At 43.0% G+C, this 71,761-nt stretch overlaps 3 protein-coding genes across 4 annotated transcripts in view; all 3 read right to left on the bottom strand.

Annotated features, from left to right (window-relative positions):
• Positions 1–24,938, bottom strand: part of GAS7 (growth arrest specific 7) — an 83,540-nt gene extending 58,602 nt beyond the window's left edge. For both annotated transcript variants that reach the window (XM_088535984.1, XM_088535985.1), the window contains exon 1: positions 24,708–24,938. In XM_088535984.1, the coding sequence (XP_088392110.1) occupies positions 24,708–24,890 (183 nt within the window). In that variant the 5' untranslated portion in view covers positions 24,891–24,938. The remainder of the gene's footprint in view (positions 1–24,707) is intronic.
• Positions 24,939–46,629: 21,691 nt separating this feature from the next.
• On the bottom strand, positions 46,630–63,955 carry LOC104574472 (myosin-1B). The gene is made up of 38 exons (XM_088535817.1): positions 63,752–63,955; positions 63,519–63,662; positions 63,269–63,425; positions 62,823–62,850; positions 62,602–62,722; positions 62,430–62,522; positions 62,173–62,236; positions 61,985–62,083; positions 61,779–61,882; positions 61,532–61,670; positions 60,624–60,742; positions 60,381–60,530; positions 59,591–59,761; positions 59,001–59,310; positions 58,721–58,794; positions 58,312–58,399; positions 58,105–58,222; positions 56,873–56,996; positions 56,651–56,787; positions 55,999–56,254; positions 55,014–55,256; positions 54,731–54,907; positions 54,506–54,651; positions 54,329–54,419; positions 53,851–54,240; positions 53,101–53,227; positions 52,008–52,126; positions 51,480–51,676; positions 50,894–51,077; positions 50,640–50,805; positions 50,347–50,471; positions 49,786–50,094; positions 49,481–49,684; positions 48,327–48,452; positions 48,063–48,233; positions 47,871–47,975; positions 47,574–47,669; positions 46,630–46,782 (listed from the first exon to the last, which is right to left on the bottom strand). The coding sequence occupies exons 1-38, from the start codon at positions 63,953–63,955 to the stop codon at positions 46,630–46,632; spliced, it is 5,829 nt and encodes a 1,942-aa protein (XP_088391943.1).
• Positions 63,956–70,911: 6,956 nt separating this feature from the next.
• LOC104569379 (myosin-1B) overlaps positions 70,912–71,761 on the bottom strand; it is a 13,824-nt gene continuing 12,974 nt past the window's right edge. The window contains exons 37-38 of the mRNA XM_088535816.1: positions 71,585–71,680; positions 70,912–71,064 (exon numbers count right to left, since the gene is read on the bottom strand). Of these exons, the coding sequence (XP_088391942.1) occupies positions 70,912–71,064; positions 71,585–71,680 (249 nt within the window). The remainder of the gene's footprint in view (positions 71,065–71,584; positions 71,681–71,761) is intronic.

Raw genomic sequence — 71,761 nt, 5'->3', positions numbered from 1 at the left:
CAACAGTGTCCAGCTTCCTCTTTCAAACTCAGAGCAAGCCCTCCTCCCAGTAATCCTTTTTTATTTTTTTCCCCTGTGTTTTCCCTATGGTAGTGAAGGAGTTTCTTTGAAATATCTGTAGTCCTTTTTTTGTTTTCTTCCCAAAGAGAAGCAAAAAACGCTAATACTCTCCTATTCCTCAAATCCTCCTTTCAGGACCGTTATTTCTTGCTGTTTGAGAAGGTCAGTATTTGGCACCTAGTTTGTACACTAGCAGAGCTGATGCAGACTTCAGAGGTCTGTGAGCAGCTCATCGGTTGGTATACAGCCAGCTCAGGGCAGCAACAAGAAGCACAGAGTGCACTGCACTGTTACCTTCCTGTTATTAGGAAGCAAAGCCCAAGTGTCTTCCCACCGTGCTTTTTCAAAACAACAGGATGTAGCCTGCTGGGACAAAATTGATTGACTAAGAGATTCCGAGCTGAGTAGCATAGTTTTGTGTTTCTGTGCCCAAACTCTGCACGCCAACTCATCCCGTTGGCTCACTGTGATATGACACGGTTTGACATCAGTGAACTGAGACACAGTCCCATCTCCTCTAGTTAGGGAGAAGGCTAAGATGTGCCAGATCTTCCATAGGAGTTTAGACCCTGACACCTACCACAGTCTTGTCCTTGGACAGTTGTATGCACTGGCTCAGCCAGATCCTAAGACTTCCCTGGGATCTCCTTGGGAAGGACTTATCCGACCACAGCTTGATATGGCAAGAATGGATATGAAAAGGTAAAAGCCTGAGCATATGGCATTGCCACCATTTCATGAGCTCATGGCTGGATGTGACATAGGCTAGGACTGCCTGGCAGGAGCCAGGAAGCCAGCACAGCTTGGCCCTCCACCACTCACTCAACTCAAGAAAGACGTTCCAGCTCCATCTCTGACATCATCATTTGGTACAAGGTGGAGCCACTACAGCCACTGCTCTCTGAGGGGCTTTGTTGTCCTGGGCAGCCAAGGATAAGAGGGCTATTGTTGAGCTAACCTTGTACTGTAAGAGCCGAGCCTCATATGCCTGGAGAGTCACAAGGCCTGGTCGGGCCAGCTGCAGAGTCACTGCTTGTCTCTGGTTTGAAATGACAAGCTGCCTGGGACAGACCTCCCTCTGAGCGACATTTGTAGCACAGGGCACACCAGGAAAATATTCAGATGTCCATCAGGCAGCCTGGGAACTGCTCCACACTGCTTGCTCTGAGCGCTCTGCATTGGGGGAATAACTGAACGCAGAGAGAAATTGAAACTTCCCGCAAACATCTACGTTCAAGATCTATTTCCTTTCCCGGCGCTGTTTAACTTAGTGTGTGAGGATACAGGTAGCTGGGCCGCCAGCATAGACCGTCCTGGTGCTGCAAAGTTCTAGGAACAATAATAGGGCTACAGCACTGGAGAGTGGGTAAAGAAGTGAAGCAGCAGGAGCCTGGACAAATGGCAAAGCGCTGGGCAGCATGACCATTTTCTGTGCTCCTACAAATGTGAGTGCAGCTGGTTTTGAAGAAATGAAACATCTGGGAATAATGCCAAATATTTTTATGCAGGGCCTCCAGTCCTTCTGTTACAGCAAAGTTCAGCCTCACTAAGAATCTCTATCTTCTCTATGCACTAATAAATGCATTAACAAAACATCAGGCTGGAACTCCAAGCCTACACACGCTCACCTGAGCACAGGAATGTGCCCCAGTCTGTCCCAGGCAATGCCAAGAAGCGCTGACATGCTTCACAGGATTACATTCAGATTCACGCTTGGCTTTTGCAAAAGACTTTGTGGGAGCTGCAAAATCTGGGCACAAAAACTGGAAGGGGGCCCCAGACCATGCAGGTCTTTATAAAGATGTGCCCAGACCTTCTCCTTACAGTGACCATCCCCAGACAATCCCATGGGGATTTGGGAGGCGAGGGGAGGGTGGTTTAGTTTTACTTGAACATAAATGAGAAGAAATAACTTTTAGATATAGGAACACTTGAGCAAAAGAGATTATAAACAAATCCCTGCCTTGCCCCATCCTGATCTTTCAGGTTTGCTCTTAATCAAGTATAATGACTTTCAGCATTGCATCAAAATTGTAGTATCCTATTGGGTTCCTGGAGAAAGTCTGTGTATCTTCACCAGATTTCCAGCTGTATGTCTTCCCCTTTTCCTTTCAGCAGGCTCCTAGCTGGGTGGCTGTCTGCTTGCTGACGTCGATCAGCTCTGTCACACCAGCAGCCGGGAAGCTCATCCTCCTCCACTGCACTCCCAAAAACCAGAGCAATCAGCCCTTCCTCCAGGGCTTTACCTGACCCAGAGCACAACAGCCAGGTACAGAAGCAGGTATCAACCCTCAGACCAACTCATGAGAAGAATTTCTCCTAGTAACAAAATATTCATGTTCCAAGTCACACATGCCACTGCGATTACAGTCATTCAGTATTTCGCTGGACTTAAAAATTAAAGCGGGCCACTAAAGGAGCTACTAGTGACAAAGAATCATTTGCTTTCATTGTTTGCACAAAGCTCGGACACTTGACTATTCCACTCTAGTAATGCACTTGGCGAAGCACTTATTAGTAAAAATAAAATAATTGTGAGACAATCTGAAAAAACTATGCAGTAAAATTGTTCTCCAAAGGGCACAATGTACGTATAAAACAACACACCACTTACAAGGGGGCTGCATGAAGGTCATGCGTTTACCTGTTTCATTTATCCTATACCACTATATTTTTTTTAACAAATATTGCCCTACTGCTGTGCTTTGCAGATTCCTAAGCACAATAAAAATATTTCATAGCTACTACTAACTAGTATTCTTTCTTACAGGAAGGAATTATGCATACATCTCTCTCCCATGTACATATACAGAATGCACACCAAAATAAAGCCTCTGTACCATCCATTTCTGCTGCAGTCATCTCTCAAAAATGGCTATAAAAAAGCAGTTTCTAGTGTCAGCTACAGAGCTGGTGTGTCCTCTTTCTCAAAAGTAGTTAATAAAAGGATATTCTGAGATCATCCTGAGTCAGTTGTCTATATCTTTCTTTAATTAGTTTTTTTAAAGACTTTAAATACCCTCTCCTTTTTACAAAGAATGTTGGGAAATGGCCCCACAGGACCATATGTTGATGACTTGCATCTCTAAAGAGATACTTTTTATTATAAATATTATCTTGAAATCAATGCAATTAAAATAAAACTGGAATAGTTAATTCAGGTTTTCCATTCCTGGCCCTAAGCCTCTAGCAAGGCTACTCACATTTTGGCATGTTGCAACTACATTTTTTCCTGCACTTTAAAATGAAATTTGCTTTCCTCTGTTGCTGTGGTAAGCCAGGATTCCCAAATACAGCCTCTAGCTATCTGCGCAGACAGCCTGGAGAGAGAGGTTTTATTTACCATCATTCTCAACTTTTTTTCCTGAATGGTGCTTTCCTGCAGAGGAAATCTGTTATGCAGCCCCGACCTGCTATTCCTTGTATGAAAAGCCCTCCATGACCAAAACTTCGGGAACCTCTGATGTAGAGAAAACAATGTAATGGCCAAGATACAAAGTGCTGCCAGATGCACATTCCTGCTCACTCCCTCATAATCTCTCTCAGGCACAGGGAATGTAACTGTTGTTGCCTGCAATGCTACAAGTCGAGCTCATGCGAACAGAAACAGGATATTCAGTTTTTATTTTTGCTGCTATCAAAAGGGACAATTCTTGAAAATAAGCAAGCAAGCATTAAAAGGGGAAGAAGGCCATTCCCAAAGCTTGCCAACAGCAGAGGAAGGCTGCAGCAGCTCTCAATCAGAACACCCTGTTCAGAGGGTGAGGAGAGACCTTAACCCCATCCATGCCACCCCAGGAGCTGCAGAATAGCAGATGGACAGGCAGGGACCATTCAGAAGGGAGAAACTCAGCAGAGCTGTGCCCCTACAGTTGCCCATATCCGTGTGGTCAGGGGAAGGCAAGCGCAGGAAAGAGAGGACTAGGGACCGCGGTTCTCTCTGCTGTTGGGAGCATGGGTATCTCTAGGGGAGAGCCTCCTGACATGAGAGCTGTTAGAGTCCAAAATCCTTTTCCAGGAGTCCCTTCGCTAAAAATGGAAAGTTTGGGGCTGTCTTTCTGTCCAAACAAAGGACAGAGACATCATTAAAAATGAAACTTCCTTCTCTGCCAGACTGACAACCTCAGAGGTCACTCACAGCAAGTTGTGCTGAATTCAGTCACAAACCCTCTCCTTGGCTGCCCTGACCCAGTGCCTACAGGGAGGTCTAGGCAGACCTCAGCCAGGCCTCAGCTCATTAACACGTGGTGGGCTCCCAGAGTCACCTGCTGGCACCAGGATATGTTTCAGTTATTTAAAAGCTTTTCCTCTCACAGTCATGGAAATGTAAAAATAGCATGTGCAAGCATGCAGCAGCACCAGCCGATTCTGAAGACTGCTTCTTTTGTGCAAACAGCAACACAGGAATCTTAAGAGTCGGACAAGAGCCATGCGGCCTCCCACCCTTTGGAGAGCAGACTCAGCTTTCACTGTTCTCAGGAAAGACTGAGCTGATGCACGGAGATCTTGGCAGCTTGACATGTTCTTTGTGGCTGGCTTCTCCTTCTCTGCTCCTTGCGCACACAGGCTCCACTCATCTCCCTCTGATTTGGAAATCAACACTAGGATCTCTCTTTCACATGTCACCTACTCAGGGCTGCAAAACAAGCCATCATTTCAATAGACTGCGCTGTCCCTAGCAATGCGGATGCCTCTCATCTCTGACATACCACTACTGACATGAAAGAGTTTGCTCATGTTTACTTTCTAATCAGTGTTCCTTCGAGCATATGAGAAACCTGGAATCTTTTTGTCCTCAGAGCTACTGCTCCAGGCTCTCCGATCGCTAAAGGGAGCTCAGATCTCATTTGCAGAGTTTATTTATTTTTAATGCAATTCGGCAGTATGAGCATTTCATTTGAGAAGAACATCCAGGTCACCATACTTATACAGACAAACTCATTTAGTCCTGCGATGGCCCATATACGAGAATAACATTTAACCCAGCACACTGCAGACTGCCTGAACAACTGCAGACAGAAGGGATGACAAAGGCAGACCTAGAGGAAAGTACAGAGCAAAGAAGATTCAGACCTGGGAGACCATTCAGCCTGAGGATCACTAGCTCCAGGCAGGGCAGACATTCCATGCTGCAAAGTGAAGCAGTAGAAAAACGGATAGGAAACAACAAGGTAAGATTCAGCTTAGAAAAATCCAAGTACAAGAAAACAGCCCCAAAGCAGCTGGTAGGAGGGAAATCCCTTGAAATGGTCATTGGTGAATTTTAATTCAGTCCCTCCTGCAACTGAGAGCATCCTCAGAACAAAACAGCGAGTGTCACCGGATCCACAGCAGAGACACCAACAGACAGGAGCACATCCAGAGCACCAGGCCAGCTCTGTACCATGGCCCTGCTGAACTGAGGCGGGTGAGGAACAGCAGCCCTAGATCAGAGCCTGGTCTCACAGAAAACAGCTCCTTGCCAGAGTGATCAGGCTCCACATGCTCTAAGAGCTCCCATGATCATGTGCTCAGCAAACCTCAATGGCCTGAGCTGCCATTGATAAATCCTGTTTTCTAGGTTGAATTCCTGTGTGCTTACCTTGTGGGTGGGAAGAGGAGGAAAGCATGTGGCCAGTGACACAGGGCATCAGTACCCAGCTGCAACTTCTTTTGGACAGAAGAAAGCCACCTAGCACATCTGTGCTAACTTCACCCTATAGCGAGTTTGACTGGGGACCTCTCCAGGAAAGATGCTGTGTGTGTCTGGGTTTTACCTCTCTCTGGCCCAAACCTCATTTCCTGTTTTTAAAGAGGATAGGACAGGGATAGGGATAGGGATAGGGATAGGGATAGGGATAGGGATAGGGACAGCCTTTGAGGACCTTCTGAATCCCTTGGCTTTGTCACCTTCTGATTACTGATTGGCACCAGTCAACTGTTTTCTTCATTAGAAATAACCTTACTGGGCAACAAGGCTCATTTCAGCCTAGTTCCCTTCCCTTTTTCTATGCCCAGTCACTCCATCTCTCTCCTGTTATCCCTTTTCCCACTAAGACTGATTAAGAGGAAATTACTAATCCTCCCATGACATTTTGAAACTGACATTTTCCTTCTAGGCTCTCCTTTCTCCTCCAGACATTACCAGACATTAAGCCTCAAATCTGAAATCTATGAGGCTGCAGATGCTGGAAGAACCCCTTAGGAAAAAAAAAAAGGCTAGTGTTAAAACATGATTTTGCTAATAGTAAACCAGTATCTATAAGGCATGTGTAGGAAATAAAAAGGAATTTTTGCTAAGATATGATGCTTACTACTGGCAGGACTTCAATGGACTCTGTGAGGAGTATGCCAGGTTACAAAACACAATGCTGCACACATCACTAGAGGTTCCCTTCCTTTCTTGAGTCCAGCTCTTCTGCTGGTGAACTTGGATGGCTATTCAGTGACAAGCACCAGCCACATGAAATATGTGACCATTCCTACTACGTGGGGGAAAGAGACAGAGTAGTACAGGAGTTTGAGTCCAAATTCACCCCCTAATATGATTAATTCTGTGCAAACAACAGCTTTGGCTATTCGAGAAATCCACCCCACCATCTTGCATACAGAATAAGAAGGAACTGAAACTGCTCATTATTCCCACAATATCAAAGCTTAAATGTATTTTGAGCTTTGTGTTGCTTCAACTATAAAAGACAGCCCGAGGCACCAAGCCCGTGTGACTGACTTGCCGTTACACATAAAGCTCATTGAGGGGCTGAAAATCCAATGTTCTCCTTTGGAGGAAGACTGGCCTCATCCCCGATACTATCCTGCATGAAGGATACGTTTCCAACAGGACCCTTCCAGCAGGACACTATGACTTGCTGCTTGCTCAAGATCCATCACTGAGCTAAAATGCCTCTCGGAGCAAACTTGGTTCTGCTACATCCAGCGAGTCAATCTTATTTAAGGAATTTGGTATTTCTGTGTACATCTTCCTCTTTATTAGCTGGACTGTGGATTATAATTTTTCCCTACGACTACAGTGAATTTTAATAGTTATGTATTAGCATCAGAAGCTACTGAGATTAGGAACTTTTTGTGCCCCGTGCTATGCATATAAGGAGAGGAATCTTTTTCATAGTATCTAAATGAAAAAAAAAAAAATCCACCAGTTAGTTAGTCTTATGATAAATACAGAAGTGTAGGCATAGAACTAGATACAATCAGCTAAAAGCATTAACAGCAACAGGAAATGTTCTATAAATATATTAGCATTAAGAGGAAGACCAAGTAAAGGAACCATTTGATGCTCAGCAGAGGAGATTTACCTATTGATGACTATGTTCAGTCCCTTGAAGAAGAAATCATCGGTTAATAAAAAAGTTAACTATGATCAAAGGGTTGTCAAAATTAATATTAGCAACAACAGGGTAAGTGCTTGGCCTACAATGGGGAAGGAAGAAGTTAGAGAATACTGTGACTGACAAATGATCCTAAGACCTTTAAAGACCTGCTTCATAAATCTCAAAGCCATTGCTAATTGTCTCTGAGAATTCATGAGAGATCAGGGGATAGTTCTGGCCAAGAAAAAAAGAGAAAACATAGTGTCTAGTTTGGAGAAGTGGGAAAAGGAGAATATGGAACTACAGAGTAGTCAATTTAAATACAATTCCTGAAAAAAAAGATTGAATAAACAAATTAACAATTTTTAAAGCCCACAGAAAGACAGAACAAGGATATATTTGAAAATCTGCACTATTTTGTCATGGCTAAATATTTTAAATCACTGATTTTCTGGCTGTGACAGAACCCTAGCACCAAGGTAAAAGAGAGGTCTTACAGGTGTCAGCAGCAGTACACTCTTCCACAGATACAAAAACCTCACCTGGAGAGAAGAAAATAGAACAACCTGAAAGACACAGAGCTGGTAAAGCCTCAGTTTGAGCTGCGTGTCAAGCTTTGAGCTCCATGCTTCAAGACAAAAGCAAACTGGAAAGTCCAGAGGAGAGTAAGAATTAGAGATCTGGAAAAAACGACATGAAAAGAAAGGCCAAAGATTGTTCAATCCATAGACAAAAGCAGTGAGAGAGACGTGCGTTCAGATATGCCAAAGGCTGCTGCAAAGAGAAAAATGATGGTTTATCTTCTCATCCATTATAGGTGCAATAAAAATGCGTTGAAATGGCAGGATGAAGGTCACTCTGGACAGGACAGTGAAGTAATGGAATAGTTTGGGTCTCCTTGAGAAAAGACTGGACAACTATTTATCAGAAATAATGTAGATATTATTGTCCCTTCCCCGGCACAAAGGAGATGATGGCCTACAAGTATAATATGAGTTACTCATATATACGCTGGGAAGTTCTTTGCAAAGTTCAAACTATGCTGATGTTCACTGAAATAGCTTGCTATAAATGGACTTTCTATGAAAATGGAAACACTTAAATGTATGATAACATTTAAAAAATGTATTAAAAATGAAAACAATCTGATGCAAAAAATACTACTTAGAAAGGCCAACTTTTGGAGCTGAAAGTTAAGAAAAATTGATGTGGGAGCTATGCAATCTTTTTTTACCATGTACACAGTGCAATTTTTACTAACACCCCAGAATAATTTTCTTCCACAGGCTTCTGATGCTTGAGTTACATGATACTAAGAAACTGCTTTACTGTACCACGTTTCTATCCTCTGGGTGTTAATTTATTAGGAGGGCAACGAACTCAGCTCTAACAGCAACCATTTAGACTGCCAGGAATTGAGAATAAGTCTCTGGAGACCACAGTGACATGTGTTTTATGTCTCCTTGATCCTGCTATGTAAGAAAAAAATATGAGTGAATTAACACCCACCAGCCAAACCAGTAATATCTCCCTATTCAGACCCAAAATAGACAGACGTGGAAGGCCTAGGTCCATGTTTATTAATCAGTCACTTCTGAGATCAGTCATGTTTCACTTGCATTCAGAAAATGCTCCATCCATAAGCCAAATGCAAAAGGACATTCTCAACGACCCTCTGAGTCATGATGCAGAACTTCTGGAGTGAATAAGATCTTCCCCTGCCCACTTAAGCAGAGGCTTTAAAAACATGACTAAAACTGATTGCAGTTAAATGATATAGATATGGGGTCCCTGTTCTCAAAGATATCTGGTAAAAACTCAAGTGTGAGGTGAATATGGCCCCAGATCTAAGCCTGTGCTGTATTATTCAAAGAATTTTGCAGATCAGTGACCTTGGATTTGCAAAACGTACATTGGGCAGAGCAGTCTCTGCCAAAGCCCATAGGCACTGCTACACACACATGCTTGCAACATCTCAGGGTTTCTGCAAGAGGCTGAAACACAGGGCTGACTGTTTCCTTTTCCAGCTCAACACAACAAGGCCTCCAAACCTGCAACCCTCCTCTTTCACATCATCTTATTCTCCTCTCAGCATATGCACTATCTTACTACCATGTGTAGTTATATGGACCTCATTACCACAAAGAGACACACAGAAATATTTCCAAGACTACGCACCCTTCATACACTAACCTCTAAGATCTTTTATACTGTAATACACATAATAGCATTTGCAGTTGAGTTTGGCAGTTACATCACAATGCTTTAGAGGAGCTTGTTTAGGCCTCAATGCGTGTGTTTTGTTGAAAAATTAAAAAAAAAAATTGAATCAAAATATAGAACTGATGTAAAATAGACAGTCATATATAACATATATTCTGTATGTTGGCTGCTAACAAGCACTTACCCTGTGGAAAACAGAATACAGGGGAGCCTTCCAGCACAAGTAAAACTAATCCAAGAGTTCAGGAAATACTATCTTGAAAACATCTGAAAAACAAACTCCTAACAGATCGCCTCTATCAGCGAATTGATGAGCTTTGGTACCTTGGTGTCTGCACCGCTTCTCACCCGAACACTCGCGTTGTGCTCTGCTGCAACAGCCTTGGATATGGAGAAAGGAATCAGGAGCACTAACGTATACGTGCATTTAAAGGCAGGTTCCACTTCTTTCTGGACACCAAGCACCAATCTTGGCCCTAGGCCAAGGGAAGAAGCAGGACGACACAGAACAGATGCTAAATTCAAACTACAGATGGATAACAACTCCCCCAGGCTCTTGCTCTCTGCGTTAGCAATAGGAAGGAGAGTTTGGCAAGACACTGAAAACTACATTTTAATGTAGCCCCTAGTGGAGAGAGTCAAAGAGACTCTTCTGAGTGCAGGCACATCAATAAGCAGAGCCCGTCCAGATCTGCCTTGGTTTAGAGCACAGAGCTCACATGAGTGAGCGCAGGTGCCATCAGCTGAGCCAGTCAGGCTGGTGCCCTTTAATCAACACAGGAAAGCTCCTTCCAGACTGGATGTCTGGAAAAACACCAGGAGAGTTCAGCCTCACAAGTACATCTTTTTCTCAGTTGGTTATAAAGGCATCTGGGTAACTCAGTTATGTCAGAAAGCAAGATGAATTTCTTCTGCACTGTCTTGTCTTTGGACTGCAAAGTCTCTGCTCCAAGACTGAGCATGCATCCACATGTGACTGTCACAGCAGAAGCAATTCCTGCAGCAGATGAGAGATCTACTGTCCCTCTTGATTCCCCTAGTTTTGTGGCTCCCCAGCTCTTGCACTGCTAGCTGCACACACCTTACCCCAAAGGTCAGCAGGCTGCTTTATTGTACAGCCTGGCAGCTGGAGCACTCCCCTAGGAACTGAGAAGTGGGAGCTTCATACTGCTCAGAACAAGAGGAAACCGAAGCCACATCTCCCACTTCCTCTGTTCTGACCGCTTGTGTTCTGCAGAAGGTGGTAATGACCTTCTCTCCCTGCAGTGCTTAACAGACGGTAGGGCCTCCTCAGCAGTGAAAATCAAATGAATATAGCCCTCCTCTGGAGCCATGCACCAGGCACTACAGTTTCAAAGATGGACACTAGTTCTGACCATTTCGGGACTTGTCATTTCCCACTGGACAATTTTAGGCAGTTTCCTGCTAAGCATGAATCAATGTTTCATCCCCTTTGGAGGAACCAAGGTCTTTTTGTATCATTTACACAGAAAGGCTGGATGCCTCCTTGGACAATCTAGATTAACCTGCTTGGGCAGCACCCCTATGTTTTACATGATCAGGCAAAGGACCAAAGCTGATGATCTTACTCTGGTGCTATTTATAATACCTTGCAAATGGTGTGTTCAAACAGATTCTTCCCTGACCATCTCCATTCTAAGGGGGAAATGGAGCTGCTGAGCATCCTTGGCAACCAGGCTGCTGTAATCAAAGGCTAAAATACCAGGGGAGACCTTGAGCTATTGAAGAGACTCAATATCTTAACCTAAAAATCCTTCATATTGGACTGACCCAGATATTCCAGGGCCTGTTGCTGAATTGAAACATTAGAAGCTTATGGACAATGTAGGTTCAGCAGCATCTGTGTTGTTTGTGTATATTTCTATACATACCACCTTACTGTGCAGTCCCCATAAACAAGTTTCTGTCTATCCTCCCTTCCACTGGTGTTTCAGAAAGTGCAAGTAGTGCCGTGGTGCTCTTAGCACAGGGCCTGCATGATCTGTCCCTTCCAAGCTCCTGTAACTGACTGAACTAAGGGGGAAAAGTTAGACTCATTATAGAAAGGTTTCCCCTGTTGAATCTTGCACAGCTGCAGGATCTCAGCGTGAAAAGAAAAACAAAAAATATATTACATGAAAGAAATCTGGGAGGTTATCCGGGTTTTGGCCTTACTCTAGTAGTTGTCTTGCACACTTAAACATATTAATCTGTGTTTAATTAATCACACCCTTGTAACACCATAGCAACACACTTAATGTTATTGTTCTCTAAAATAATATTGTTTAAAAATATAGAGAACTGCAACTTCCCTGTAGCTTACGATTCTCATTCCTCAAACTGTGTTCCTTAAAGAGGGAATTGCTAGAACTGAAAGCCATTTACTCAGCAGGATCTGAGCAAAAATAATGAATGTGACATTTCATGATCTCCACTGAAAGAGAAAAAGTCTTTAGACAAGAAACAAGGCTGAGATCAAAATTACTTTTACAAGAACAACTCTCAGATCTGGCTCGCTCTTTTTCTGGGGTGATATATTTAACTCCTTCCTAAATGAGTTGCCAGCTGGAGCTGGAGATTAGCAGACAGCATAGAAAATAATAAGCAAACACTACCAGAAAAAAAAGGGGGACTTGCCCATTTATAAATAAATTTCTCACCTTAACATGAAATTGTGGAAGCTGCTAAAGAAGACAAAGTCATAAATAAAGGAAAAAACTTAGAGCAGAAGGAAAATTATGCCCTAAGGATACCATGTAATCACAGAATCACAGAATGGTTAAGGTTGGAAGGGACAAAGAGAAAACTGAGTACTAACGGAGCAGAGTAACACAGCTTGGATATTCAGGTTCTCTCTGAGCCCCCCATTGCTTATGCTGTAATCACATTTGTTACAATAAAAGGAGATATGTTAAGGATTTGTGCTATACAGCATTTCAAGCCATAAGAAGCTGGAAGAAGTCTGCCCTTTAAACTGTACACCATTTGAACAAAGAGAAGATAGCAGTGACAAACCATGACCTCAAATACGCTGTTCAGGTGCCCTACCTGGCAGGCAGAGTTGTTAATAAACATTTTTGTCTGTCACACACAAGCCAAACAGTCCTGATGGTACCGATGCTCCATGTCCCCATGGAGGGTACTGTGAACCCCAACGGGGAGCAGCACTGCTATAATGAATAAAGCAAGAACCCACAAGGCATCCATCACACAAAACAAGGCAAAGGTTATTAGCCAGCATAATTTCTAATTCCCCAAAATTGCTAATGAATGACCTGAATTGATTTTGCAAATGTGATTTGTTTTGGGAATGAAACGCACAGTTATTCCAAGTACAGGGCGGAATGAGGTTATCCAGACAGAACGTTACAGCATAGGACAATGGCATACTATCACAAAAATAAAATGATACATTTGTCTCTGCAGAATGAAAGATGTTTGGCCTGGAAATCTCCCCTGAGTTAAAATTTTCTACCAGTAGCTCAATGTGCCGCACAATAAGGCTGTGGCTGTGAATAGCCCCGTATTCAACAGGCCATGGGGGACAATGGGATGATCATCCTCCTATTCAGATAACACACAAGTGACACAATGGTCTGGATTATCAGAGGTCTAAAAGGACCAGGGGACAGATGCAGTGCTGCTGCTGGAACATTTGCACTGACTCAGGACTGCTCATTTGTTTACTTTCAAACATCCCAAAGCAGCAAACAAAAACGCTGCCAGACCAGGGCAGGCAGCAAAGCGGATGAAGTGCACGTAACTCTGTGTGGATGCATGGGGATGGGGCACTTCTATCCATGGGGACGGGACAAGGGGCTCCCAGGCTCCCTTCCCTTTAGCCATAAACATTGCCTCCTGCACCACTGAAAGCAATTCCTCTGTCGTGGCACAAATGCCTGAGCTTCATTCCCTGCAGAGACTCACACTGGGGGCCCGAACAGCCTGGAGTTCCTGGCACTGGTTTTTCAACAGGCTGCCAGGGCACATACGTACCTGGCATCCAGCAGTAACATCCGGGCTGCCCCCAAAAGGCAGCAGAATTGTGGAGGGAGCAGGCTCAGCCATGTGGCTGTAACAGCATTGCCTCCATCAGGGACACACACGCTGCTCTAACCAGCGCTAGCGCAGGGGACTGCAGGCATGTCTGCTTGCGTATTTCTGATCCTAGAGTCACAAAAGAGCCATTTTCAGAGCTCCACGTCTTGTCCAGAAAAAAAAAAAAAAAAAAAAAAGCCACTTCATTCAGTGCAGCCAGCTTCATTCCCCATATTACAAAAATCACTGCCTTTCAGCTGTAAGTGCAGGGTCCACAGAGCCGCTGCTTTGCAGGACACTGTATTGCACTTAGCTACCCCCACTAACGAGTCCGAGCTCCTTCCTCCAGTTCTGTCCCAACAATGTCCTTTGAGACTGAGCGAGGGCAAGAACAAGTCTATTCATAGTCAGCTTGGAGGCAGGAATAAGACACATGGGCTGCAGAGACTAAGTCTAATGCAGAGCCCACTGAGGTCAACCTAGAGGAAGGAAAAAGAGCGAATGGAGCAGAAGAGCCTTCCCCAGAGGAGCCCTGTGCAGTTCAGCGTGTGGCAGCTCTGGGCTCCGGGCGAACGGGCAGCCTGCCTGGACGGGAATACCGGGATGTGGGCAGCTTCCTGTGTGACATCCATGCAAATTACGTGGGGAGCCAGTGTGCATGTCTGAAATGATCTGCGCTTGGCTGTAAACTCCCCACCTCTCAGCACAGAAGATGCATGTGAAGCAGTTCTTGTCCTGCAAAAGAGAGGCTGGGAAGCACTGTGCCAGTGGGTCGCAGTCATGTGGGTGGTCTCTATGATCCCAAAATTGTATTGGAAGGGTCCTCCTTTGGACAACCGGAAGGAGGCTGACACTGGTAGAAGGCCAGAAGACCTGTCATACAAAGAACTTGCTGCGCTTTCACAAAGAGGATCAAGGTCTCTAGTCTACAAGAGGACGCAGAGCAACTCAGAGCTGCAGCACAGAGAGAGGACTTTGTCCCTCACCATAAATTCACTTGCAGATTTGGTAAACTGTGCTGGCCGAGAGCAGAAGAGAGTGTAGGAGCAAGATAGCCCACCAACGACCTATGGAAATTTAAAAGTCATTTCTTTTTGGAAATACCCAAAGTTCCATTCTTCATCCTGTAACACACTGAGGTTGAATTCCAATCCTCGCTTGGTGCTAGATATCACAGTGAAACAAGTAATAGACTGTCCTCTAAATCTTGCTATTGAGAGTGATTACTTGGCCTTGGGTAATGAATTAGTCCTATTATACAGCAGCTGGCACAGGGGAAGCAAATCTGCTGCTCAGGCAGCACATTGCAGGGGCAGGAATGGAACCACTCAGACATGTGCTACACACACAGCCTTCAGCAGGGTTTTAAAGTGAATTCTGGAGACACTACATAGATTTTTCTGGGACTGAAGAAAAAAAAAAAGACACTGAATGCATCCATGAGTTTTCTGGCCACTCAATTCTAAGCAAAGCATTTGGTCACCCCTTAGAAACATAATTATTCTTCTGTGCAAATTGGAAAATCACTATTAAATTCAAATTGGTTTTACTTCTTCATTCTCCATCATCTTTTGCAATCTCTGTTATCCCAAATAGCCATTTTCCCCCTCGAACTGCCCCATTCCTTATCCCCCGCTACCAGAATCTTGCCAGGTCTTGATGCTGCCTCCTCTGGGGCCAAGCCTTACCTCTATAAACTGAAGTTCACATTGAAACTATTGTTATGCACCAGCTTGTCACTGTAGATCATCTAGCACATGACTCAAAGAGGAGCAAACGTGGGCACACAGAAACTACAGGGCTTTGTTTTGGCAACCTCAATAAAGTGCTAAAAAAGTGAATTTTGAAGGAGCAGGGAGACAAAGCAGCTCCAACTAGTCAAATTAAAGAATATTCTGAAAATGTCTATACATTATCAGAACAAAGACAGCAGACTGACGGAACATATTCAGTAGTAGTGCTATAGCCCTGATGCGATAAGGATCTAAGTGAGGCAATCTCTGGCAGGGGCTGACACGCTGTGTTAGACCAACAACCAAAAATATGCTTTTGAAAATATAACTCATTTTTTTTCAGACTTTCATAAAGGATGAAAGAATCATGAAGTGAGAAAAGCACAGTGCAGAATCAAAACTGATGAGAAGAAACAGAAAGAGTTAGTTTTTACCAAGTCAAAAGGTTAGCAAGGTGACCACAAAAGCCTCATGGTGCAGCTCGTTTCCCTAGTGAGAAAAGTTTGTAAATATTTGTGGGTGATACATGTAACTATTTACACAGGTTAAATCGAGTCTACGCCATGAAAAAAATTAGCAAGTCTTCAACTTACTGAACAGGTAACATCACAACAAACAAATTACACTAGTGATAAATGCAAAGGGATAAATGCAAAGTCATAGAACGTGGTCGGGCAGGAAACAAACTTTTTTCCTCAAGTTATACAGTTGCTTAGCTATTTCTTTGAGCCAAACAGTTTCATTTCTTTCCCTTTCTCACTCGTTTTATACAAATTGGTATAGAGCATCCTAAAGACTCCTGCTCACTGGGGCTGCAGTCAGAAAAAAATAAACAAATCAATAAAAATCAGAAGGGTAGCAGAAGCAATGAGCAATGTTGAAATGCCAGAAAGCAGAGTGTAGGTTCAGCTCCAACTTTTCTGACTGCATGATCCACACAACTGCATGATGTGTATGCAGCCCAAGAGGCGGTTTCTGCCTCTCCCCAGTTAATATCTCAACATTGACCAGCAGTCCCTGTGTTGGAGCATCGCTCTATCAGCAGTGCTGCCCAGCTCTGTAGCTGAAGTCACAGTTGCAAGTGAAATTGCATCGAGGCTGCAGTGCCCCTGAGGCTCTCACGTCTGCTGTGTGTTTTCCTCGCAATGGAGCATTCTGTGGGGCAGCTGCTGAAAGCTCACACACATCTTCCTCACGTACAGCCTTGTACGTGATCCATCCAGGACTTGATCCATCTTGTGATCTAATCAACCCAGGTCTCCGCAGGGCTTCTTAATTTTCATTACCTCTTACTGAGTTTTCCTTCTTTCATCATCTGTTGCAACCTACTCTAAGTGACCCTGCTTGAGCAGGGAAACTCGACCAAATAAACTCCAGAGGTCCCTTCCAGCCCCAGCTTGTCTCCCTAATTTTGCCTTCACCAGCCCAAAATGCCCTTTTGCTGGTATCAGTCACTGAAGATATAGGAGGGGCTCTTGCTGGGACAGTATTTCTTCATGCCTAATGACCCCTGCCTGCAGTGGCCTGATGCATATCTACCTGCATGGCATATACAGTGTAAATCTGCACAGTTTAGCAGCTAATATTCCTGGTCTCCTGCCACATACCAACTCTTTGCATGAGGCCCTTGTAATTGGTAATATTTTACATAATGGCACGACATAAAAATTCCAGCTGCATTAAATCATGCATGTATTTTTCAAGACAAACACTTGCTGTCGAAGCACCCTGCTCTCAAACAGCAGTAACTGAACAGACCATTGGCTCTGTTTTTGCATTGCTCTGCACTCTAAGTGGATCATTCCAATCAAAGGGAGTGTAATATGTAACGAAATATGGTTTGATGTAAACGAACGCCGGTACAGAACAGAGAATAAGGACCATCAAGTCCATAGTGCTACTTCTCAGATTTTCACAGCAGATCATGAATTTCCTGTCTGTAAATTCTGTCCAGATGTATATTGAGCCCCATATCATTACTGGGAAGGTGCGTGGTAGGGAGCAGCCACAGCAACCCTTTTGGGAGGCCTCCAGTAATGTACCATGTATGCACAGTGTGGCACATCCCAAAAGTCCTGCATTATGAAAGAGCCGTACAGAACAAGTGCTTCCTGGAAGTGCAAGAATTTGAGGATAGAAATATCGCTGCCTTATGTCAAATATTCTAAGACACAAATAGCACCACTGACTGAGGGCCCCGCTCAGCAGGCTGCCTTTCCATGCCCCACTGATGGCAGCAAACAGGATGAACACATTTAACTTGAAAACTATTAATCTTACTTCCCTGACTTATAGTAGGGCCACACTGAAAACGACTGCAACAGTCACAAATACTTCCAAAGAGAGATATTATCTGTCAGGCTGCAGTAACACCTACTTGTTATCACTATTCTGGGCCTTGTCTACAATAAAAGATCACTCTCTCTCTGTGATTACACTGAGTAGCCAGTGAAGTAATGAAGAAGTTTTGAGTACATACCTAGGTATTTAAGACTCTAGTCAGAAGCAGGATGCAACAGGGATAATAATGTGCTTCATGAGGTAAGCAAACATGGAATATGAAACCACAGTTTTGTCTGTTATTTAAATGCCCAGTTAATTCTATTTGGCCATTTATTACTACACAGGTAAAATTAGTAGAGAAAATCAGACCTCCTTCAAATCTGCCAGAATCTTACAGTCCTGGTTTTAGGGCCAAATTTTCCAGTTTGAACACCACAATAAAACAGTTTTTAGAAAATACTGAGTGTCCAACATCTTCTCATCACTCTTAATGGGTCTTTTAAAATTACAGTCAGTACAAAATTATATGCATCATATTCAGTGAATGTTACTTGCAGTGCAGCACTCAAATATTGAAAGTGCAATTGTGCCCAAATTAGAAAATGAGAATACCCAGAGTAACTTGGCAACTCTGCTCATATTACCACAAAAATGACTTCTGTGGTTCTTCTACAAAGCCTGCCCCCCATTCAGAGCACAGAATGAAATGGATTTTTTTTAGAGAATTAAGCAGTCTTTAAAAAGTATCTGCATTTTTCATCTTCACTGTATATCCACCTCCTAACGTGCAGGTGAATGGCAACTCATTTAATTTAAGCCATCTACGAGATAGACATCTACACCGAAATAGTTTTTAGACTTCTTTTGTAGCCCATAGACAGAAATAGGTCCTTCAGAATAAGTAAGTCCCCTATGACCTGTTTTCATCTTCTAGCTTAGGATAAGAAAATTAAAAAAAAAAAACTGTGAGATTAATACAAGGCAACATTTTTTTTTACCTGCTAAAAGGCACAGCATGCATGAATCTCGCTTCTGTAACACCCTAACTTGTGAAAAGGGCAGAAGAACTCACCAAAAAACCTTACTCTCATCATGAAGACTTCTCCTTTTATATGCTGTTAGATATTTATGGTGCTAATTATTTTTAAAATCATGCATATAACTTTCACAATCCAAGACTATTTTCTTCAGACACATGGTAGACACCCCTATGAGCTGGGGAATGTGACACTGTAATGTCATATCTTCTTCAGATTTTCATGGGACTTTAAAATCCCTGAAAAACCTTGATGAAAAACAATTCTTCTGGCAGAAAAGCATAATTTCCCCTCTTTTTTTCTATAAGAAAATAGAATTTTTTGGTTTTTGTTTTTATTTTTTCCACATTTTTTCTGATACGTCACTGGTCAGATGACCAGAAGCTTCAAGTCTAAAAAGTTCTGGTTACAGAAAGTCACAGATATCAAAAATGACATTTTGAAACTAAACAGCTTGTGCAACCATAGCTGTAGGCATCACTGACTACAGAAACATAGTGCCTAAAATGCGGTGCATTTCAGAGGAGTTTGGGTGCTCTCTATCTGTCTGTTACAACCGCCCTCTCCAAATTTGAAGCGTTATCACATGATTCTCATTAGCACTGCTATCTCACAAATAATTTTAAGACCCCACTTCAGAAAAAGTTTTGCTGTTGAGTCACACAAAGCAAACCAGCCTCAACAGCTGTGGGATATGAATTTGCAAAACCCTACCTCAATGCCTGCAGGAATCTTGACCTAAAACCTTATGAATCTCCCCTTTCCCCTCTCCTCTCTCAGTTATCCCCAAAGCCATCCATTCCCCAGAGGGACCAAAATTATCCTTCCATGCTCTCAGAATAGGGAACAGGAATCAGCAGACAAGCACCGAATGGGTATCTGACCAGTGCTCCACCAATTAACTTAACTGTTAAGCTTTCAGCATCAGAAGCTGATTCGGATTTCCTGAGCTTTTCCCTCCAGCTACCTACTACCCACTGCGAGGCTCAGCACTTACACCTCATCTTGCTGCAGCGTGGATCACTTCTCTGCTCGCACGAGGCAGCACATATTGAATCATCACTTGTTTTCAAGGAATTTCCTCAGAAAACGAGAGTGGTAGCAGATGTATTTGTCCCATGTGACCAAGATCATCACACATCCCCCTCTGTCCTTGCTTATAGGTTTCTATAGGTTGATCCTAATTTTGGGTGGGGGGATGGAAGAATGAGAGAGTAACTAATTCCCAGAATTAGAATTCTGGTAACAAATTCCCAGAATTTAGAAGGATCTATTAAAAGAATAAAGCACAACTGTTGCAGGCAGGTCATGTAGACCATATATAATAAAGAGCTGGGTTTCAGATACTCTCAAGTCAGCCAAGTACCATCCACATACAACCTTATTATTATTTCTATGGCCATCAAGAAAACTCCTTTGCAATATGTGTCAACATCTCCTAACTTCTACATGTAACACAAAAGTTATATAACTTCCATTACAGCAGACAGCAGCAGCTGTTAAAGCCAGTCTTCACTGCTGCAACATGACAGAGCCTTCATGCTGTAGCACTGGCTGCTGTAATGCTCATTTCCAGGACTGGCTGGATATTTTCTGGCAAAATGCTTTGGGGGTTCTTTAATCAAAATATGCTCTATCATCAAAGTGAAGAAAGAGAGACAAAGAAATACAATAAAATATTTTTTTCACTCTGAAAATAAACATTGCATCAGAATTCTTTTCATGGAATTGTAAGTCTTAATTTCTCTTCCAGGTCAAAAATCTTGAATTTTTCAATGAAATAGAATTCTCCTTGCTAACCAGCTTGCAGATTCTCATTTCTCCTTAAGCACACCGTCTCCATGGATTGTATCAGCTTACAACAAAGATACAGCTTGGCACAGAATTCCTTGGCATATTCTTTGCCTTTATGAAATAAATTAGTGCCATTATCATTTCTATTAACTCCCATCATCCTTTTTTCTCTCTGATCATTTGAGTGCAAAGAACAAGCCATTTTCTACCACGCAGTGAACGTGCCACAGCTTCCAGGCTCGACTGTTTTGCACTTTCGAATGTGTCTATGGCAGATGTCACAGGTTAGGTGAGATATGAGCCCCTTCTCCCCACTTCCCATGATTATATAGTAATAATGTACAGTGTTGTGTGAAGCTTGTGCGGGCACTATCCAACAGGGAGAACGCTGCAGCTCTCGACTCTCTATGGCGCTCACTAAGTCAGAGTCAGTCAGAGCCAGATTCCAGAGCCACCTCCATCCCTGCTGGAAGCACACACTGTGCTTCATACAAAGACTTGCATCTGTGGGATGACTGAATCTATGAAAAGTGCTGACAATTTTCAGCAAATTTGCATATGCTGCTGCTGCTTATATAAGTGATTTCTAGCTAACCGCAAATACAAAAAGCATGCCTGAAATAGATTTTAAAACAAGCAGTTTGCTACTGCACAGATATGACTGAATGATACATCTTTCCACCTCTCTGGATGTCTCATCTCTAGAAAAGCCAGGGTGTCCCCAAAGAACCACCATGCAAAGTCCTTCCTGGAATACATGCCCCAGATATCTAACATCACCTTCACCCTCTGACATTTATGCTGTCCTGCCTCAATATGGACCATGACATAAACCAGGAGTCATTTGAGTCTTGTTCTTGTTTGCTTTCAGTTCCAGGGCTGCTCGGAAACCTGTCTACACACACCATCCCAAACATCTCGATGCACATGGGATGAAAAGGCAGTCAGCCTCCCAGTAGAAAACATTTTGTTGCTTTCAGCTGTTAAGGAATTGCCAGAATTCTCACTCACTCTATTACATACCATGTTGCAGTGCCCCGAACCTGTGAGTGTAGAGGGTCTGGTACAGAGGGTCCCAACATAGCTCTGTCAGACCCTAAAAAAGGCATTCATGAGGAAGGACACGCTAAAACATGCAGCTGTTAGTCCTTCAACTGCCAGGCCTCGTGGCTGACAGAGGTATATGTCACCACAGGAAAGATCAACACTGAAGCAGATGGTCCAGCATATGGATCAAGGACAACATCCCTCCTATCCCGGGCTCGAGAAGAAAAGTGTGGCCTGGTCACAGATCAAACCTCAGTCAAAGCAACTATGAATGAATTTGGCAGCACCTTGTCAGGTTCTTTTGGTGTCAATGAAGTCTAACTCTCAGTCAACACAGGTGGGCCCTGGGTTAACCAATTATGCACTGCTATTCTAATTATCTCCAAGGAATAGTACTGGGCTCTCCAGTACATAAAAACATGCACATACTGGAGCACATCCACCAAAGGGCCATAGAGATGATTATGGGACTGGAACCTCTGACATATGAAGACAGGAGAGAGGAAGTTGAGACTGTTTATCCTCAAGAAGAGAAGGTTTATGGGGGATCTTATCAATTTATATAAATATCTGTGGATCGGAGTAAAGAAAAAAGAGACGGACTCTTCTCAGTGGTATCAAGGGAAAGGACAAGAAGCAACGGGCACAGACTGAAATACAGGAAATACCTTTTAAACATACGAAAAAGCTTTTTCTTTGTGAGGATGATCAAACAGGAGCAGGCTGCTCAGAGAAACTATGGAGTCTCCATTCTTGGAGCTATTTAAATAGATATTAGATAGCTATTTTAATTTCACCATTAGATACGGTGAAAGAGATTGGGCTAGACCTCTCTAGAGGCCCCTTTCAACTTCGAAGACTCTGTGAACAGGATTGCAGCAGCCTTCCTTGCTGCCATCCAGGCTGGCCTTAGGGGGATTCACCTGGAGACCCACCATGTAGCTAGTTCCTTCCCTTGCTCACTCTGCTTGCTCTTTCTGGTAGTCTTGGCTTGTGTGATCCCTTTGCTCCTGACAGCTGTAACCTCTCCAAAACAGAGACATTGTGTTTCCAGGTTTTCTGTGACACTTCCCCATTCTTCCTACAGCTCTTTCTAGCCCTTATTGTTTCCTTCTAAACCACCACTGCAGCAACTACAGGAGCAGTAGCCAAAGAATATCAAACATCTTTACCTTCATGCTTCTCTCTTGACCCACATTTGCTACTTTGGTAGCTTTGGTCCTTCATCTTCTGTGATGAATGCATTGAAAACACCTTTTTGCTTGTAAGAGTACTCATGGAGCAAAAGCAACAATTCCCCAAGCACTGAAGTTTATTTTCCACAGGCCACCTTCATGGTTTTCTCGGAGATGTTAGACTACAGATCTACCATTAAAACCAGCCAAGAAAAATGATTTTTCTTTACACCTGTTGGAGCTAGCAGTCAGTTTGAGAAAATGCATGAGGAACAGTGCAGACCCTGACCTCAGATCCTGGCTAAGGCAGCTGAGCAAAGCAGGACCATGCAGACACTCCTGGAGATCTACAGCAACGTGGGAGCTGCATTGGCAGCTCCACGGCACAGCTGCCCACAAGGAAATGCACATGTTGCTTGTGCAGCACAATTCCTCCCAATTGAAGATAATATTTGAAACAATCTTTGTTCCTTGTTTGTCCAGAAGGAACCTGCACTGGCTGCTGAACTAATCAGTCAAGGGTAGAAGAGAAGAGGAATTGGAATTTGCTCTTTCAGTGATGGTGAGTGGTGAAATTCAGCTCACAACATCTTGCTGAACCTCACCTAAGACTGCAGGGCCAAGGCTACTTAAAACCCAAGTAAGAACAGGGTGGTATTGGAAGACAGATTGTGTTCTTGGCCCCATCTGGTTATATATTTTCAGCATCTCCCCGATGCCAGATACCAGCTCTGATGTCTATGCGGTTGCACAAGGACTTGGCTCAGGGAATGGAAAAGCAGGGTATTTCTGTCACGGTGTCTTTCAGCCAGAACAGGTCCCTGAGCACGCTGACTGCACTGCTACTCCCACCTGCACAAGGGTTACATGCATGCACCCAAGCAGATCTTTCTCATTCTCTCATATCCACTGTATCTAAATGCGTACTACTTACCTACGGTCTCATAAAATCAGTTAATTAGCTCTTATTTGATGTATTTAATGCCGTAAATGACTTATTTGACATCAGAAGAGCACCTCTGAACAAGAAGAAAAGACTTCAGAGTAAACACCACTCCGTCCTTGCCTTCTTTCTCAATCTTCTTCTTAAGGTTCACCCAAGAGACCCGGTGCCGGGCTGTTGGGACCAGGAGCCTGCTAGTTTAAGAGTCAGGAGGGCACGTTCTCAGGGGCTGCCATTTGGAGCACAGCTCAGGTATCTCCAGACTTCAACAGAAAGAGAGGAGTTTGCAAAGCAGTGAAAAAAAAAAAAAGCTACTGTGCCTGCTGAAGTGTTTTCCCACTGCTGAACAGAGTTTGTCTCATCTCATGACACATTTTGCCTCAAACAATTCCTAAAGCCCTGGTCAAATGAGTAAATATTTTGTAATGTGTAAAACCACAAACACGCACAAATCTCACCAAATGATCTTGTAGGTGGCAAAACTGACAGATACAGGGATGCCCACAAACTGCAAGAGAATCTCAAGTGCTTCAGGGGCACAGAAAAACCTGTGGCCCTGCTCTCATAGCACTGGGTAAGGAAATGCTGCCCCCTCCTTCCTGTTTTTCCAGGTAAGAACAAACAGTAGAAACTTCTGACGGGAAGATTGCAACCCTCGGGTCCGGCCACCCCGCTCTAACTCTGCTATCATGGGTAACACCACAGATACGGGCTGCAAGGCATCTCCAGCCCCCTGGGAACAGTCGCAACGGAATAAATGGATCTGATTCACTCCTTCCACACCGTAAATCCAAGAGGTGTTGGGATGAGAGAGGATTTTGCCCATGCTCTGAGCACACATATGACAGGCGCTCTGTCACACTGGCCACTGACTTCTGCTGCTGTTTAACACCCACCCGTGAACAAACACCAGTGTGCACAGCTGGATGAGCCCGAACGCGACCACTCCGGGGCTACAACCGCGGCTCTCCGGACGGGATGCTCCTTCTCCGGGTGCCTATCAGCCCCCACGTCCCCCGGTGTGGCCGGACCCCGCCGGACGCCGCTCCCGGCGCCGCTCCTACCTCCAGCAGCTGCACGTAGCTGGCCGGGAACCATCCGCGCAGCCCGTCCTCCTTCTGCCCTTCCCACCAGCCGCCGTCGGGCACCTGCAGCACCGTGATCAGCTCCCCCGCGGCGAAGCGCAGCCCCTGGCGGTGCCGCTCCCCGGAGAACGGGTAGAGCGTCTGGCAGCGCGCGCCCGACATGCTGCCCAGGGCGGCCCGGCCGCGGCCGCGGCTGCCGCTCCGCGCCCGCCCGGGGCGCCGCGGGGCCGCGCGCGGCGGGAGGGCGCGCGCGGAGGGCGGGGCCGCGCTGGCCACGCCCCCCGCGCGCCCCCGCGGGCGGTGCCGGGGCCGCGCGTGGGCGCCGCGTGTGCGCAGGGAGCCGCGCGCGATGCGCGCGCGTGTGATGTGTGTGTGGAACGGGCGCGCTGCCCACCCACGGGGGCTGTGTGTGTGCGCGGGCATGCGCGTGTGCGGGAGGCACCGCGTGTGTGTATGGGATCCCCCATGTGAACACGAGGGTATCTGAAATTCACGGTGACTGTACAATGTCTGGTGTGTTTACGAGACACCGGTACGTCTGTGACTGTGCATGCGGCTGTCCCGCGGCTGTGTATGAGGCACTCAAGCTGTTGTGCACAGGTGTGCGCTTGTGCAGGGGACACCTGTGTGCAGGAGTGAGTGTGCGGCTCACTGACGGGTGTCCCGGGCTAAGCTCTATGTGCGTGAGTGATTTCAACTTGTCAGGGCTTTACACCTAGCAGCAGACAAGCCCAAATGTAAATGGGAACTTCAGTCTTCTTTTACCATTTCTCACTAAACATGCTATGACTTCAGATAGCACTTCAGTGTACTAAATGTCCAGTAAATAAACACAAGAGCCCCATACATGCCAGAGGTGTAATTTCAATCACTGGAGGCACACGTCGCTTGAACAGGTCCCACAAGTAATTCTCTTCTCATTGTGTAAATAATTCTATAGTAATTTTAGTTATTTTTATCTCTTTAAATATGTCTGGTGCTTCTCCACAGCTTGCAAAAGCTAAGTTATCAGAGATCAAGTCACTGGATGGAAAAAGACAGTTCAAAAACATACAGATTTGTAACAGCAAGGATAGCAAAGCATTGGAACAAATCCATTAGCTTTTTATTTCAGGCTTTTTTTTAAAAAAAAATTTATTCCAGTTTAGCTGCACCTGATGCTTAGATGCTAAAGCATCTTGGTTGGATACAAGTGTGCACATGAAGGCTCACATGAAGACATTCTGTGTTAGACTGAGCTGAATTTGCAAGAACCTGTTTTTCTCCACCTACTATCAGAAAGTCTAGAGCGAAGACCCCTGACCTAGATATGTAACTTCCTAACAAACTTTGCTGTCGCTCAACTGCAGCTTTTTGGTCAGAACGGACTGTGGATTCACACGAGCAATTGACTGGCCTTACCTGCTTGCAAGGCACAGTAACACCAGATCTCCCAAGACCAAGAATCAGTAAAGAGACTACAAAAGAAGATATATTTGGCATCTTTAAACTACCTTCGATTTCTAAGTCTAAATGACTACCAGAAATATTCAGCTCTGTTGATGCAGAGGAAATGTTTTCAGTCTGCTTATAAAAGATAATGCTAGTTGTTAAAATATATAAATGTTATAATCTACCAAATTGCAGTTTTTGGACTTCCTAAGCCTGGAGTAGTGCTCTTGGAAATTTAGGCATGCAGGAATTCTAACATACTAGGGAGAGGACTCAAGAGCTATGAGTCATGTTCATATGACCAAATATTTGATGCAAGCACAGTAAAATCTTTGCATTTCATGATACAGAATGGCTTAAGCCTTGCATTTCTGTCTTTAGTCCCTTTTCATGTAGTTCTGCTGACTTTGCAATTCCCCTTATGTGAGGCCAAATATGAAAATAAGTTCGGAAGTTGAGGGCCCTTCAGTGCCCTGCCTGGTTCTGGCCAGCTTAGTGGTTTTCCAGGGCAGATTTAGTCATTTTGACTTTACGGAGCTCAGAGCGGTACCTGCTATGTTAGAGTCAGACATAAACAAACATAGTCACTGTCTATAAAGGGACAGTGATACTACATGAATGAACAGCTTGTGGTGATTCACCTGAGACTCAGCTGGGCTTGCTTGCCAGGATAACCTACCTGGAGAGCTCACTGCTTCCACTCACTTCCTTTCTTGAAAGCAAGCTGAGAATAACAAGCTGCCCTGATAACATCAGCCTGCTTCCAGTGAACAAACTGCCTGTGGAGACACGGGACAGGTCCCACCCTATTACATGGTAGGCACATATTTTGTCATATGAATGTGACTCATGACTCTGACTTTTTGCCTTGGTTTTAGGTGTCAACAGCAGCCTGTTGTTTCCAAACCATTTGCTTGAAATGGTGTTGTGCCTTTTGTCCAGCAATTCAGCTTCATTTCTCTTTTCCTGACCTGAGGCTTTCTAAAATTTAAGTCACAAAAACAAAAAAACACCCTAATCAGCTGGCTATGCAGTTTCAGGAGAGAGCTTCTACCAGTCCTTCAGCTTGATGCTGTCCCTCTTAGTGCACACTAAATATGATTTGGGCAAGATGGTGGTCAAGATATCCATAAAAAGGACAGACCTGAGTCTAGACTACCTCAGTGATTCCTAAGCGTTTATGTTCATTAAAGAAGATACTTTAATGAACACTGACCAAGGTTGGGTCTGGCTTACAATCCTACTTTCAGCAATGCCTAATAGCAGATACCTGGGAAAGAGCATAAAAATAGGGTAGATGCAGAAAGACGTTTTTGCAGAATATCCTCTTGGTTTCCAGCAAATGACAGCTCAGGTCTTCCTCAGTTAAAGGTAGCATCTTGCCTTTAATAGCTTGTTTTCATTATTTTGAGGAGTTCTTCTTTGAGCACACATGAAAACTGGTATCCATGAGATGCAGACATAAGCTGCTATCACCAGCTTTAAGAGTCTAAAGAGACTTGTCCAAGACCACATGGAAAATCATTGGAACAGCACAAACCCACCCCCAAAATTCTCTAATCAAAGACAGCATCTAAACTTTCTCTCAACCCTCCTTCTTCTGGTTTAATAATAGCCTTGGTAGAGTGATCTGGACTTGCCAGATCACCTACAACAGCTTGCAGGGTCTCAGTTCATCTGATCTTTTCTTTTGATCCTACAGAGACCTGGGCTTCTAGCCAGTTAAGAGCAATCCAGCTAGGCAGTCCTCCAGCCAACCTCCCCTTGGGTGTGCTAGATCGGACATTCATATTTCACTGACACTAAACTTCCCTTTTCGGCATGAATTGCTCATTACTTGAATTCCATAAGGGATTTCTTATGTCATGAAGGAGCAGAGATTCTGCTTAAACACACTAAGCAGGACTGTCTGTCTGCTTTTTGTGGATAAAGTTGTTGATCTGTGTATATGTGTGTGCCTGTATCTGCAGGACATAGATGTCTCAGTGTTTTCCTCTCAATGGTGCTCTGTTCTGCAACCATCTGTGTATAAAGCTGCTATTCTCTCACTAACAATGACTCATACAGGAAAGTCTCTAAGAACTAGCAAAAACTATGTTCATCCTGAGTAACATTGAAGATGAGGCTTCAATCTCATAAACTCTTGGAAACTCAGCATTAATTTTCCCTTGACAACATTAATCTTTAAAATCTGCTGTTGCTGACACTGCAACTGCTGACGCTGATGCTTAAACTGCAAAGAAAAAGTAAACTGCAAATTGCCCCTGCAAGGCCACCCCTTACCCTCCTAATACAGCCTTCTGACAAAGATGCAGTGCAGCACTGCTCACTTGTGCCCAATCTTCTCTGTACTTGGTTTGCCAGTGAGTATCCAGCTAGCACCTCTTCACCCCCTTCATTTTTCTCAGTTGTGAATGAATCATGTCAGCCCTTTTTCCTATATTATCTCCAGGCTCATCTCCATCTCTGCCAACTGTACTGAAGGGGTGGCAAAAAGTAGGGTCCGTTTCCTGTGTCTTGCAAGCTACATCTGGACCAGGCACTGCACAGAAGACTGGGAAGCTAGTTGTACAGGCTGTCTGCTGTAGCGATCCATACTGGTATCAATAAATCATGAAAGTCTTCAATTCACATATCTAGCAAAGTTTTGAAACTTAGAAAATAGCTAAAAGCAAGTAAACATCCCCCCAAAAAATCTTAGAATGTCTCCTGTACCTAGAATGAATGAGGGCAGACGAGTTTTTGAGAAGCTGAGTGAACTTCTCTGGCAGAGAAGGCTCTTTTCCTTTCATCCCAAAATAACTTCCCTTAGTTGCAATCTGAAACCATTGCCTCTTGTCCTCTCACTGTGTATTTGAAGGAAGAGCAATTCATCCAGTTTGCAACCCTTCTTTCAGCTGTGTTAGTCTGCAATTAGATCCCTTCAAGACTTCTCCAGATAAACAAGCCTAATTCCCTCAGCATCTCCTCATATGCTTCCAGACCCTTGATCATCCTGTTTTTTCCTGAATTCTCTCCAGCATGTCAACATCTTTCTTGTAATGGAAAAGGGAGCACAATATTGAATACACTATTCCAGCTACAGCATCACTAGTGCCAAGCAGAGGGCAATCCCTTAACCTGCTGGCTATTTACTGGCTACATACTAAAGGAATCCAGTGAGGGGTTGGCCTTTATTACTGCAGGGGTGCAAAGCGGACCCATATCTGCCTGTTTTCTACCAGGACTCCCATGTCTTTTCTGCAGAACTCCCTAGCCAGTCTCCTGCCTGAAGTGATGCAAGGAGTTATGTTCCTTATAGATTTTGTAAGATGATTTATAATTTCATAGATTGAGCACAAATGCTTGATGTAGGCCTCCTTCCAGAGAAGCAGTCTGTGAGCCTAAAATTTTAGCCTTGTTACAAACATTTCTCAGTAAAATCTATAGTCACAGAAGCATGAAACCGGGTCATAAACTTATTTCCCTTGAGGATTTCTTTATGGAGCCCTAGAAGCAGTGCTAGGGAAGGGAGAAAGGGATCACAGAATTAATATCTAAAAGGCATATTTATCTTTGTCAAACAAATGTAACAAATGTATCAGGTGAGAGAGGTCAGTCCCTCAGACCTCTTGTGCTAAGTCAGCCAGCTAATGCATGTGAGAAATCCCAGGTTCTGCAATATGCTTTAAGAGAATATATACCTAAGGTTTGTCATGGGTTGCCTACAGAAACAAGGTGTAGCTCTTATCACAATTTACCTTTTAACAAGCAAAAGGCCCAGCCTGCAGGGCTTTGAAAGACAATCCGGTAGGTCACTGGAGCAAATCCCACTTCTACCAATTCCCCCAGGGCCTCAAGCAAGGAGCAGGCACCATGCCTAGAAGGGATGGGCTTTTGAGTGCATGGTGTGCTTTCTACGAGTGCACGGGCTGTTCTTAAACTAGCATTTTAATACTGCCTCCCTTACTTTAAGATACACAAACAAGTACAAATTATAATTAGTATATTTTGAGGTACGCCAATGCTCTTAGTATGCATATCTGTTGCTATTCTAAAACAGTCTGTCCTTATTTACTTCCTATCTCCCACTAAGTCCGGTTCAACTAAATAACAATAGTATGTTTCTTGCTCTTACAGAAATGAATAAAGCTTATTTTGAAAACCCATTTCCCTCTAGCTTTCTGGGTTTCGTTCCCCTTCTTCTCTCTCCTGTTTTCCAAAACCTGTCTGCATCTATTCAGAATGCTAATATAAACCCATAGTTATAAATTTAGTTGCAACAGTTAAGCACAGAGACACAGAAATGTAGAAAAACATGAGCGGGGAATAGCTTAGAGTTGTTTACTGGATTGCTAGACACAGGCCTGTGTTCAAGTTCTTGCCAGTCTCTCAGGGCTCAGGGCCTATGTCTTTTGTCAGCCCCTCTTTTAAGGGAGGTTCTGTTGCACCTTGTGAAGAAACGGACTCAGTCTGGGGTGCAGAGTGAGACAACTTTATTTCCAAACCGACTTCTTTTTATACTTTCTTAACACAAGTGTTGCAAAGCGCACAACCAATCAGCATCTGGCCACCTGCGCGGTTGTCTGGCTTTGTTTCTTTTCTTCTGGCAAGACACGTCGCACACGAGGCAGGGGGAGGTGTTCCTCAGTCCTCGTCTTTCTCGGCTCTGTCCCCCATCTGCTGCAAAGACTGACACCCTTGTGGTTAACTATCTGCTAACAAGGTACTATTGTCTTTGAACAAGCCTCCACATCTCACCCTTCTTTATTTGTTTTTGTTTGAACAGCCATGACTTAATTAAATGATCAACCTATCCTTAAACACATAACAAGAAACAAAGCAGGCATGCTAACAATAAACAAAATATGCCAAACATCAACAGTCTGTCCTACTAGACAGGTTACGAACGGATTTACTGGACTAGATAATCTTCTGTGGAAATCCCTAAGGAGGGACGGAACCAATTAATAGTTCCCAAAAGTTTTTGAAGATCATTCAAAGTCCTTATGTCTGTCTTTAGGGTCAATGATTGTGGTCGAATTTGATGATCAGAAATTCTCCATCCTAAATATCGCCAAGGCGGACTTTCCTGTACTTTATCTTCTGCAATTTTTAATCCTGCAGCTGATGCTGCTCGCGTAATCTGTTGCAGAGCCTCTTCTGCTGTTTCCTTTTGCTCTGCAGCAATCAATATATCGTCCATATCTTCCCATCGGCACAGTACAGGGTGGTATCGGAGTCCATACCATTATCTTAATTTCTCCTTTGAAATCTGCATTGACAACTCCAGGTAACACACAAACAGCCCTTGTCTCGTGGTTGAAGATCGCCCAATTAACAGTGCTGCCATTCCTCGCCCCAGGGGGCTGTGGACACCAGTTGGAATTAGCACAACTGATGTATCAGTAATTAGCACTTCTATTGTGGTGGCCAGGTCCACCCCGGCGCTGCCCCCTGTGCGGGCGCACAGGCGGCGGCTGCTTCCCGGTGGGAGCCACTCCGAGGGGTGATTTGCCGTCATGGCGCGACCCCTCGCCGCGCTCCGCTTGAAGTTTCCCGAAGGGGCTAGCGGTCGACCTTCCTTATCAAATTTTGATCGACACTGATTAGCATAGTGTTGTCCTTTGTGACAGCGCGGACATAGTCCAGGCGCTCCTCCTTTGTTTGCTTGCGTTTTTGGACAGTATTTACGAATATGCCCAAATTGGCCACAAGCAAAACATGGCCTTTTCATAGACATTGTTGCAAATGTTTCGGCCATCAGTGAATATTCATACTGTTTGGTACCGACATTAATACATGCTTTTAGCATGTCATCAATAGTAGGATCCTTTAGTGGCCGCAAAACTCTCTGGCAATCAGGGTTAGCATTCTCAACTGCTAGTTGCTTAAAAATGTAGCTTCGTGCTTGTTCATTATCAATTTGTTTCTCCAGAGCCTCATTAAGCCGATCCAAAAACTTCATATATGGCTCATTCGCATCTTGTCTTATGCTAACAAAAGGTTGTCTTTGTTTACCACTCTCCGGAACGGCCTTAAGGGCGCGGAGAGCAAGTGCCTTAACTTGTTGCAAGCCCTCAGGGGGGATTTCTGCTTGTGCTGTTGTAGCACTGTGATCGCCCTCCCCCATTAGCACGTCCACAGTAACAGCCCGTAAAGGACCTTTTTTCGACAGCCGCTGGTTTTCCTCCCCCTGAGCTCGAGCAAGCTCTCTCATTTTCGATTCCCACATCGTGTATTGCATATCAGTCATAATGAGGCGAAACAAAGTTTTAAAATCATGGGGAGTAAAAACCGAAGAATCACAAAGAGATTGTATAAGGTGGGTGGTATATGGTGCGCCAAGGCCATGATCTGTCACCGTACGTCGCACGTCCTTAATAAGATTATACGACAAACCTTCCCAACGCGGATTCTGGTCTGGTGCACAGATAACGGGAAAGGCTTTCAGCATGTCCACATCCCCTGCTTGTTTTGCTCCTTGCTTTACTGAGGCCCATTTATCGTGAGGATCCGGGGGGTATAGGTCTGGCTCCTTTCCCCGCCATTTATCGTGAGGATCCGGGGGGTATAGGTCTGGCTCCTTTCCAGGGTCAATAGGACCCGGACCAAAAGGATCATCGTCCTGGTCATCAGGTGGCAGTACCGCAAAGGCTTTTGCAGCACGTTTTCTTTTCTGATTCTCATCAGGACACGATTGAGGTAAAGGAGGCGCGGAGGGGATGGCAGGGGCCCCGATCCCGTCATTTATGTTCGACTGCAACCCACTATGAGATTTCAATATTTCGAGTACAACTCGCCATTGTGGCAACAGGTTAGCAGCAGCCTTATCACCGCGCGTGGCACTATCCCACAGTCGGACCCCAATTTGGTCCCATCTTTCCAGATTAAAAACATTCTTACTATTCACCGAAGGATCGTCTTTAGAAGCCCATGCAAGAACCTTTTGCAGCTCTTCTTCACCTAATTTTTTTCTTTGCGGTTTCAAGTTTTTAGGAGAAGCTTCTAAATCGTCCTTTTGTTCCTTCATTAGGTATGAACCCATAGTTCCCAGCCGCTTACCTCTTTCCTTTCAAGAGGCTTTTAGTGTGCACACAAAGTAAGCTTCCTTTCAGCTTGATCCTTACGCTTCCTTTCAGCGTGATTCCCGGGAGTTCAGCTGGGCGGTACAACCGGAGAGACAGCTAGTCTTCGTGCCCCACGTTGGGCGCCATTTGTTGCACCTTGTGAAGAAACGGACTCAGTCTGGGGTGCAGAGTGAGACAACTTTATTTCCAAACCGACTTCTTTTTATACTTTCTTAACACAAGTGTTGCAAAGCGCACAACCAATCAGCATCTGGCCACCTGCGCGGTTGTCTGGCTTTGTTTCTTTTCTTCTGGCAAGACACGTCGCACACGAGGCAGGGGGAGGTGTTCCTCAGTCCTCGTCTTTCTCGGCTCTGTCCCCCATCTGCTGCAAAGACTGACACCCTTGTGGTTAACTATCTGCTAACAAGGTACTATTGTCTTTGAACAAGCCTCCACAAGGTTCTTAGTAACAGTGAGCAACTCTGGAAGAAAAGGTGGTTTGTGTGCTTTTTTTTTTTTTTTTTTTTGCATTTCTAGCTAAGGTAAAGGTGTGCCTTAGGGTTTAATCCTCAGTCTACGAGCATTTCAAGTCCTTACCTTGAGCACTGTTCAAACCTTCAACTTGAACTGTCCCCTCTGCCTCTCTCTCAAAGCTGTCCGGGGTGAGCAAGGTGACGAATTCAGTGGTCACAAAAAGACACCAGTGAAGCTCTTCTGATTGAAAATGCTAATATATGGCCTAAACATCTAATTGGCAGTTTTGCTGAAATACTGCAGAGGCAGCTGAACACACAAAATATTGCTACTTAGTTACTTATCACAGCCCTGCGGGCCAGGACAGACGTGGTTCTAATGCACAGAGCTGTGCAATGACAACCATATCATGTTGTGTGGGAGTGCGGGCAGGACCAGACAGTTTAGGAGGGGGCTGAACATTCTGACAGTCCAAGTCAGACCATTGTGTTTGTGACTGGACTGTCCATATTCACCTTCAGCAATGGAAAATCACACACCCACGAACTGAGAAGCGGGAAGCAGTGATGGCAGGTAGCCGTGGAGCAGGCGAAAGGAAACAAGATCATCTTGGTCAGTCCCACAGGCAGTGATCACAGATGGTCATCTGATGAGGCATTGTTAGACAACACATCGATGAGCTATGACTGGCACAAAGGATCCTGAAGGCCACTGGAAGAATGAGTCAGGAGGGGAATGGGCAAGGCCAACAGTGATAATAGAGTGTAAAACACAGCAGAAAGATGAAAGAAATGGAAACAATTGCCACTGATAAATGGACAAAAGAAAAGAAAGGCATGGAAAGAAGAAGCCATAAAGGAGAGCAGCAGGCTGCTAAGTACTGAATCTAAGGGAGAGAAGGCAGGAACCATGACAGTGGAGATACCAGCACTTGTTTCTGAAGATCAAATAGAAACAGTCAGCAATTATTGGAACCACTGAGTCATCCCACCCTGCTGATGGTGACCACCCAGCAAAATCTGGTTCCTATTTAGAGCAAACATCAACACATTTTAAATTAAAATCTCAAGAGCTATACATTTTTGTATTTGAGAAAGGACATGCCTTTTCTTTTTAATTAATTTTTCACGCAGTCTCCGTATATAGAAAATGATGAGTAGCTCACTATAGACCTGTGCTGATCACTGCAGGCACAATATCCCATCCCATGAGGCGGATCCGAGGGACCACAGGAAAGAGAGAAACATGGGATATCTGAAAGAAATTTGGAGGTAGTAGCACAAAACCCCCTGCATAAGGAAACACAGTAGAAACCTAAGGCAGGTGAAAGCCAGTGCAAACCCAGCAAAGAGAACCAGCGACAGCGCCGACTGTCCCAAGGGCTCTCCGGGACAAGGAATGGCTGCGCTCCCCTACACTGCTCTCCAACAAGGCTCCTCAAGTTTTCAATTTTGGACAGTGTGGGCTGCAAATATCAAGACCCTCCCTAGAATTCTGGGAGGCCTCTTCGGGCACGGAATAATCCAGTTTCAGGAATAATCCGAGCCTTGCTCTGGGGCCTGAGGAACAGTGAGGCTGCTTATCACAGACCCACTGGAGGAAGGAGGAATCTCCCACCTCTGGTTGAGCAGTCAGAGCTGGCCCACTGCCCCGGCGCGGGGCCGGCAGCGCCGCTGCGGCCTCCGCGTAGGGGCCGGGCCTGTCCCGGGCCTCCGCCCCGGGCCAGGGGTCCCTGAGGCGGCCACGGCGGGCGGGCAGGGGCGGCTACGGCCCGCTGGGCCCCGCAGCACGATGGCAGCCCTGCGCTACGGCGCCCAGCTCCCCAGGCCGGGCCCCCAGGCTCGCCCACCCACCATATCCTGGTCCTGGCCCCGGCCCCTGGCCGCCGTGAGGCTTCCCAAGGCCGCCGAGTGTCCCGGGTATTGCCAGGGAGGCTCCCACGGCTGGCCGTGGTCAGGGACCTCATTCCGTTTTCTAAATATGAGAAGAAAGATAATGTAGATGTTACCAGGGTAATTGATCTGTGGGATTACTTCAGGTGTGCAGCTATAGCGTGTGCTGTGCAGTGACAAAAAGCAGTATCTCCTGGGACTGCTGTAGCACACAGCTCTGCAGGGTAGATCCTGATCCATCTCCCGGTGAGATGGCATCTCACTCACGAGGCATCGAAAGGACTAAAACCATTTAAAACCACAGATTTTAATATGTGCTAACTTTTGGCCTTCCTTTATAATGAAATGCAGAAGTAGAAAGTATGACTGGCTTCCAGGTGTGTTTTGGAGGAGCGATTTTTGTGCCACTTGCTGTGTGGGCTAGAGCATTCTTAGCCTGGGTAGTTAAAATGGTCGAACTTGTCAAAACATTATCAATTTGCAATAAGATTTTTTTAATTGAATTTTGATAACAAGTCCACACCTCACTGCTGATACGACAATTGCTAAGATGAAGAAAGGCTGCAGAACAGGCTGAATAACATGTGGGACTGTGTCAGAGCTGATGTTGTCAATAAGGATCAGGTGCTCCTTCTGCTCGCCTGGGATACTGCATCTCAAACAGCAGCACCAAGTGCTTCAGGCAAAGAAGCAAGAAATCCAACACTGAACAGAGTGAGAATAATCTCTCTGGCATAAGTTTTTCATGTAGCTTTTCATGTAGAATTTTGTGTTTATCTGAAGGTGCAAGACACTTTATGTTGTCATATCTAACCCGAGGCACTCCTGTACTCCTGGGGTAGGGGATTTCCTGCAACATAGACATACGGAACTATTTTCATTTGGCTTTCTCTTGTGTTTAAACTTCAGAAAGGATGACAAAAAGGGCTTAAACTGTTTCCTTATTTCATTTCTAATGTCCCATCTGTTTATTATACTCCAAGGCAAAATTGAAAAATTTCAGTCTCAACCTTCCTCAGAGGGGAACACTCATATGTTATCTTAGCTCATTTATTTATTTTACAGCTCTCTGTGCCAAACAATCAGTTAAAATAAATCACCTTGTTTTCTTCCTCTAGTTGTCCCTTCAGCTCTGCTGTCTGCTGAATGAAAGCATGTTTACCTTTTGTCGACTGAGAAATTGAGGACTCCTCTTCCTGCAGCTGCTGAGTAAGTTTACCTAATGAGAAAATGTTTTTCTTTTTAGACAGAGGCACTAGACATACCATATGATTGAGAGGAACAAGCCATATGGAAAGAGATGAAGAGAGTTTGGGTTTTATGTGCTACAAGGAAAGAAACTCATTCCCTCCAGTTACAAAAAGATATCAAAGATAAAGGTTGTACTGGTCTCAAAGGAAAGGGGATAAAATGAGCACAAAACCACATATTAATTTTAATTGCCTATACTTTCTTCAGTTTGTTTTTTGTGTTTCAGTGGGTAGAATTTCCATAACTGCCACCAGGGATTTTCCACAGCCTGAGTTTTGTTCAGATCACCCAGTAATGAATGCATTAGAAAATATTCAGGCAGCATTGAACAAAATTGTCAAAGCACAACTAATTACATTTGGTCCAGGGACATGCCACTCTGAGTCTGTAGATGAGTTTTCTGTGTGCACATACCATTAATTAGTTGCTTATGCTCATCATCTTTGGTTGGCGTTTTACTGAATTGATCTTTGAGAGCTTGGCACATCTTTCTGTTAAGTCATAGAAAGCATGTCTGTTAGCTCCTTTAACTATTCAAAAGAACAGCAGTTATTAGAAGTGTTTCTTTCTTTCTACCTTGTCTTTGGGAAAACACTCCATTTCAGCTCGCGCTTCTTCAGCTTCTGCTCAATGTGTTGCAGGTGGTTGATTTACTTCCCAAGTTCAGCTGCGCTGTCTGCAAACTTTTTCTGATAGGCAGCACCTGTGGCTTCGTGCCACAGAGTGGCCTGCTCAAGATCCCAGTGCATCTTCTAGAATTCTCAATAGAGGATTTATGATTTGGTGTTTCATTATATATTTTGCCCACTCATAACATGGCCAGCACTGGTTCTAGTAGCAGACAGCCACGCTGGATCATTCTGCTGGTGTTACATGGGCTGATAGAGCTATCCCTCACACATATCCCTAGTGCTAGATAGGTTTTCTATAGTCTTTCTTGCAAATGTATTTTGTTTCTTAATCATTTCAAAGATTGGTTTCATATCCAAAAAAATACTTTCACTGAACATTATTTTTTGCCATTAGCTACATTCACCCTTCCAAAGGGTATGTGGCCAAATCTATACTGGTTGTTGTCAGCTTCAGTGGAAGAAAGAAGCTTTTCCCATGCCTTTGTGCTGTCAATGAACTGGGATTCTGGAATGACTGAGGCATTAAGAATTTTCTACCTGTGGTAATAAGACAGGTTGCAAACAGGGTGAGGAGAGTAACAGCGTGCATATATCATAACACAGTGTTATGGGAATCTGAGCTGTCTGAAAGCAGCTGAATATGCCTTCTGAAATACGAACAGTCTTGGCTGGACAGAATTTGGTGACAAGGGGACATGGCTGCTCTCTAGTGGAATTTGTTGGCTGTGCAATAACGCAGTATATTGTTACATACAAACTTGATGTGCATACTTAAGAGTGTTTGCAGGTCCAGGAATTAGGAAGAACATAGCGAGAACATGCCAACCTTTTCTTTTCCCCTTGTTTCAGGAATCAGAGGAAGGCCACTCAAATTAAATAGAAGAGGAATTATAACAACCAACAAAAATCAGCTGTATTCCAGCTGATCTTGCAGAACTCCCTGCCAACAAGTCCTATAGCTGAATCCCTGAGCTCAAGCTAAAAATTGCATAGTATTATTTCATAACTGCAAATAATAGTCTTAGCATTTTGCAAAATAATACAATGATTAAGGTAATCCTGTTCTGTGGACAGGGCCATCTAATCCTTCCAAAGGGACTTCCTCATACCACAGTGAGCGTGGGTTACTTTGTATATTGAAGCACTTCTTACTTTCCTTAAGCTTCCATTAAAAGAATATATATAAAATCTAGATATATGTAATTTCACAGTGCATTTATTCTGTCTAATAGGTTTACATTGAAACTCCTGTTATACTCAGCATATTTACTTGGAATCGTAATATTCTGTAGCATGGTCAGTATGGAGAGATCCCTTCACCTCTCACATAAAATTCCAGTTTAACTGAGACCAGTGAATGCTGAATTAAGTATCAAGTGGCAGGAAATTTTGAGGGAGGTCCTGGGTCCAAGAGGAGGAAATTTTGAGGGAGGTCCTTCCTCAAAGTCTGAGTACTGTAGTGTATTTCTAAGCCTTCTAAGCCTTAATCCTACGTATTTCAAACAAACAAACAAAAAACAGAATATAGTAACTCTTGGAGTCAATTTATCATGCAGAAATTTCTGTCAGCTGCGAGAGGCATTAATTTGTACAGAATGGTCCCTATCATTAACTTTACCTTTTCAGCTTATTCATCAAATGTATATCTAAAAGAACTTTTAGAACTAGAAGAGGGGTATGAACAGCCTAAAACTAGTGAAAATGGAAAAATGTCCAGGTTCTCTTCCTTCACTTCACAATCCTTAACTTGACTCACCCTCTGCTACTTTCACTCTCTTTCAAAAAGGCAAAAGTCAGATTCCCTCTGAGTCATCTCTGTCAGAACAGTCCACCGAACATTCGAGTGACAGCCGTATCCGGCAAAATCATCCATTCGAATGCACTTGCCTCCTTTCAGAAGGGTTTCCTTAATTCTTCCCGTCTGCCTTTTTGACTATCAGGAACCCACTGGGATTCCTCTCTTTTCACTTGAGGGATATGCAAAGCGGACATTTCAATCTGAGTTCCATTTACAGCCAAAGGGAAACAGTTTCTTCTAGGCTGTGATTCATCTCTTCCTAAGATAGATGTGCAAAAGGGGCCATATGAGTCATGCTTTAAAATGCCTGCTTCTCTCCCTTGAATATAAAATGAGTTTAGATGAATAGCTAAGGAGTGATTGTGATATGTGTGTTGCTTGGATCTCGACTAGCCTGTATGCATAGGACACAAAATCTGTGCATACTTAGCAATAAGTGAGGATTTGGGGGGTTAAGTGTGGCAGCATGGCCTAGCTGGGAATGAAGGTGCTGGCTCTAGATCCTGCCGTGTGGTGGAACAACGGGGTGAGTGAGAAAAGGTGAGTGTCTCGAGCACAAAGACACAGTCCGTGGAAGTGGATAATAACTGGTGAATGTGCATGAGGGATCCGAATGGAGTCACTGGACATAAAGGACAGTGTTAGCCGTGGACATGAAGGACAGTGTTGGGAGCAGATACTGGCATGCTTTTTGGAAGGAAGATATTTGGGTGTATGTGCACTGGATTTGCACATGGTATGTGTGATGGGTCCAGCCACTCACTTATAATTTTGCTGTGGAAGCCTGACGGAGGTAAATCCCAACAGCATCACTAGTGTGGTAGCAGTGAGCGGAGGGGAGAGGGGCCAAGAAGTTTTCCTGCTACAACAGGTGATTCAATTTGTCTGTTACTGCAAGGAGCAAGGGCTTGAGGTTCCCGCTGCCGTTTTCTGTTATAGGCAGTCTTGCTAAAAGCACCAATTTACAGCCTGCTTGCCCCCCATCCCTGCAGCTCTGCCACATTATTTAGGAAACCAGTCTTTGTTACACAAGTAGCATGCCATTGCAAAAGCATTTGTTTATTTATTCATTGATTCATTTATTTCTAAACTAGCCCCTCTTACAGGACAGGGTCATTCAGAAGTCATGCTGCAGTTGCAGGAGGCCCCTGCCGAACATTTGGTCCTTCAGCCCCGTTTTCAGCGCCGGGATGCTGTAAAGCCTTGGGCACATCCGCGGTTTGCACCGTGCGGAGCTCGGAGCGGGGGCCGGGGGGACACGCGGCTCGGCCCGGGCTCTCCGCTGCGGGGCGCCAGAGGCCGCGCCGAGGGGCGCCCCCGCCGCCGGTACCGGCGCTCTCTGCCGGTACCGGGAATCCCGGGGCAGGTCACAGTGCAGCAGCCCGAGCCCCGCACGGGTGGCACAAACGAATATTGCGAAGGACACATTACACACAGGTCGCTTTTATACTGCACGCCTGATTTAAAACTACAGTTTAGCCGAGTTTTCAAGTTTTGAAGAGCTTTTAAGGAAGATCGATGGAAAGAAAAATGTGAAAGAATCAAACAGTCTCAACAGAGAAAGCAGAGAAGAATACAAAGGTGTCACCTATGGCTTGTGAAGTCCTGAGCCCTGAATTGCTGTAGCAATTGCTGGAGAAAATCTTTTGGAGACTTACTGTGACACACTTCCCTTATTCCTATACTTCTGCCTGGCATCTACTTTCAGCCTGCGTCTGAGACGGGATGCTTGGCTAGATGGAATTGTAACCCATGGTGTTTTGTATCATGTTCTTATGAAAAGGCACATAGTACTTCTACAGACATTATGAATACTAAAGAGATAAAGGATCCTATGAATAAACTCAGCAGAAGATAAAACAGGTTGTTGCTAAGACTCTGGTGATTTTCCTTGTATCAGACGTGGTCAGTACATCTCTCAGCTGTCTCAAAATCTTGCTGACATCAGACCTAGCGTGGTGAGCAGCTGGTGAAAGCTGAGCCCAGCAGATTATGAAATGGTGCTGATGGAAAGAGAAGGGGGCTTGCCGTGAACTTGCCTTCCCCTTAACAACCCATCATTCAAAGACAGCTGCCTGAGTGTGAACAAAAGCTTCAGCCTTGGAATCTCCTTAGGCTCTGTTGTGTCCTTGGATACTCAAATAACATGCTGACAAAAGCACCCTTTTTGATGCACATACCTTCTTGTGGGGTGTGGTGACAGGGACTTGTGCCCTGGAGTTGTTTGTTCTGTGCTATAGAATGAAGTCCACACCTTGCAAAAGCACCAGTGGGTTCAGTTTGCAACAGCTGGGCTGCTCAGCAGAAAAGGGCATCAGGATATGTGCCGCTTCCCTTACGGAATCCCTGCTGAGGTTGCTTTTGTTGTCCTCAGGCAAGTGGTTCCAGCTGTCTATTTTCTTATGCTGTCCCTGGAGTCAGTTACAGGGGCCACAGAGAAGAGAAAAATAGTCTGTGGAAATCGCAGCTTGATGCAGTTAGAATGACTCTAATTTCAGCATAGTTGGCAAGGAACACAAGCATTCTAGAGTCCAGCACCACTGCACTACCCTTGTCACTAGTACTCGAGTAATGGACTTTCTGAGATGGATGAGCATATTTGATGAGTGAAGTCTAATATTACTGTATCATCATATGTTTTAACAATGACTTTGCCACCATCTCTATTCTGAATTTTATCTTTCACCTAGATTTTTCATCTACTACAAAGCAGATATTCTTAGCATCAAATGGGTGACTCTGTCCTTTAGTTTTCTCTTCCTTAGACTTCTTCAGACAGGGAGCAGCCATTCCAAAATTGTAATTTCTGCATCTGAACTCATGGCTGGAATTTCTGTGCAGGAATTCAAAAAGTTGCAGTGAGTCTGTGCATTTTTAGTTTATATTTATCCAGGCAGTGGTCATACACAGTGGCTAAATGGAAGGAGAACACTAATGAGCATTAGACATCTAACATCTTCACTGAGATATCCAGCAAAGAAGTCCTAATAAAGAAAGTTTCGTATGTCATCTGAAGTCCTTTTTATCACCTCTTTGTCAAGAAAAGTGCCACACACTTTCACTGCATCAGTTCCTGAATTTCCGTTGTACCAGCTGATTGATCTGCATGATTTGCTATTTGCATGAGTTGCTCAAACAAGGCATCACCATGCAGGCAACATCAATGAGTTTATGTAATTCTGTCTTTGACGAGCAGTAACTAAAACGTAAATGCAAAGATGTCCTGGTAGCTGACAGGTTAGATATTGTGCAGCAGACAGTAGCTGTGCCATTTGTGTGTTTGATTATCTTGGGAATTTATTGCACTTTTTGGACAAAAGAGTCATTGTTCATTTCTTCATTGTCTGTGCTTCCAGCAGGACTCCTCGCTTCTCTGTAACAAGTGCAGGGTACAACTGTTCATAGCACTAACGAGTTTGATCATGTGAGGCACCCAGTAACTTTTCCTCTATAGCTCTTCTCAGGCTTTTCACATATTCGTGCTATTTTTAGGCTCAGATTGTAGTAATGGCAGAATAAATACAAGTAATACATACAATGTATCTTAAAATTATGTTTTTGGAACACAGCAAGGATTTAACAGAAACAAATGTATTGAGTTTTCAAAATATGATGCTAACAATTCACATTGTCAGTTTGATGTTAAATAGATTTTTTTTAAAAAATGAAACATAAAGTTATGTTATTCAAAGGGAAAAAATAGCCTAAACCTGTCAAAGGTGTATGACAGTTCATGCTGAATTTCTGTATTGCTGGGCATATTTGACACTGTATCAAGGCCAAATGAAATTAATGATAATCTTTGGGGGATTCCTTTCTAAAGATATACTTGCAAGGTTTTTTCACAGCTGTCATAACATCCCAAGCCTAGAAGAGCTGCTACTGGAATAGTGAGCATGGGCACTAAAGATACTGAGCACCATGAAATGGTCGATGACATTTGAACACATTTCGGGGAAACACGATCTGTAAATTTATTACTCTGCCTTTTTCCAATATAAAGCTGCAATCGAACCACATTTTCAAGATGTTTTAACAGTCACAACGTTGACACTAATCCATGTTCTGCTAAAATAAATGACAGGAGCTTCTTACTGCGCTGTGGACAGTGGGGCTACTTCACGTAGAATGCTCAGTCTTCTATTTCCAGTCTCCTTCCCTCATCACTGGGCTATCATTTGTACCTCGGTGTTATGAAGGTAACAAACTCCTTTAGCCTTTTTTTTTATTTATTTTTTATTTTTTTCCCTAGGCAACTCTGGTAGCAAAAGCAGAAGCAGTAGAGAAGCAATTCAAACAACAGAGGTCCTTGCTAGCTCATGTTTTCAGCTATCCTCACTGTCTACTCATATGTGAGCAAATTACATTGCTCACTTGGGATTTTATCTAGCAGCAGCAAACAAACAAAACGATGTTGGGACAAACTGGCTTGATTTCCATGCCAGAATTGCTCAGCTAATAAAATTATGGTGATTTTAAGTCCTATCTGTTGCCCATTACGCAAAATGAGCAGTAGCAGGTGGCCAGGACCAGATGGAATTTACTCAGGATTTCCAAAAGGGTGCAGGGATGAAACAGCTGAAGTACTGATGGTGGAGGTCTTGCTGAAGCGTCCTTGCTATTGGAGGTCTGGAAGCTGGCCAAAAGAATGACAGTTTTTTAAAAACTGTTTCAGGAAACTGTGAATAAACTTAGTGTCTATACTGGGGAAAAACAGGAGAAATCATAATAATGAGTAGAATTTAAGGACATATGCTGAGAAAACTAGCTTTTGTAAATGAATTTGAACTTGAACTGGCTTAATCTGAAACACATCTCAGGAGCAGATTGGGTGAAAGGTCCCTCCAGCAGCTGCTGTTTTTAGACTGTATGGATGAGATTGCATTAGGGCCCAGCACAACCCTACAGTACCATGTCAACACTGTGGCTTCACACTCCTTATACACCCTCGTACAACTCCCTCAGTCATGTCCCATGTGCACTTGCCGTCATTCTCTCTTAAAAAATACAATAAAAGCACTAGCAGGGTATGAAGCAGCTATCATTAGTTTAAATCAGTTCGATAGTTGTGCACTGAGGAATGATGCCACAGTGTTAGAGGGATCTTGCCTAGTAGGATCTTACCACCTTTGGGAATTCTCTGCTGGTCTCCAAGTCTGTTGTGAAGATGGCCTTCCCAAGCATTACAATTATGCAGGACCTTGCTACTCTTGTTGGAATTGTCAGCGGAGAGAGTTAGAAGGAGAGGAGGCAGAACTGAACCTCTTTGGGAAGCTGGGCAGGGAGACCCTGAGCGTACCTCCAGAGCATTACTTCTTGCTCCATGGGTATGCTGGAGGCAACTTCAGTTTCCTTAATGACAGTATCTAGAAGCATGGCTTGGACCTTTCTGAAGATAAATACATGCTGTGACTGTCATCAAGAGTAAACATATCATGGAGTTGCATAGCAAGTGAGCAGATAGGAAAGTAGAAGGGTTTTGGACCCCCCAAAATCATGGACAATCATTTGGCAGATTTCAGAGCAAGGACATGTTCTACTTCTTTTCTTTCTGCTGAGTCTGTGGAAACAGAGCTGTCCACATACCATCAAGACTGCCTACTACTTTGTCACATTTCTCTTCCCACCCCAAAAGACCTTGGCCATAGACTAACTTCTCCTTAAGGCTGAGGCAGCAGTGCTTTCTGCGGGTGACAGTTAATTGCACAGGCTTAATTTCAGAGGTGTCAGGCATTTGACTCTAGGAGTGGACTAGAGCTGTGCTGAGCGCTCAGCTAGGCGTGCAGTCCATGGAAATGGTGTTTTAAAACTGTAAAATCCTTATCAAGACATTCAGATTGAGCACTAAAAATAGTGGCCTTAATTGACTTTTGACCTTTATTACATACCAGTATTGAAATGGCGATAATCATACATCTTCATCTTCCCAGGATGCTGTTGAAAAAAGGGTTTCTGAAGCTTTATACATACCCATAGATATGTGTGTATGTGTGTGTGGGGGGATACATACATGTATAGGTATGTGTGGGAAAGAACAAGTGGGAATAGGAAAGGTGGGAGAAATGAGGAAGAATGGCTTGATATTGGCCCAGCTGAGAGTGATCATAATTGAATTTCCCTGAGTGCTTGATAACATTGACAAGCCATCAAATTCATAACAACTAGAAAAAAGGACTTTGATAGGCCCATGATGACACAAATGAAGAGCTGGCTCTGTACTCAGTGGTGCTTAGGAGTCTATCAACTGCAGTCATCCTTTTCCCAGGTGACACTTCTCTCTGATAGTCTTCATGTTTCTTTGTAGATTTTTAAAATTTATGTATTTAATTTCTGAAGCCGTAGCAGTTCGTCTTTAACAGGAATGATGGAATATTTGGTTCTTCGAACTATCCTACTGCTGGGTGGATATTACACTCCACTAAGAGCATCTCAGTGTTCAGAGCTCTTCAGACTATCAAGAGACAAGTGCTCTAAGTGTTGGATTATAACACAGGAGGCGGATATTCCCACCTCCTTTGCTTTTCAGAAAGGTTAACATGGAATCCATGACATGTGCTACAGTCTACAGTGGATGAAAAGCTGCATTTTGAGTGATGCCAAGCTGGGCAAAGATATTTGGATAAAAAACAGGAACCAGATGGCTGCCTAGCCATCTCAGAAGATCTAAAGGACTTTCAGGAACAGAATGTAGGCAGTGAAGGACTACATAAGACATCTGTTTTTGCTGCACTTAGAATGTTGGTTTCTCCGTCACTTTCCAGAAGAAAAACTGGCAGCAGATCTCATTTCAAAGTTAAATGCCCTCTAAATTCCATTTTAAAAAGGTATACAAGATTGCAGACATTTAACTTAAAGGAAGGTCAATTGCAAATGAGCTGTATAGTTTAGTAGAATAATGAATGATTAGAATGGGTTACTAGAAAATACAATAAATTCTTAGTCTTTAGCTGGAACTTTTGAGATAAAAATCTAGTGTCTTCCTCAAGCACAAGTTAGGAGGGTTGATTACATTAAGTTGCAAAGGAATAACAATTTTCTTTGAGGAACTTCTAGGTGAAATCTCATGGTACTATGAAACAGGAGGCTTGATTAGATCACTTAAACATTGGCCCCCAAACTTTGAAAATATCTGAGGAAAGAGATTTAATTTAAATAAGGAGGAAAAAATGTAAATGTTAATAGAAGCTCTGGATAATTATAAAAATACAGCCGCTGTTTCTCATTATTTCTATGGAAAGACCTCTACAATTTTTATTGTTTAGACATTAATTACCTACAGATTGATGAAGGACTAAACAGTAATTACAAATCAAAGTGATAGAATTTCACATTTTGTGCAATTTCTCATTCACTTTGCTCTACTGGAGGCATTTACTCTTCTCCTTCTGTCTTCTTGCCAATTTCCCGGCTCTTGGCTCGGAGCTTGTTGACCTGCGACTCTGCAATGTCAGCCCGCTCCTCGGCTTCCTCCAGCTCATGTTGGATCTTGCGGAATTTTGCAAGATTGACATTGGACAGCTCCTCCTGGGGACAGGGAGAGATTCATGAAAGCCAAAAAGCTATCGATGCCCATTTTCTTACACTCAGTTGAGGTATATGAGATTTACAGCTGGAACGTGAAGATCCAGAATGCCACTTACGAGCAATGTATCTGGAAACTAAATGAAGGTGATTGCATCCTTGCTGGTTTCTACATTAGAATGCTGAGTGAAACTAATTTTAAGTAGGTTTTTGAATGTTGTCGAATAATTTGTTCTACACTGGACATACTTTGGTATTTTGTCTTTGCATAGTTAAAAAAGAAAAAAAAGAGTGCAGGTTAGTAATTACTCCTGTCCAATATTTCTAGAAGGAATGCAATCAAATAGGTTAAATAGATGCCAAGTGTTTAGATGTTTATCAATATATGACAGGACTCCTCGCCTGAGTATGAAGTGCTTAAACTCTTTAAAAATATTCAATAATTATATATAATTACAGTTATTTCCATTAAATTATTTTCCAGTTATTTACTGTCATAAAATTGTTTTAAAATATTTGAAGATAGTGCGCTTTTTCTAATGGGAAAATAGATATGAATTAAAGGAAGTGAATGAAAAGGAAGGAGAGATCTGTACCTACAGGCATTCTGAGCCTTTTCCAGTGATTCAACAGTAGTCAGAGAAAACATATTCTCTATAGCCCCGAGCTGTAAAGCTCAGCTGGAAGATGGCAAAATTGAGGGTTCAAACAGAGCTGGGCAGAGCTGGGCTGTTTTCATCAAGACAGGATTCCACTTCTGCCAGAAGGCTGACCCAATTCACAGAAATACTTACAGCCTCCTCAGCTTGTCTCTTGTAGGACTTCACTTTCATTTGCAGCTTGTCCACCAGATCCTGGAGCCTGAGAACATTCTTCCGATCTTCCTCAGACTAAAGAGAACAACAAACAACAGAGACGGTAAGTTGGATCCTCCTAACATGACAGGAAAAGCTTTTCTTTCTTATGGTTGATTTCCCACTATCAACTTGCTAACTGTGTAACTAACTGAGAAGGACAGAAAAAAAGATCCCTAACCATAGGACTACATTTTGCCTTTCTGCATGAAGGACATCAGTATGGTGAGGGCTTACCTGGTAGGTCAGCTCCTTCACCCTCCTCTCGTATTTGCGCACACCCTTGACGGCTTCAGCGCTGCGCTTCTGCTCAGAATCAACCTCCCCTTCCAGCTCACGCACCTGCAATGGGAAAACAATCCATGCAGATTCACTCATGGTGCCTCTTAGGACATGCTCCTTGATGCACAAACACCAGCCTGTACTCACCCTGGCCTCCAGCTTCTGGATTTGCTTCTTGCCTCCTTTCAGTGCCAGCTGCTCAGCCTCATCCAGACGGTGCTGAAGGTCCTTCACTGTTTGCTCCAAGTTCTTCTTCATCCTCTCCAGGTGGGCACTTGTGTCCTGCTCCTTCTTCAGCTCTTCTGCCATCATGGCTGCCTGCAGAGCAAAGGAATAGAGTCAGTTTGCGATGAGAGGCATGTTGGGTCAGAATTCATCCACCACCAGCCGTGTAGGAAGCCCCCAACTCACATCTGTGATGGCCTTCTTGGCTTTCTCTTCAGCATTGCGGGCTTCTTGGACTGTCTCTTCCATTTCACTCTGAATGTGGGAAATGTCTGTTTCCAGCTTCTTCTTGGTGTTGATCAAACTGGTATTCTGTGCAAACAGCATCACATATTTATGGTTTTAGGTCACAGTATCAAATTAAGAATGTTACATGAATTTGAGCTATTTCAGATATAATTCTTTGAAAATTTGATACTTTTTTTTTGTAAAGTTTATTATCATTGGGGAGCAATGCTTTATTTTTCCAACAGTTAATTCCATTATTCTGAGAGGAAGTACTTTTCCCATAAACTGTGACAAATCTCATCAAATGAGATTGTCTAAGAAAAAGAACAAAAATAGTGGGAGAAATTTGAAAAATGCTTCCTGTCTAGCATAAAGAAGGAAGTAAAAATCCGCTCTCATTGTAATTAAAAAAAGCTTGCAATGTAGATGGGATGGATTGTTTCCAGATTTTTTTTTAAAATGTGAAACCAGACACTTCCCATAGATCTAAGCACTTGGCAGTTAGGTGACTGTTATGACATGTAGCTACCACAGACCCAGAAATTCATCCCCATTCCACGGAGCACATTTTTAATGGAAGCACATTTTTAAGGCAATATGAGGCTTCCCTGATATTACGTCTGCAATGATGGAGGAGTGAATGCTGCTGTACTTTCAGGATTTTAGTCCTTTACTGCTCAGATTGCACACTGTTTGGGGGATTGCCCCTAATCAAATCTGGTTCTGCAACTAAATGTGTTGCTGCTGGAAATTAAGCTAGGATACAAAATGATAGAACTCTTAGTTGTGTCCAGTACAACCTGGGAATGTAGGCAGTGCCTACACCCAGATCTGGAAGTTCAAAAGCTGTCCTATGTTTGCTAGTTTGGATGGTCACCAACTTTAATCTTCATCATGTTGCTCAAATTCAGCACAGAATCAACATTTTCAACCAACATCTTTTAGTGCAGTCATGATTACTTCAGAAGTAGTAAGTACTTTAGTGTAGTGATGATTACCTCAGAAAAGATTTATCTTGTCTTCCAAGCTGAACGTCTAGTACTGATTGGAGTAAACCATACATAATGTTCTCCTACTAAACAACATTGCAGTTCCTCACCAAGTCAGCTCACCTGGGTATGGAGGAGCTGCACACGCTCACTTGCATCCATCAGTTCCTGTTCAGCCACCTTTCTGCCCCTCTCTGTCTGTTCCAGGGCTGCGCGTAGCTCCTCAATTTCAGTCTGCATAATGCTTGCTCTGCGCTCCACCATGGCCACCTGCTCCTTCATGTCCTCCTGTGTCCTGAGAGCATCGTCCAAGTGTATCTGGGTATCCTGTAGAGCAAGTGAAAGAAAACATAAGCTGGCTCAGGAACCTTTGGCAAAGAAAACAGCAGTTAAGACATTTCTCCATGTGCAACTTCTGTTCAATGGACCTTGAGCACTGCCTGTGTGTTTCTTAGATTCTTTTGTGCCTCTGCTGCCTGGCGGTTGGCATGGCTCAGCTGGATCTCTATCTCATTCAGGTCTCCTTCCATCTTCTTTTTCAGCCTGAGAGCGTCATTCCTGCTCCTGATCTCAGCATCCAAGGTGCTTTGCATGGACTCCACAACACGAAGGTTGTTTCTCTTCAGCTGATCAATTTCCTCATCTTTTTCTGCAATTTTCCTGTCAACTTCAGACTTCACCTGGTTCAACTCAAGTTGGACGCGAACAATCTTCCCCTCTTCATGTTCCAGGGAGGCCTGAAGATGAATAAATGAGAACTCAGTATTTGTTACCTGGCTAGTGTTGAAACTGAAACTTTAATATCATAGCAATCAAGACAGTAGTCTTCATTACAACAAGTAGAGAGTATTGCTATTTTTTAGATAATACCTTTACATTTTCCTACACAAACTTTTTTTTTTTTTCATTTTGTCTGTACAAATAATTTCACAGTGTATAAAATTAGATACAGGATTGAGACCTTTAAGAGATCAGTAACCTCTCTGTACCTCAGCTTCCTCCAAAGCTGCCTGGATTTCAGATTTCTCCTGCTCAATCTGCTTCTTCACTTTCTCCAGCTCATGGACAGCCTTTCCTCCCTCTGCAATCTGCTCCGTGAGGTCAGAAATCTCCTCTGTAGGGACAGAGATAAATGGCAGGCTCAGGTACTGAGCAGGAGGGAAATGTGCTGCTGAACAAAGGTTACAGGCACCCGTGTGAGTCTGCGAGCAGAGATAAAGAAGCTGGTGGATAAAGAAGCTGGTGAGAAAGATCTGTGAGGAGCAGAGCACTTGGGACTTACGCTGCAAGTTCTTGTTCTCCCGCTTCATGGTCTCCAGGTGGTCCAAGGACTCCTCATAGGCATTCTTCATCTTGAACAGCTCCGTGCTGAGAGTACGAGACTCTTTCTGGGAGGCTTCCAGCTCAGCCTGCGTTTCCTCATACTTCTGCTTCCACTCTGACAGGATCTGAAGAGAAATGGAGGCTCAGAGTATGGAACTGGCAATCGTGAGGGGATGCTCTGTCCCCAGACCACAAGGCTGCAGCCCATGTTACCTTGTCAAAGTTCTTCTGCTTCTTGTCCAGAGCTGCGCAAGCTGCATTCGACCTTTCCACATCAATCATCAGGTCCTCCACTTCATTCTGCAGCCGCTGCTTTGTCTTTTCCAGGGAAGCACATTTGGAGTTCACAGCCTCAACGTGTTCCTCTGCATCCTGCAGACGCTGTGCCAGCTTCTTCCTGGGAGGTGGTAAGCACAACGCCCGGTGAGGAAGCACAGGGGAGTCTGTGGGTGCAGCTGGAGTCTTTTTCACAGCAGCACACTTGGCCACTTGGCAGTGTGAGATCCCCGTTCACACCTAGCACAGGACCTCTCCCAAACATTCATCGTATTCCCAGGTCCTATTCCCAGGCAGCTCTAGCAATACCTCTGCCCTCTGCGTGCATCCTATTTAGCCTCTCTCTGCCATCCTCCACTTCCTCGGCTTTGTTGATTTTGTCAACCCACGTCGTCTATAGGATGTATTTTCCCTCTTCCTGACATCCCACCTCTAAGCATGATGTTGACTTCCTCCTGACAGCCTCTCTGTGGTCTCATCTGACTTCCCCATTAGCCTCTGCTTCCCCATCTTCTCCACATACTTGGCCTCCTCCAGCTCCTCAGTGCGCTGAATGGCATCCGTCTCGTATTTGGTCCTCCACTGGGCCACTTCACTGTTGGCCTTGGACAGGGCACGCTGCAGCTCCCCCTTGGCTTCCTGCTCCTCTTCATATTGCTCCCGGAGCAAGTCACAGTCATGGCGAGCAGATTGCAAGGCGTGAGCCAGGGCATTCTTGGCCTGGAGAAGGATGACAGGATTGGCACAAGGAGTAGCTGTATTCTGGAGAATCCCGACTGAAATGTTGTCAGGCACTATAGGAACCATTCTCCTATGGGAATGATGTCAGTTCACTGGATGAGAAAGGAAGAGCTGGAAACTTGCAAAGGAATTAATAGATAGAGTAGTAGGAAGTGGAAGCAAAGTCATCATGAGAAGACTTGTGTTGAAATACCTAAGTGGAGCTTTTACTGCCTGTCCTCATGGTGGCTCTGTAATTCTGTATTTCAGTGGCACAGCCATCACTTAGGTGGAATAGTGTCCCAAAAATGATTTTGGAAAGCATCCTTACCTTTATTTCTTCCTCTAAATGCCTCTTGAGTTCCTCAACCTGCTGGGTGAATGCTTGCTTGCCTCTTGACAGCTGAGAAATAAGAGCATCTTTCTCTTCCACCTGGCGTGAATATTCACCTGAGAGAGTCCAAATAAGTAGAAAAACATTTATGTGACTGATTCAGAGGTGAGAACATTAATAATTAAATGGACATGGAGGTGTTTTGATTTTTTTCTTTTATTGAATCTTAGTGATACCTATTGCTGTCCTCTAAGTATGGTGGCAAATTTAGAAGCTGGGAATGACAAATATCATAAGCCTTTCTTTGATACCTAAACAATCATACCGTATCTTTGCACTAAGTCCACTGGCTTCCAGCATGTGTACTACATTGTGTATGTACCTAGGTACTGGAAATCATCTCTGGAGATCATTTAGTCCAATCCCCTTATGCAAATTTGTGTCAGGTAGAGGTTGCCCAGAACTGTGTCCAGTTGTGTTTTGAATATCAATAAGCACAGGGACTCTGCAGTCACTGTGGTTTGTAGAGTGTTTGACCACCCTTAAAATATTTTTTTCTTATGTTTAAATGGGAATTCCTGTATTTCACTTTGTGCCTATTTCCTCTTATCATGGAGGACGATTTGGCTCCATCTTCTTCAGCCCCTCCCTTCATATATCTATACACATTTATAAGCTGTACCCTACATCTTTTCTCTAGCCTAAACAGCCCCAGGTCTCTCAGATGGGATTAGGATGTATGCTGCAACTCCTTGATATTTTTTTGTTCATGTGCTGTACTTTCTACAGTAGAACTATCTGTCTTTTGCACCGGGATGCTCAGAACTTGAACAGCACTCCATGTGTGATCTCACCAGTGGTGAGCAGAAGGGAAGAATCACCTCCATCAGCCTGCTGGAAACACTCTTCCTAATATCGTCCTGGATGCTCTTTGCTTTTTTTGCTGCAAGAGCGCACTACCCTTGGAGTTGAACAGTCATATTCAACTTGTACTCCAGGACCTTCAGGTCTTTGTGACACCTTTTGAACCTAGGTCTTTTCTGGGCCCATATTATTTATATTGTTCACTTAAAAACCATAAATATCTTACCAGCCTCTGTTTGTAGCCGTGCTCTCTGAGCACTTATGTCATTAATTGTGCACTGATGCTCCTCCTCCTTTGTCTTAATCTCACTTAGCTGATCTTCCAGAGTGCGACACATCTTCTCTAGGTTGGCCTACGTGCATGAAGAACAGAATGAAAAATATTAATGATTGGTTATTGAATACATAGAGTTACTGAGAAAGACAAGAAGAGAAAAAGATGAATTTAAGAATATATAAGTCAAATCTCTCAGAAGACTAATGTATCTTACTACAAAATTTCAATCTTTAATTTTAATACTTCATAGTTCATAGAAAAATTCATAGCTTTTGAAAACATAGTTTTGAGCAAATATAGTTTTCGAAATAGAGGAAATAGATGCTGGCATGCTGCATCTTGGAAAATTTAATTTATTTGGCATTTACTGGTTATGTCATTAGAGTGTATAAAGGAGAAAAAATAAATAGGAAGGAAAAAGGAATGTGTAGAATTAACATAATTTCTATTTTAGAAGAAACTAAAAAAAAGATAATTTCAGTATCTCTCATAATATAATGGTCTGAACCAAGCAATGGAAGCCATCGAGTTCCTGACGCTAAGTGTTTCAGGCGTAGGTCTTACCAAACTCACTCACATCATAGTATTGTACTAATGAAATAGGTAAAAACACTGTAAAGCATAACTTTTTATATTTAAATGTGATTAATTTTAATATATTAATGTATTAATATTCATAACATTCAAATTGCTCTTTACCTTGGCTTTGGAGACAGACTCCATGTTACTGGCCAAGTCATCGATCTCCATCTTGAGCTCACTCTTCTCCTTCTCCAGCTTCTGCTTGACACGCTGCAGGTTGTCTATTTGCTCCCCGAGCTCGGCTGTGCTGTCCGCGTGCTTCTTGCGCAGGGCGGCAGCGGTGGCTTCATGCTGCAGAGTGGCCTCTTCGAGGTCGCGCCGCATCTTCTGAAATTCCGCCTCACGCTTCTTGTTCATGTCGATCTGAGCTGCCGTAGCTCCCCCTGCTTCCTCCAGGCGCTCACTGATCTCCTCCAGCTCCCTGGAGAGCTCTGCTCTCTGCTTCTCTGCTTTGGCCCGAGAAGCACGTTCTGCCTCAATTTCCTCCTCCAGTTCCTCAATTCGGGCCTGCGGAACAGTAGGCACCAATCACACCCATGTCCTGCTCTGACCAGACCTCTGTCAGTGTGAGAGAATGGACGGAACAGAGACTTGCCTGCAACTCCTTGATCTTCTTCTGCAATTGCAGGCCCAGGGCTTGTTCATCCTCGATCTTGCTCTGGATCTGGCTGATTTCAAAGTCTTTCCTGTGCACAAAAAAAAAAAAAAAAAAAACTGTATTAGTGCCGAAATGAAAACAAAGGTGCACCTGCACAAATGTTCCCTTGCTTACTTCTTCAATTTCTCATCCAGCTGTTGCTTGTCATTTTCCAAATCCATTGTGGATTCATGGACAAGCTTCAGGTCACCCTCGAGTTTCCTCTTGGCTCTCTCAAGGTCCATGCGCAGTTTCTTCTCCTGCTCCAGGGACCCCTCAAGCTAAACAGAAGATGATCATGAGTGCCATGCCAGTCATGTCTAACTCTATAGCAGCTTTGACCTCCCCACATGTGCTTACATCATCCACTTGCTGTTCCAGCTTGGTTTTAGCTTTGGTGAGTGTATTGACTTTGTCCTCTTCTACCTGCAGGTCATCCAGTGTCTGCTGGTGGGCCTCTTGGAGGGCTTTCTTCTCTTTTGTCAGCTTGGCGATGGTTTCATCAAGGGCTGCCATCTCCTCAGTAAGATTTTTGACCTGTGAGAAGAGGAGAACATATCTTAAGTAAAAGACGTAACTACGGATGTGCTGTACCAATCCAGAATTGATTTCTGGAGTATGAATGACAAATTCTTGGTGGTACCTTGTTTTCAGTGGCATGTTTTTCCTTCTCGACTTTGGCCAGTGTTAACTCAAGGTCATCAATGTCTTTTTTCAGCTCTGAGCATTCATCCTCTAGTTTCCTCTTCTTGGCTGTCAGCTCAGCATTCATCTCTTCTTCATCTTCAGCTCTCTCTGTCAGCTCCTTGATTTTGGCTTCCAGCTGGATTTTGGTTTTGATCAGCTGGTCACATCTTTCCTCAGCATCAGCTAAACCATCAGCTTCCTACACAAGAAATATTTATTAGAATGTTTTACATAATTCTCTTGTCTGCCTCATAATTATTTTTCCTCTTGATTTTCAAAGAAGTAATTATTATTCTCAAAGGTAACATTTCTTCTTGCTGAATGTGAAAAGAACCTAAGGCTACTAACTCAGATGGAGACATTTGTATTCCCCTCATCAAAAGCAGGTCAGATATATCCTAATCCTTACTAGTGATGCTAGTTCAAAAGGGATCCTTGATGCCCCCATTTATCTCCAGGCTGAAAATAAGATGCTTGCACTTACATGACTGTTTTTCTCAAGAAATGCTGGAGAACTACCACCCACTCTCAGCCCCTTTTACTCCACAGGAATTTATTTGTGACTCTCCAATTTAAAGCTTTAATCGGACCCCCAGACTATGTCCACTGATCAGATGATCATATATCAATATTATGCAGTAAGATTGTACGTCATAGCTGCTACTGTATGTTGCCACGTATGATTAAAAATATGATACTGCAAGGTGTACAGCTTATTCTTTGAAAATTCGCTCTTGATTTAAAAGCCTAAGGGATTAGCATTAAAACTCATTGCAAATTTGTTAATATTTATGTGTTTCAAATTGTCTTTTTGGTATGGTTTTCTTTCGTATTTTAAATATTATATATGTGGTGTTACTCTTTTGGGACAAGATGTCTCTTACTGGGATCCTTGCCATTATTTTACACAGAAAATTATGAGTCAAAAACAAAATGCTTACAGCCTGTACTTGGAGCTGCAGGTCATTTTTCTCCTGCAGGAGGGACACCATTTTCTCCTCCAGCTCCTTCCTCTTTGCTTCAGACTTTGCAAGCTCTTCCTTGGTTTTCTCAAACTCTTCCTTCATATTGGCCATTTCCTTCTCTGATTCTGCGCTCTTCAGCAAAGGCTTGATCTTGAAGAACAGCTTCATCCAGGGCCAGTGCTTGACATTCATGAAGGAACGAACATTATACTGGATGCAGAAGATGGACTCTCTGAAACATTAAAACATATTTTTAAATGTTCATATGAATATATATATATATGCACAATTATATATGCAATAGTTGTACTTAGTGGAACCTATGCACATATGTGTGAGTGTGTATGCAGCTAGGTGATTATTTTCAAAGATCAAATGGGAGGTTCTATAAATTTAGTGAATAAGGAGAAATAAGCTAAGGATTGTAATTTTTTTTTCCTAAAAAAAAACTACAACACAGTTTTATATTCCTTTCAGTGCTAGCTGATACTTCCAAATGCACATATATAGTGGTAAACTGAATTAATGAGAAATAAAAGGAAGTTCAGTGAGAAGCAGCTCATCTTCACTTTTGTTCATATCATGCGATGTGGATTGGCTCAACAGGCCGAATATTGTAAATATCAACCTTCTCTCCATCATTTTCTTGAATTCCACTCTCATGAGGAAGCCCCGGCAAATGGCCTGTGTGCGAGTGATGAGCTGTGCCAGCTTCTCATCTCTCATCTCCTCCAGGAGCCCCAGCAGCCCAGCTTTGAAGAACACCTTGAGAAGGGGAATATTGCAGCTTGTCACTGGCAGGTGGCACAAAACACGGCCACACAGGATGGGCGTCAAGGAGTGTTTGTACCTTGGTGTGACCAAATTTGTACTGGGTGTGGTCCACATCAATGGAGCCAAGGAGCTTCTCAGAAGCCTTCTTGCTGTCAATGAACTGTCCCTCTGGGATAGCACTTGCATTGAGCACCTTGTACCTATGGTGAGAGGCAGAATATGAAGATCAGATTTATGAAAGATCAATGAAACCTGCAACCAACTGGTGTCATTGTTAAAATTCTCTGCAGGGGCATCAAGAGTTGAAAACATGTGTGACCTAAACTCTCTTCTGTTCTTTAAAAATGACATTTTCATGGCTAAATGTGTTTTTAGGAAAAACATTCTACTTTCTTTAGTTGAGCAATACTTGATACAGAAGGAAGACAGATCTCCAAGGATAACAACACACCTTGTTGGCTAATGTGTGATAGCCAAATGAGATCTCTGTGAGAAAGAACAAAACATGGGGATGAGAAGCAATTCGTCATCAAAAATAGTGACAGAGTATATAACACTGGAGTGTTTTTCAGCTGATTCTGATAGCATACCATAGGAGAATAAACGCATTTCATGATTCCCACTTTTTGATCCCTCTCATGACGGTGTATCCTCCATTGTTATATCCTCCTCATCTCTGAGGTATATCCTCTAGATTCATTCTTAGTAAAGTTAGATGTTTAGACCTCCCAGACTTCCCCAGTAGAGGAGACTGGCTTCTTTAATTCCACAGACAGAAGCACCACTCATTGAGTTCTATGACAAGCACAGGGTTATGGCATTTTCTCACAGGATTCCCTCATCCGTATTTTCATTCTCCTTTTCAGCCAGTAGAGAAAGAAACAAGATGCTATGATTTCTTTTTTTCTTTTTTCTTTTTTTTTGGATCATTTGGATCATTTGATCCAAGTCTCTTTCACTTTTTAATTCCTACTTGGTGCTAGTGACTGCATGTCATCTAACTTTGCTATTCAAAAGTTAACTAATTTTAAGCTAGTCAATTACATTTAAAGATAGTTAATTACAAGATGATTTGTCCTGTACTAAAAGGTGAATAAAAAACAAGAATAATTTATTGCCTTCTGCAGTTGCTTGTTCTTCTCATTAGCTAGAGAAAAACTGGAAAGCTAACTTGAACAACTGACTTCTGTATATCTAAGGACAGGTGCAATAAACTCCTCACATGGCTTTCACAATAGTTAAAATCATTAGGAAATGCAAGTTTTTTTTATCAAGGTTTTGATGGCACATGGAAAAGTGGAGCCTGACCTTTGTTTAAAGTCTGCATAGAGGATTCTGCTGGGGAATCCTTTCCTGCAGATTCGGATCCCTTCCAGCACACCGTTACACCGCAGCTGGTGCAGCACCAGTTCATGCTCCATGGCACCTAATGAATGACATCATGAATTGATACTTAGTTGGGCTCCACAGAGAAGAGATTCATCACAGTGAGGTCTTCAAACTGGAACATCTTACCAGGTGTTTTTGTTTCATTGGGAATGAGGCATCGCACAAAATGAGGGTGTGTGCTTCGCAGATTGCTCATCAGCTTGTTCAAATTTTCCTATAAGAGCAAAGATTTGTGTTTAAAAATTTTACTTCTGCAGTCTGATCATTAGGTGGAGTAAAACCATTGCAATAGGTTTATGATACAGTAAATACTTCTGGCCAGTTTTGAAATTTGAGTGAAGTAAATTGTCCAATGGGGATCCTTCTTTATTAAGAAGCACAACCCATTACCCTTCCTGAAGATAACTGTTTCATACATTAGATCAAGCTGAAATGATTGATCTGAAGTGATTTTTATCTCCCTAATCTTTATAAATCGTATTAATTATTGAAAAAGATAAAGGTGTGTGGGGGGAGAGTCTTTAGTCTACATTACCCGGAAAAGAGCTGACACAGTCTGGAAAGAAGAACCCTTCTTCTTGCCACCCTTCTTGCCACCTCCACCACTCTCTAAATAAGAATAATAAAAAAGAAATTTAACTTTTACAGAATTATTTTCTGTAATAAAAGCATGTTTCCCATTTCCCATTTTAAAATCACTGTGTTTAAAGTAATACTATCAAGAGTGATTTTTGAACATAAACATACAGTTTAAAATATTATTGCAATAACTTATTTGCTGTAAATTATAGTAGAAATGATTTTGAATAAATCACCTGCTTCTGCCCCACCAACAGAGGCAAAAAGTAAGGCCAGTGTCTTCAGAGATGATTTCTGGTACAGCCCCACAACAGTTTCATTCAGGGGGTCCTTGTTCTTCTCAAGCCAGCCAGTGATGTTGTAGTCCACTGTGCCAGCATAGTGCACCAGGGAGAAGTGGGCCTCAACTTTTCCTTTACCAGGTTTGGGCTTCTGGAAGTTGTTGGACTTGCCCAGATGCTGGTCATAGAGCTTGTTCTTGAAAGAGGTGTCAGTTGCCTTGGGGAACATGCACTCCTCTTCCAGGATGGAGAAGATGCCCATGGGCTGGAAGAAGTAGCAACACAGAAAGAAAAAAAAATAAAAAGGACATGAGAAGGAAAGATAATGCATATGCGAGACAGAGATGCACAAATAAAGATACTAATCACCTCCTTCCAAGAGGTACATGAAAATGTACATGAACTGCACAGAGGTCAGAAAAATCATGATGCAGAGTGTTGCGTCAGGTATAAGTGCCACACACTACAATCATCCATTTTTGACCATAGGAAAAAAAAAAACAGTATCAAACTAAAGAATTATAAAGTGTGTAGGGCCCAATAACCTTCTCAATGAGCTCAATGCAGGCAGCCAGGTCCATGCCGAAATCAATGAACTCCCAATCAATTCCTTCCTTCTTGTACTCCTCCTGCTCCAGCACAAACATGTGGTGGTTGAAAAACTGTTGCAGTTTCTCATTGGTGAAATTGATGCAGAGCTGCTCCAGGCTGTTGAACTGCGGAATACAGAGAGATACTCACAAAGTTTTCTTCTATGAACATTCTGCATCTTCTAGCTGGTTTTACTTTCAACTCATTAAGTGTTCAATTATTGAAATCCTGAATTTCTACTCATGGGATTGGCCAGTTGACTGGGGTATTCCATCCTGTAACATAGCTACACTTTTAGACCAGGATTTACTAACATATTTTTAAACTCTGGAACAGCTGTAAAGCTTAGTCCAAGAAATTAATCATGACAGCTGGTCGGCTTGGATATGTCTATGCTGCCAATCTAGTCCCAAACACTCAAAGATAATTTGACCTCAGCATTAACGAAATCTTCCTTAAAGATGACCGATTTATACTTCTTCAAAATGAGTTTTAACACACCAGTTTTTAAAAATTCTGATATCACTTTTTAATAACATTTTCATTTCTATATCACCAACAGAAATCTGTAAAAACTGTCACATTTGTGGCTTAGTAAATCCTATGAGAACCAAATGTAGCAGTGCCATTCCTACAGAAATGCCAGGATTATCCAGTAAATAATGAGATCCATAATGACAAAAATAAATATTCAGTTTCTTAGTACCCATTTGAAGAAACCTTGTATAGAGACCCTGCACTTACATCAAAGATTTCAAATCCAGCAATGTCCAGCACACCAATGAAGTATTGTCTAGGCTGCTTGGTATCCAGCTGTTGGTTGATACGAACAACCATCCACAAGAACATCTTCTCAAAGACAGATTTTGCCAGGGCGCCTACTGAATTATACACCTAAACAAAAGGGAATATTTATCATACCAAACAAAAGAGGAAAACCAAAGGGTTTAATTCACTCCATGTTTTCTATCATGACTTATTTCTTACCTGCTGCACAGTTTGACCTTTGGTCACGTACTCATTCCCGACCTTGACGCGGGGATAGCACAGGGCCTTGAGCAGGTCTGCTGAGTTCAGGCCCATGAGGTAGGCAGCCTTGTCAGCAACTAAGCTCACAAACACACAGCAGGATCAAGTGTTAGCTCCCCAGTAGAAGTATCTTGTAGTAATTCAGAATATTTCTCTAGAAGCCACATATACTATAAGTCAGTGGCTAAACGGACAAAATAAAACTCTGGTTTGGTATGACTCTTATGTTTCTTTGCCACGCCACAATTTCTGAATTAACCAAAAAGCAAATTGTTGATAGCAAAATACACTCTACTGATTATATTCAGTAAAACTCTACTGTCTGCTGGACAGAAAAGAAGTTTATTATGACAAAAGTGTGAACAGACCATCCTATATCACTGAACAGACCATCCTATATCACCTACTATGACCACGTTCTACCTATGGGTAAAGTTCACAGAAGTACGGGCCCAGGTACAGGAGAGAAATTCTATTTATAAAATGTGGGAAAAGAAAAAGGAAGAAGGAAAAAGGAGAAAGGATGAAAAAAAAAGATATTTACTCTTCTTCCAGTGCTTTCCTTTGGCTGTGTTTGTGTAATGATATAACTCAGAGCATTCAAACATGAAAATGGATGACTATCTTGTTCAGTTAGGACAGATAAGTAATATGCTTAGGGCTACGACATGAAGGATAAGTGCCTATTTCCTAACTTCTTCACCAGAAGAGTGATCTATAAATAAAGCAGCAGTTGATATAATGTTGATCACTCTTACCATTCTCACATTTCTCTAGCCCATAAGATGCTACCAAGGAGAAGTGAGGATTCAGGCCACATTCCTTCCTGGAACTACAGTGAGTTCAACTGCATATTTTGTAAGTACCTTCTGTGCCATCCGGCTCTGCCTGCTCCTCTCGTTGTTTCTGCTTAAATTTCAGATTTCCATAATGCATCACAGCCCCGGTCAGCTTGTAAATGGCCACTTTTTCATCAGCAGTGAAGCCCAGGATGTCAATGGCACTCTGGCAAAGGAATCCATGAAGTAAAGTCATGTGATAAGCTATTGTAGTATGAGTATAATGATTTTAATCTTTCCTCATTTGTTAGTTTTACTCCTTCATTCTACTTACATCTGTTGCCATCAGCTCCTCCTGGTCATCAATGCTGGGAACAGTGATTTCACCTTGACTTACATATGGGAAATCATAGGGATTGGTTGTAATAAGAAGCATTTCTGAAAACAAAAGATATGATACCTGTGAGCTCTGTTAACTGAATATGAAAGGATTCATTCTTACATGTTTCTAAACATTTGGAATTAGGCTTCTTTTCCTACCAATCAGCTCTGGCTTCTTGTTGGACATGATTTGATAAAAAATGTGGTAGCTTCTTTCCGCCTTCAGCTGGAAAGTGACTCTGGACTTCTCCAGCAGATCTGTCAAGGAAGAGAAAACAGTTAGGTACAACATTCCATCAGGGAAGGAATGTGGAAAGGAATACAGGCAGTCAAGAAAGGTCGCTTACATGTTTCAATATCAGCAGAAGCCAGTTTTCCTGTGGCACCAAAATGGATTCTGATGAATTTACCCTTTAAGGAAGAAAAAACACCTGATAACAATATTCAGGATTGATTTTGTTGTGCTTTCTGTTTCAGAAACACTTCTGGGTATTTCCAAACAGGTTTTCAAGTTCACAGAAGGGGTATTTTGTTCACTTCGTTTGAAGGAAGGTAGAAATATTTCCATTTGCAAAAAATAAAATATCTTGACAAAAAAGCTTACAAAGCGTGAGGAGTTGTCATTCCTCACGGTCTTGGCATTTCCAAAGGCCTCCAGCAGAGGGTTGGCACTGATGATTTGATCCTCAAGTGTCCCCTAAGACAGAAATCACATTGTCATCACATAGCTCATAAATGAACCTGGCAGCTGGAGGGTGCTCTCCCTACGAACTCACCTGCATTTTGCCCGCCTGTTGTGGCTGCTCCTCCTTCTTCTTGTCCCCACTAGCTGCAATTGTTGCAAAGTACTGGATGACACGCTTGGTGTTCACAGTCTTCCCTGCCCCGGATTCTCCGCTGGGAAGCAAAAGAGAGAGAAGCAGAGAACGTCTGGTCAGGCAGCAGGTCCCCAGACACAGAGCCAGCCCTTGGGAATCGGAGCAGGGAATGTACGTACGTGATCAGGATTGACTGATTCTCACGATCTGTGAAAGAGACAGAACAAAAGCTACTGTCAGAAAACTAAAAAAACCCATAGACTCGGAACTATGCACAGACCTATGGACGTACACAGTCCTCAGATCAACACTGTATCTATTTGCCCTTTACACAGTTCTCTTCTGAAAATCTATCTGAACAGTCTACTCATCTGCAAAATATAGGGTTAAAAGGAACTCTGTTGCAGCAGTGTGAAAAAGGTATTTAGCTGTGCGACTCGAGCACTGTTCCTTCAGTGAGGCAGTTATAATGTACAGAATATGCAGTGCTGAGTCCCAGCGTCTTTCAGGTGCATTTTGGCTTCATACAACACTGTGGTGTTCTTCAGTACTCTGCTGCATTTCCCCGTAAGAAGAGTCTGAGACTTTTGTGTTGTGATTGCTGTGAAGGTTACCAACCACTCACCAGTTAACATGAACTGATAGGCGTTGTCAGAGATGGAGAAGATGTGGGGAGGGGCCTCCTGGCGCTTTTTGCCTCGGTAGGCCAACACCACCTCCGGGTTGTACACCGGCAGCCACTTGTAGGGGTTGACAGTGACACAGAAGAGACCCGAGTAGGTCTGCAAGGACAGGACACAGCAAGTTGCCTTCCATTGGCTTTAGCAGACTGGCTCTTCCTAGCGAGTTGCAGGAAGCCTGTGGCTGCTACTTACGTAGATCATCCAGGCTGCATAACGCTCTTTGAGGTTATACAGCACAGCGGGTTCGTGGAGGTGGGTCATCATGGCCATGTCCTCGATTTTGTCGTACTTGGGAGGGTTCATGGAGAAGACTTGGTCTTCCTTCACGGTCAGAGTCTGCCAGAGAAAGAGCAGATGCAAAGTGTTAGCTAAAAGTCTGGTGTGGGATTAAATTATATTTTCAAGACTTGATGTTTTTTACTCACTTCTCCACCTTCAGTCTTGACTGTGACCTTTCCTCCTTCTTTGCTTTGGACTTTGCTTTTCACATAGGATTCCTTAGCATGCACCACAAAGACTGATGACTTGGCATCAAAAGGTTTGTTCTGGGCCTCGATTCTCTCCTTTTCTGACTTTCGGAGGTAGGGAGCTGCCTCCCCAAAGATGGCCATCTCAGCGTCTGTAGACATGGCTGCAGTTTACTGGGAGTAATGCAGCAAGGATCTGTGAGGGTAGAAAAAATATATTACAGTACTCAACGATGGTCTCTTCTCACACAGAATAGTAGATTTCCATTGTTTTTTGGTATAAAAAAAATCAACTGAATGAATTGATTCTTTCATTTTTCTGCCTTTCTAAATCAGAGTTCTATTCCTTATTTTTTTATATATATATTTTCTGTATTTTAGGTATTTAAATCTCTAGGTCCACTGGGCTATTGCTTTTTTGGAGAAATATTTTCCACGTTTTTTCTTCATTTGTTGAATTAACAGGATAATCAGATCCTATCGAGGTTCCAAACACTGCTTTCACTAGATTTTACAGCTTTTGGAATCATGGAAGTCCTCCTGTGCCTTTTGTGTTTAGTACCTTTCAAATTGTAAGATATGTTTACAATAAAAGACTGGAAGACGCACCATATATTGGATATGCAGAGAAGTAACATTATTAACACTTCTCATTAAAGATATTCCCTCGAGATAAAATTGTCCAAATTATCAAATTTTAAAAGTGTTCTGTTTATCTGCCAACATTCCTGATATTTTCTGCCTAGATTGTTTTATGAGCCAGACTGGGTAATTTTGTATTCATTCACTTCTTTTTCAAATCAGAAACTTTATTTATTTCAGTCTATAAAGTCTTAATTGAAAAGTTTCATGCAGTGGTGAAGCCACCATATCTTAGATATATTGTTCCAGAATTAATACTGTTTCAATTTTAGCCTTTGTTTTTTCTTTCCTAATTCTACCTAGATTCATCATCTACCTTTTGAATGTTGAATGGCTTTTCCTAACAAATTAAAAATGCCTTTTCCATCAGTTACTTTCTTGAAGGAAAACTAAACAAAATATTTGGACGTCTTCTAACTTTCCTTCATGGCTGAAAGTAGCTTGTACACTTTCAGTGCACAGAAGATATTTTTAACCTTGAATGAATTTTTAAACTTCTGAACCCTTTCCTGTTTATTGACCTTGCTATTGAAATTGGGCCAATCTAAGTAAAATAATACTACAGTATCACAATACCTTTGTACATTTTAAGACTTGTTTCACTGTATTTCACTATTTATACATGAATAACTTTCTTTGCCTTCTTAGGCATCTGAGTTCATCACCGACATTTCATGTTATCAACTCAAATGCATTCTAAAAGTCACTGACTTACCAGGTAAAGTATCCTGCTTTAAGCACTGCTGATGCTTTTGTTTCTGTCTATAACATTTTTCACTTAGTTGTGCTAAACTGTATTATCAAATGAGACCATTTCACAAATCGATCAGGTAGGTTTGTAAAAAGTACCCAATTTTTCCTCAGTAGATTTATCATTGCCTATATGGTTACTTTTTTTTTTTTTCCAAAGTAGATTCCTATAAGAATACACAGAAGTCTAACAGAGCTATCTGTCATTTTACGTTTTCTTAAAAAATAATAATGACGAGTATAAATCCCTGCATTTCCCAAAATGGTACTTATTTGGATTCATGGTGTCACACCTTCGAAGGATTTGATTACTATATTCTTTTAGCAGTTTTATGTGTTTTTTTTTCTGAACTCAGAGTTATACTAACTCATATCCACTTATTTAAAGCACACTATCATCTTTAAACATGGTAGGTTGTTGATATTTTTTCAATTTTGAGAGAAATATTTAGTTGCCCAAGTATTAGACAAAATTAAAATGAACAAATAATAAATACAAACAACGAAAAATGGATAATTGGTTCAAGAATATATTTGATCTGTAGAGAGTCATTAGAAATTGAGGTTTTCTTCTCAGGACCATTCTTCCTAGGTTTACAACCTAGTATCTATAAATGTAGGCAATCTCTTTGGGTTTCCTGGGTAAAATTTAGTAGTCAATACTTATAAGACCAGAGTCTTTGAGAAGCTATCGTCAATCCAATCCAAGTATTGTACTGTTTTTATACAGTGGATATGAATATGGGGGTACAGAGATTGCCAGCACACCTGTGTAGCAATCCTACCATGGAGCATCTCTCTTTGTCCCTAAAGAATGAATTAATCAGGATCTTACCTTTTGTGAGTCCAGAAGAACAGCTTGCAGACTGGAACCTGCTCAGTACTGTAAAAGAGAGTTATGAACTTCCTTTTTACTGCTGCACAGAATTCCACAGGAGAAAAAAAAAAGACTGAAAACATAGATGCCTTGAAAGCAGATTGAGATTCCCAGCTGACCCCGGCAGTCCCACATGGAATGAATGCAGTGGTGCTTGAGGAATGCAGGGCCAGTTGCCCTCCATTCCCCACCTCCCCAGCCTAGAGCCTCGAACACTCTTACCTTAGAGATTTCGGAGGAAGGACAAGACACACTGATCCCAGGAGACTTTTATAGGGTCTGGTCTGCATACGTAGCAGCCACCGCCTCCTCTTTCTTCGGTCAAAATGTTTTTAGCAATCTCAGCTCCCAGCAGAATTCCCATTCATATTAGAAGTGAATGGATATAATTAGACATAACAGGTCTATGAATCAATCTCCTATAAATAATCTGACAAGAGAAGATGGGAAAGGGGGAAAGCAGGAATTTGTGATGAAAGGGGCTTCATGGGCACTAGGATGCTGACTCGAGTAGAGGAATTGAGGAGAGTCCAGTGTATTGTCTCACGGAACATGGAGGAATGGAGAGGTGAAGGAGGAAGCTACTGTGTGGCTGCAAATGCTCTGAATCTGCAATGTAGAAAAGCATTTTGGATTCCACTGACAAGCAGGATCATTATCAGAGGAAGGGAATTGCCGCACCAGAAACATCCGAACAGGAACAGAAATTGCAGGCATGAAAATCAAGGGATGATTTGAATGACAAAGCCACAAAAGGGATTGAGGATAAACCAAGAGAAGTGAGCTGGGTGAATCTATAGGTACTGATAAGATAGGATACTAAGATGAAGGAGACAAAAATAAATAGCGTTGTGATTCTGAGGGCTATCAGCAGGACACCATGGACAAAAAGACCAAGGAAAGGAAGAAAAACAAGTCCGGCATTGGAGACAGAAGCCTGTAAGACTGAAGTCACAGAGCTAGATCCCAGAAGAAAGGCACAAGAAGCCGCCTCTGTTGTGTTAGGGGCTGAGGGGTTTAAGGACAGTATGACAGAGCCATAGAGCTGTTGTACTAAAGTTAGACACATATGCAACTGAGCACAAGAGAGCTTCTGCCCTGATCTAAGCAAGTGGTTCAGAACTACTTCATGCAGGGCAGGTGTGCTAGATGCTGACACAGGGGGAAAAGTGAATCCAAATACTTTCCAGAGGAAAGCAGCAGTCTTGTCCTATGCTGGTCTGCAAAAGAGATGCAACCCCTGCTCATATGAGAAGGCCATTTCTCCTGTGCTCATCCCTGGGATGTCCACCATGGAGATTATAGAGGGTCTACACAGATTCTGCAGCAGCACAGGAAGGAGAAGGGAGAGGGGGCCAGAGGGGCCCTCCAGTTCACTGAGAAACACTTTGGCACCCGTGCAGAAAAGACCTGGATTTGGTTTCTTTCCTGTGTAACTTACTGCCCGTCACCCCTCAGCACCACCTGCTTTGCTCCACTCCCTCTTAGTGTCACCTACTCAGAGGTCCAGATAAGAAAGTGAGGAAATTCCTTCCTCCTCTTCTCTCAGCTGACTGTGTCTGTGCTGGCATAATAATCCTGGGGGTGGGGAGGAAACTCGAGAGGTCAACTTCACACTTGGACTAAGTTCAGACCGCAGGATGAAAGACTGAAGCTTATGGTTTAACCCTAATGGACAAATCCTCATCAAAAAAATACAACATGCCTTCCCTTGCTTTTATTTACATTTCTGTTTGCTAGTCAATATAATAGAATGCAAAGTGACTATTCATTTTCTGTCTGTATTATTTCTTTTACTTTTTCCTTTTTGCCAGTCTAAGAGAGCAAAGTTTTGTTAATTTTGTAGCAGCCAGGGTCTCTCCTTCTCCACTAAATCCACTGCAACCTCCTTCCATACTACCTGCACAGGTAGAGCTGTATTTCTCTTCTAATATTTCTGTGTCACTGAATCCTTCATACCTTTTCTCTGCACTGCAGTGCAGCCTGGCTGCAAGGCCAGGCCCAATGGAGACTGGTCCTGGAGGGGTCTGTGGCCTGTGGAGATTGTGGAGCAGAATCCAGGTGCGAGGCATTAAGCCATGGCAGAGTGCAAGTGTGAATGGTGCTAAAAAAGAAGAGAAAAGGAGCTATCAAAAGCCCCAAAAGAGCTGTACAGAGCGCAGAAAGGGAGGTTAAAAGCATGTCATAGCTCATTTGCCTCCCTTCTGACTTTCCCTGGTAAGGGCCCCAGCCTCTGAGAGCCACCCTTGGTGATGGGCAGCTTTGTACAGGAGAAGGTCGTGTGGGGCCATCACTGCTGCCACTGATGGCACCAGTTTACAGCCCCTCCCGTTGTGCTCAGCAGCCTCAGCTGAGGGGCCCCTGCTTCCTGGACTCCCTCCAGGCTCTACCCTGTCCACCCTGGCTTTTGTGGTAGAGGATATGGAATTAATAGATAGCTACAAGAAGAAACTAAAAACAAAACAATTCCCTTGTGCAAGGCCAAATGAATAAGTGCATTACCAGAAAACCTTTGTTTCCTTCCCTCGTTTCTGAAAGGTGGCTGATACAAAATACTGTGTGATGTATTAGCGATGAGCCCTTGGAATAACAGGACCCAAGTTACTGCACTTACAAATCCTGCTGGTGGGGGACACTCCACTTTCTCATTTGGGTTGCGTTTAGCACTGCAGTGTCACAGGGGAAATGAGTGCTGCTCACAGACAGGGTGCCTCAATAACCCAAGAGGTTCAAGGAGCACTTGAAGGAGCCAGAGATCCTGAGCCATGGTTCATCCTGAACTACCATTGCTTAAATGGACTGAGCAGTGTCCCTTCCTGCCTCCAGATGTCTTCTACTGCCAAAATGTTAATTGCATATTTTGTTAAGAACGCTTAGCATTTGAAGACATTTTTTACAGCACTTAGGATTTGGCCGGAGGATTGGAAAGAGATTCAAAAGGGACACGCAAAGGTCAGTTAGGGATTGACGATTCTAATGGGATGGCCAAAGATGCTTAGCACTTGCTTTAAATAAACAGCAAGCTTGAAGTAGCTGTTAAAGCTTGTCATATATGCCAGAAATACCCATCAAGTCAATCTCTCGCTCTTTCTTTGGGGCTTGGTAAAAACAAATCTGCCTACCAGTAAAGGGGGTCCCTCTACAGAAGAAAAACACTTTTTTTTTTCTTCTTCGCTTTTTATTTTTTTTAAACAAAGCCCTTAGATACATTGAATACAAGCCATTGATTTACCAAATACTCTGAAAACTGTGCTCTGCAGTTACCCACCTTAAACAATTAACATTGTACTTTATCTTACATTTTCATTCAATATGTAAGTGTTGAATGTTCAGCTGAAAATCAAGTATTATTTTAGGGGCTACCAAACTATTCTTAGGAAACTGGAAGAGTCCAGTATACGGAAATTGGCACCAAACAGGCAAAAGAATTAGCCTGTGAATAGAAATGGTGGGGAGGGAGGAAGAGAGGCAATTAAACTGGGAACAAAATGAGGAAAAGAGTAGAAAGAAGGCAGATTTTGAACAAATTCTGGAAAACTGAATGGGAGTGAAGAAAGAAAGAAAGAAAGGAGGAAAGGATGGGAGGGATTATATAACTGTGACAGGAAGCACAGTGGAGTGATAGAAGGCTTCCTCAGATCATATATTCTCATGAAAACACAAAGGTCATAATATCCAACATACATATATATATATAGAGAGAGATATATTTGCAGCTGCCTTTTCCTTGGAAATGGCAGGATTCTTTTCTTACTTCTCCTTCAGACATACAGGTTCTGTGAGAGTCACTTTGAGTATAGGGTTTTGGAGAGGGGAGAAGAGGAGATGAGAAGGGAAGGGCAAAAGGAGAGAGGAGGGTATGGTTGGTGATAAAGATTCACTATGACATGTGAAATAATGTACTGCATGTTTTCATAACATGCATTCGATTGCTCAAGTCAGGAAACCTTCCAGCTGTGCTTCTGTGTAATCTATCTAATATCTTGGACATTACTGCAGTGCGACAGCTTGAAGAAAGGAATGTGTTTCACAGGTCTTTGCATGAGATTGCTTGAGCTTTGGCTGGAATCACATTGCGGTATTTATAGATGCAAGTGAACTTGTGATGGACTTGGCTTATGTTGTGAATGGAGTGGGATGGGATGCGTGAAGGAAAGAGGAATAAGAGAATGTTCTTAGGTAAGAGAAGAAGGTTTTTTGCCCCTAAGAAAGTTTCTATTGCAATGCAGAAGTCTGTTAGTGTTGGCTTTGTTCATCTTCTACCTTACTTCTCTGTTACTATATGTTTCAGTAGCCCAGTTGAGCTGAGTGCAGTGTTTCCTGTCCTTGCCATGATTAGCTCTTCTTACTATCAGGTTTTGGGTCAGTGAGGTTCTTTAGAATCATCAGTGCAGCCCTACAACCATGAGGTGTACTACACTGTTGATGTGTTTAGAGAGGTTGTTGATGGGCATCTTTTGTAGTCTTGGTCATAGGACCCTTCCCAAGTTCTGAGCCTATAAAGATTAGTGTAAGGGGTGACTGATTTGTCTCCTCTAGTGATACCTGAGAAAGGCAATATTCTGTACCTAACAGTCCATCTTCTTTTACTGCCGCCACCTGCATCACTGGCTAGCTGTGTAAACAGGGCTTTAATTCCTATAGTTTCCATGGGACACTATGTATGTGTACTCCAATGGTAATGAGATGTTAGAATAAATAAATGAAACATGATAACCACTTTTTCATCTGCACATGAAGGTCTCTACAATATTTATTAAGTGAACATAAATAATAATTACAGAAGAAAGGAAAAGAGAGGTTCACATTTTGTGTATCTCTCTAGTCGCTTCTTAGCCTTGTGTGATCTTCATTCCTCCTCTTCTGCCTTTTTATGAAACTCGCGGCTCTTGGCTCGGAGCTTGTTGACCTGCGACTCTGCAATGTCAGCCCGCTCCTCGGCTTCCTCCAGCTCGTGCTGGATCTTGCGGAATTTGGAGAGGTTGACATTGGACAGCTCCTCCTGTAGGGGGAGAGGGAGTTATGAAGAACACAGTGGCAGATGGGTGATGCTTAAGATTTGTCAAGAAATTTCAGAGACAAAATTTGACCAGAATAAAATTCAAACTCTACAGCTGGACAAGCAGAACAGGTTCCATACATAACAAGGTAGAAAACTGCTCAAGGTGTTAAGTGTGTCAAAACAGAAGAGAGCACTGGGATATCAAAATGGTCATAAGAACTTAACATACTTGTCTGTGACAGAGCCCAGGAAAGATGGACTATCTCTGTCTGTGGGTGCCTCTAATACCCACATTAGGAAAGAAAGAAGGAAACAGAATGGGAGTGAGGATTTGAAAAGAATGCTAGAGGAGGCCCATTTCCAAAGCAGCAGTTCTTACTCCTATATTTCCTATTGCCAAGTGGCAGAAAAAGCACCAAAACAATTCTCAAGGACTCAAAAAACTGTAGAGTAGAAAAGACCAATAAAGTATTCCACTTCCATCAGGAGGAATGCTGATTATACACAAAGCAATACTTACAGCTTCCTCAGCTTGCCTCTTGTAGGATTTCACCTTCATCTGAAGCTTATCTACCAGATCCTGGAGTCTGAGAACATTCTTCCGGTCTTCTTCAGACTAAAAAAAAAGTAATAGAACTTGCAGAATATTGCTGCCCAGTAAGACACAGTTGATAATTCTATTAATTAGGTTTTCAAT

The sequence above is a fragment of the Tinamus guttatus genome, unplaced genomic scaffold, assembly GCF_059628265.1.
Source record: "Tinamus guttatus ecotype Peru unplaced genomic scaffold, ASM5962826v1 Tinamus_guttatus_pri_ptg000649l, whole genome shotgun sequence".
NCBI lineage: Eukaryota > Metazoa > Chordata > Aves > Tinamiformes > Tinamidae > Tinamus > Tinamus guttatus.
This window is presented reverse-complemented; position numbering and strand designations above follow the sequence as displayed.

Bases quoted from the DNA above. Each gene is read 5' to 3' on its own strand.
- LOC104574472 (XM_088535817.1), bottom strand. From the start codon at position 63,955: ATGTCTACAGACGCTGAGATGGCCATCTTTGGGGAGGCAGCTCCCTAC. The intron at 58,795-59,000 runs GTGATTTATTCA...ATTCTTATTTAG, and splicing joins TGTTGGTGGGGCAGAAGCAG to AGAGTGGTGGAGGTGGCAAG. The intron at 48,234-48,326 runs GTGAGTTGGGGG...TTTGCTCTGCAG, and splicing joins CCAAGAAGGCCATCACAGAT to GCAGCCATGATGGCAGAAGA.